General features: G+C 38.4%; 1 non-coding gene and 1 pseudogene across 1 annotated transcript; one reads left to right on the top strand and one right to left on the bottom strand.

Moving 5' to 3' along the window:
- The first annotated feature begins 15741 nt into the window (after window positions 1–15741).
- LOC132612436 (small nucleolar RNA R71) lies at window positions 15742–15847 on the top strand. The gene has a single exon (XR_009571796.1). It is a non-coding gene; the product is annotated as a small nucleolar RNA R71 (small nucleolar RNA).
- A 16162-nt stretch (window positions 15848–32009) lies between these two features.
- LOC132609490 (putative disease resistance protein RGA1) lies at window positions 32010–40021 on the bottom strand (annotated as a pseudogene).
- Between the last annotated feature and the right edge of the window lie 32068 nt (window positions 40022–72089).

Below are 72089 nucleotides of genomic sequence, written 5' to 3'. Positions count from 1 at the left end.
CGACGTTAAATCAAGCGCTTGGTGGGAGGTAGCCCATCATATATAAATTTTTAGAATAGTTTATTTTAGTATTTTTGACTAACCTACAGAGTCTCAGAATATTAGGAGTTAATTTGAGCAGGGCAAAAATTTTCATACCATACCCCTGAAAACCGCGATCTGGAAAAAAGGGGTCTAAAATACCTTTGCGAGAACGCGTCCCATTTGGCCCGAATGCGCTGAACAAAAAAAAAGCAAAAATATTGGTCAGCGCAAACGCACCATATGACCAAGCGAAGGCGCCAACGCGGAGTTCTCAGGTACTTAAGCTTGAAAAATAGATACAACATCCAATGTTGCCCAAGTGCCCTTGATTGAATACTATGATACCCCCACCTTTCAGTCAGCAAAATGTTCGAAGCTCTATGATAGACTGCTGGGAAAGAGCTTTATCGAAGAACAGGGTATTGTAACAGAAAATTTGGAAAAAAAGTTGCCCGAGTTCTATGAAAGGCTGGTAACAAGCCGATGGATACACTTTGCGAATGAACCGATCAAAGCAAATTATACCCTTGTGAGGGAATTCTATGCAAATGCTACAGAGGCAGACATTACAGACCAGGCAATTGTCAAAGCCAGAGGCGTAGATGTCATGTACAGTGCTTCTCGAATCAATGCCTACTACAATCTGCAGGATGATGATAACAGTGAGATGGCGCAGAGGTACGAACAAATGAAACAACAATGGTTTGTGATCCACCTTCACGGTGGGGAGCAACCAAAGTGGTTGACCATAATGCAAAGAAAGATTGACTCCACAGAGTTCACTACTGAGGCCAAAACTTGGCTAGATATTGTGACATCCAGTGTGCTGCCTTCCGAACATGATTCAGAGGTGCCCCTTGAGAGGGCTAAACTAATTTGTGCTGTGATGGAAGGGTTGCCTGTGGACGTGGGGAGGCTTATTATGCGAGAAATACAGGAGGTGGTGCTTGAAAGGACTAAGAATCTATTCTTCCCGTCGTTTATCACTTATTTGTGCTCCACTGATGGGGTGCCCACGAGGCCAGGTGACAAAGAAAAGGGGCCCGGTGGATCGATTCATCCATTGAAGAAGAGAGGGACCGGTAATGTGCAGAAAAAAAGGAAGATTGACATAGCAGCCCCGTCATTTGGGCAGTTCACCTCTACTGCATCGGATTCGACTGATAGGGCGCTTGTTCCTACTCCGGCTATACCACTCTTGCCACCACTGCAAGAGGCCGCCAGGTCTTTTCAGTATACCTCCACCCAGGTCCATGTGCTAGACACTCGGATTCAGCAACTAGTGGCTAGTCTCCCTTTGGGTCCATCTGGAGAGGGCACATCTACAGCTCCTTCTGGATCTGGTGGTCCGACATTAGCAAGTGTAGTAGAGGAGCCGATGAATATAAAGGAAAAGCAGGGTAAGATGGAGAGGATGCAGAAAAGGTAAGAGAGCACTCTAAAAATCAAAGCAAGTTTTTGTACAATATGATGAGTATTCTGAGGAGTGTATGCGAAACACAGAATGAGGAGGAGGAAAATGAGGAAGATTTTGTCATGCCAGAATCCAGTAGCTCCAGCTTAGAGGGTGAGCAGAGATGACTATTGCACTCAGTGCTAGCAGGTATGCCTAAGATTTTTTGTATGCTTATGTGATGCAGTGGCGACACTGTAAATTTTTTAGTTGGGGGTGGCTATCTGGTATTGTTGTATTGTAAATATGTGTTTAGGAACCCCCTCGGCTTTTCTTTGCTAGAGTTCCTTTCCTGAGGAGTTTTATTTTTTGTTGAAACTGGCATGTTTAAATTGTTGCTTAGGTTAAATAGAGTAGTTTTGACTTTTTTGGTGTTACTCTGTAACTGATGGCATGTTGTTATGGTTTGTTGGAAATTTTGGACCCCTAAAAAATTTATATGATTGATTGACATGATTGGTTGACATGATTAATTCTTTATATGACATTATGATTATTGGGGTATTGTGTATGATGAATAACTACTTAGGAGGTCACAAGTGTAAAAATAATTTTCCTTATGCCAATGTGTGTATGAGTTGTTAGTTTGGTTCTGTTTATGCATGTATAATCTAAAACTTGCCCGGTTGGTTGTGTTTGAAATCCGAAAGTTAGTTTGGTTGTGAGATGATCTTAGTCTTTCTTTGTGTAAATAGTCACTTTGCCTAAATAAGCCTTACAAAAAATTTCAAATATCCCTAGTTTCCCTTTTTTGAGCCTTTTGATTTTTTTCTTGGCTAGCCAATTATGAAACCTTACCCTTTGTGCAATTAATCCATCTTCGCACCCGTTCCCTCCTTGATGCTACTAGATAGATGAGGCAAAATGCCTAAGTTGGGGGTGAATTAAATGTGGAGTAGATGTTAAAAACATAAGTTAGGGGTAGTGGAGTTGCTAGTGGAGATTCGATGTGTTAATTGCATATATATATATAGGAGAAAATTAGAAAATGGTAACACAAAAGATTTGTAAGTTGGTTAGGAATAAAACCACATCGAGGTCGAAAACTTGAAGAAAATAAGGGAGTTGGAAAACAAGAGGTGAACTAAGGTGAAGAGATGTTGTAGTGTTCAAGGAGGATGAGTCACTAATATTAAAAAAGTATCCTACCCGTCCCTAAGCCTACATTACAACCCAAAACAAGTCCTAATGTGATCATAACCGAATAAGCCTAGGATGAAAACATAGAAAATAAGGGCAAGCCTATGGTATTTGCATGTGTAGATATGAATTTCTTTGTGAGTGTGAGTGTTTTTCTCTTCTCTTTCGTCTTCCTCCCATTCTTGTTGTATATATGTGTGTTGGCACATTCTTTGGTCTATGTGAGGGCATAAGGATGAGAATTGAGCAAAATAAAGTGACCGCCTAAAGTAGCATTTGTGTGCATCATAATATGTTCGATAATGTAATGTCATGCATTAAAGCTTCATTGTTAGTCATAGCATTCTCGAATTGTGTATATTGCTTTAAAATAGAAAATTGGGGTGGTCCTTGAAAGAAAAACATGAATGTCGGTAGTTCAGAGTCAAAACCAACGTAGACATTATTACTCTATGATATCGAGGTGTTAGATTGAGTCGTTGTTTTGTATGGCTTGCTTGAGGACAAGAAAATACTTTAAGTTGGGGGTGTTGATGTGGCGTGATTTTACGCCACAATCGATGCTTTTCGACTATGAGTTTTACTTGTTTTTAAGCAAGTCTATGTGATTTTACGTGTTTTTTAGTGTGGAAAAAAAGCGAAAAAGAGGAAAAAAAAGTTGATCACTGAAAAAAACTAGAGATTCTGAAAATTTTGGTGGAAAATTAGCGCACAGGTAAGTCACGCGTTCGCGCCCGCGCATGTCAGTGACTCTACGCGTTCGCGCTAGTGTGTCACGCGTTCGCGTTGAAGAAGAGAAGTCTTGCTGACGTCATCCACGCGTTCGCCCTGCCACGTGGCATGCTCACGCTGAAGGTCTTCCGACCCAGTCCGAGCAGAACTTGGATTTTGATAATTTTTTCTATTCCAGTTCATTCAAAATCCAACTGGGAGCATTGTAAAATTATCTTTGGCATAAAACACAAGTTTGGAGGCTAGGGTTCCTACATATATTTTCTTTCGTTTATTCAAACCTTGTTTGTGGGAATTTCTTGGTGACAATTGAGATTGAAACTCTTGTTGTGCTTATTGATACCCTCAAATTACACCTATTAATGGCGTAAAGCGGACGTTGTCAAATATAGTAACCCAAACAAGGTTGGGGTCCAATTCCACAAGGAATATGGAGAGAAAAAGGTACTAATTGTATGCGACACTAATCTTTAAAGGCTTTAGTCCTATTCTGAATGTTTTGAAAAGAGATTTGGTTTATATTTGCTATTTTGAAATGTTTGAAATTTGTTTGGATTTGGAGAACCAAAGTTGTGTCCCTGCGATGATTAGATGTTATGCTATGGGTGTCAATATGATATATTTCTAATGGGTCGGAGTTATGTATGCACTTAATCTCTAATGCACTTTCTAATATTTTCCAATAGTTAAAAAGTATTTCTTTTCATGATTTTCCCAAATGTAGAAAAGTTATAACTAAGATTGATTAAATATGCTAAGTAGAACTCATCTTATCCCTAAGCGAGTTCATTAAACGAGGGTTAGCGCCCCGAGTCCTTGTTATATTATTTCAAATCACACCCTAGTTTATCTTTCCAAAGAAACTAGGGTTTGTGCATGAAAAAGTGTTTGCAACCACTTATAGAACAATGAATACGAGAAATAATAAAACACATCACAACCCATTATATATATATATATATATATATATATATATATACAATGTTAGATACCCATTACATAGCACCCATCATTTGGGTCCACAACTTTGATTAAAGAAACTACTCACACATTATGGTCTTAAAAGTAGTAAGCAATAAATGAGACATAAAGCTTACAAAGTGTAATAAAGATGATGGAAAATGGAATCTTGTGTCTCACTAAGCTCAAAAGGGGAGTATTCAATGCTCACCACCATGGGACTTTTTTCGTGGTTACAAAAAATTCTGGATCCTAAAAATAACCTAAATGTTCTTTAAATAGGCTCCAAAAAACGCAGATCAACTGCTGACAAAATTGCCCCCGATAGCAAGATCGACGGACCATCGATCGTTCAACGTTCCATCGATTTCTTCGTCCTTTGTGCCTTTAGCAATGTGTTCCATTAGACGGTGCCGTCGATCAGTTCGACGCTCCGTCGAGTATTCCGTCTTTCTCTCTTCTTGTTGAGAGATCCTGCTTGACGATACAAATGACAAAACTTCGATCAGTTCGACGCTTCGTCGATGCTTCCATCCTTTGTCATCTTCAACTTTGTCATCACTGGAAAATCGAGCTTATCGACGCTTCAAAGGACGGTTCGTCGGTTGATCGATGGATCGTCGATTCTTTATTTCTGTCCAATTTTTACTTTGTTCTTTGCCTTTTGCTTTTGGGCCATTGTTTTCCTAAAACACAACAAAACATATTAACGAGAACCTGACTTACTTGAAAACAACCAAAATTCATAGTAAAAAGGCGTCGAATGTGCCACAAATCCGCGACACATCAACACCCCCAACTTAGAATCTTTGCTTGTCCTCAAGCAAGACAGACAAAACAACTACAAAATAAAAGTGCAACTATGCTAAAAATAATGTAAAAGTGACTACAATGGTGTTTGCTCATTGCTACCGACATGTGCATTTTTCAAATCAACTCCCTCTTTCATCATTTCCAAACAGGGTTCTTTCAAAACAAACTTGTTAGAATTGACCTTGACGCTTCAATTGATGACATCACATTATTAGAAGCATTTATGCGTGTGAGTATTCACCATTATGCCCTCACTTAGCTTGGAGAATGTCCCACACACAATTTTTCAATAAGAATCGGGACAAGGATGGATGAGAATAGAAAGCATTCGCGCTCACAAAGAAGTTCATGATTTACAAGCACAGATACCATATGCTTGCCCTTAATTTCAATGCCTAACACTTTCGGATGGTTCAGTTGTGATCACTATAGGACTTGTTCTTGGGTTGTAATGTAGGCTCGGGGACGGGTAGGATACTCATTTGGGAATTAGTGACTCATCCTCCTCGACGCTACAGATTTCGACCTTTCTTCTCATGCCCAATCTATTCATTCTTCAACTTATGACTAAGATGTGATTTTACTCTTCCTAGGATTTACAACCTTTTTATGAGACAATATTATTATTGTTATAAAACTATATATATACATATATATACATATACAAATGTACATGCAATTTTTTTTTTATATATATATATAAGTTTTTTTTTATAGAAATTTTCTCAAATTTAATCCGCTATCACATCCAGTTCTCGACTATGCAACTCACACACCCTCCAGCTTTAGGCTCTTGGCCTTTACTTCACACATATACCTCCCCCAGCTTAGGCGATTTGCCTCTTTTCTCTAGTAGAGTCAAGGAGAGAATGGGTGCAAAGATGGAATGAATTCATGAAATGGGGAAAAGGTTTGTTACAGCTAATCAAGAGAAAAAGTCAAAGACTTAACGTGGGAACTAGTAATATTCATATGGAACAGGTTTTGGGCTTTTTAAGGCTGACGTGACTATTCAGAAGGAAAGCCTATGATCACTTCACAACCGACTATCCTAAGCAATATAGCACGACCTACCAGGCAAGTTCTGGATCCACATATGCTAATAATGAACACAAGAAGTTCTCACACTCACAATGGAATAAGGATTTGAACACTCAATTCATACACACTCTAATATCTATGATGTCACAAAAAGAACCATACATGCCAATTCATTACAACCTGAGATACGCAATAAACTTTTGAAGGGGTCAATTTCAAATCAATCCATAAAACACATCATAAATATCCTTTTCTTATCCAAAATTCATGCCATAAGTTCAAAATCGAACAACCATGAAAGTCACAATTACTTTAATCCATAAAACAAGTATAAATACTGAAAAGTACATCAGGTTACCCCACCCCCAGCAAAAAGAGGATGTATTGTCCCAATGCATCAAAAATCATACCATCACCCCATGGTGGTGGTGCCGACCTAAAATACTCTAATCCTGCTTTTGCTGCTGAGGTCTCTCCCCTGCAGCAGTCTGAATAGGGGCCCTCTCTACTGCTGGCTCGGTGGACTGAAGCGGTGGAGCTGACTGGCTCTGTGGCTGCAGGTCCTGAGGAGCTGACTAGCTCTGTGGCTGCAGGTCCTGAGAAGCTATCGTGATCGGCCTGACTGGCGCTGGGATAGCACTAGTGCTGAAAGATGCGCCGGTGAACCTCATGTCCAGGCGTGACCGCCGAATACCCTCTTGAAGCTCGAGGTCTTCATCCTCATTATCCTTCCCCTCATCATCATCATCAGCTAATGTGACAGGCCTCTTTCTCTTGCGACTTTCCCTAGGCTCATCCTCAGTCACCAAGTCAACTACTCTGATCAAATCAGAAATGCTGGCGACTGGTGCAGGTGGTGTCGGGTCATCTACAATAACCTGCTCTCTCATCCGAAAGGCTGCAATCTCAGCTCGGAGCTGGTCAAGCTCGGTCTTCAAATCTCCCAAAGTATCAGACTCACTCTTCTTCTCAATAGTGAGTATCCGCATCTCTAAACTGTCAAGTCGTGCATTGGCTCTAGCATGATGCCTCTCCATAGACTCCTGAAGAGGCTCCAACTCCGATGCAATCCCTTTCCGGACGAACCTACCCAACTGCTGTAATATCCGGGTCACCTGCTGATCAGCACGCTCTGCTTTGATTGCAAACTCTCTGAAGTTGGCTCTGTTGAGGACAAAGAGATCCGTAGAAGCTGATGTTGTGGATGACGGAGGAATAGGAGCTGTAGATGGAATAGCAGGCCGAGGTGGTGCCTGCTTACCCATGAGCTCTAGCAATGAAGTACTGGTGGCCTGAGATGTACGGAGGTTCTCATCCCTACTCCGTGTGATATCGCACACCTTTGTTGCGGAAAGAGTAGCTGCAAATGTATTAATGTGCCTCACCTGGGCCAACCTACACAACTGCGTGATAAGGCACGGGAATATCAAGGTTGTCGCCTCCTGTGGTACGCATGCCCGAATGGCCCTACTGATCAAATCACCCAAGTTCATTAGGTACCTCGATAGCATAGCAGCCACAACTACTGCTCTGGCCGGTGTGACTATGTTATCTTCTCCTGTGGGCAGAACCCGATATATGACGAAATTCCACCAAAATTTAGCTTCCAAGCTGATATTTGTCTTATGGATTTTGGCACCCAAGCTTCTCACCCATGGGGCCTGGTCCGCCGACCCTCTAGCCATCACTGTCGCAAACCATTCCCGTACAGATTGCTTAGCCCATCTTTCAAATTTATCATCACATTCCACTATGGTCGGTGCCACGAAGTCATCACCAAAATAAAACCTGTTGATTGTGCGTGCTGAGATGTCAACATGGACACCCCGAACATACATTGTGTCCAATGGAGGGGCGGCTTTCAAAGCTCTCTTGTTCTTGTGGGGCTGCTCGAGCATTACCCTGTAGGTAGCATAGAATTCCTGAACCATGGTCGGATAATAGTCCCCTGGAGGCTGTGTGAATGCCTCAAGATAATAGTGCTGGATGAGATCGGTAATCCGACGGTATCTCTTTAAGCCACTCATACTGATTTGTTCTTCTTTTTAAATATTTCTCCTCGGATTACCCCCGTCGACTGTAGTGACCCCTTTTACATAGTACTTTCGGCACCCTTCATAGGGGAAACGGATTGCCGCTATCTCCATCTTTTGCAGCCGCAGTCGCTCGTGCTCCTCGTCTGAATTTTGCTCAGGAGCGGCTGGTTGGTCTGTTGCTGCATCGCTAGAATCAGCGGATGTGGAGAATGAAGTCCCCTCTGCAGACTGAGGGGAGAATAAAGTGGGTGAGTCTGCTTGGGGAGTGGTGGTCTGTGCCCTCGATCTAGTCGTTGGGACTACCGCTTGGCGATCAGAGTCAGAGGGTTCATCCCTAAGAGTAAGGGCTGTTTAACCCCGACCTCGGCCTTTTCTGGGACTACCACCTCGCTTGATTGGATTTTTTAGAGGCATACCTGAGAAAACAACACACTTCATTGTTAAAATAACCATAGAAACATAACAGAATCAGTCAAAAGTACAAGACATGCGATAATTGTTAAAGCTGCCAGTGGGCCGTCGATGTGCTGAGGAGTCATCGAAAAGATCGACGAAACGTCTAAGTTCCCATCGAACTGATCGACGCGCCATCGATCTCATCATCGATCTCTGGTGAGCCACTAGAAATTTCGACCAAAAGACGATGAGAAAGATGCCCCGTCAATCGATTCGATGGGCCGTCGATCTCTTTACAACACCAAGTTAGTCACTAGAAATATGAACTGAAAGACGGTGGGAAAGGCGCCCCGTAGATCGATTTGACGGGCCGTCGATCTCATCGTCGATCTATTTTTGCTAAGAACTTTTGATAAGGCTCATTCGACGTTGAGTAAGACGGTCCGTCGATTGAATCGACGGGCCGTCGAACTGAGCGTCGAATGTTTTCGCATGCTAAACTACAGATCCCATACACTTCTTTAGCCGATGTGCCAATCATCACGTATTTTATGGTTACTCAGAATTCACCCCATGTTCGCTTGGGTTAGACTAGGGAAAGCATTTGGCGGGAAAAACAACTCGAAGGTACCCTCCAAGCCATCGTGACCCACAATGCCCTACTTTGGCATTTCATCGAACAGTTGGTGGGCAAACCAACAACAACCTCATGAATGAGGCGTGTTTGTCGTAATGTCCTCCGACTTGGCTAAAGATCAATGACCCAACAACCACAAACAAACCAACAAACCACCCCCAGTAAAAAAAAAAATATGAGCATACCGGGTGAAAATAAAAGAATGAAAAAAAGAAGGATAACAATAAAAAATAAGCAACACAAGCCATGGAATGCAAAAAAAAAAAAACAATCACAAGGGAGCACTAATCCAGTAAGTCACATACCTTGAAGTAGAATGAATATGATTTCAACTTTCTAGAATGAAAAAAACATCCGAAAAAGCACACACAAAGAGGGACAGAGTAGTAGGGCAGGGGGGAAAAGTGGCGGTAGTGGGGTGATGAAGAAAGCGGAAAGTGGGTGGCGTTGGGGTAGCAGTTAAGGCCAAGGGGGAGAGGTGGTAGTGAGAGAGAGAGAAAGAGGGAGAGAGAGACATTATATATAAAATGAGAAGTAGTACAATAGACGTGGGTTACGAACCCACGTTTCTGAACCGTCGTGTTAAAAAGACGGAACGTCGATTGATTCGACGCTCCGTCGATTGAACACCCCTTCCGTCTTTTTTTTTTTTTAAATATGTTAAAGAGAGAAGAACGTCCGTCGATCTGACCGTCGATCAGTTTGACAGAGCGTCAAACCTGTCGTCGATTTGCCATTATTTCCAGTGACCAATGTTTCATGTGATCCACTCGATGGTGCATTCGACGTTTCGTCGATCAGATCGACGGTCCGTTGAATGTGTCATGTAACTGCTGTCCTGGCAATTTCTGGGTTCAACACTTAGGTTCTTCAACGCATCAACAAACATTAAAACAACACAACAACAAAAATCAACGGAATGAAAGAAAAATATGTTGCGAAAATGCACATGGGTTGCCTCCCAAGAAGCGCACAATTTAACGTCGCGGCACGATGTAATACCACTTTGGATGCTAAGGTCCGGTGCCATGTTTTAACTGGTGAGCATCGACAATATTGTCTCCATCAACCATCCAATGGTAGTGCTTTACCCGATGGCCATTGACTCTGAAAGTACGCGTCCCATCGTTAGACTTTAACTCCATTGACCTATTGGGTGACACACTCACCAAAGTAAAAGGGTCGGACCACTTGGATTTCAACTTGCCCGGAAAGAGCTTCAACCTTGAATTGAACAGCAACACCGAATCACCCGGTTGAAAATCTCGCTTTAGAAGTTTGACATCATGATAGTGCTTCATCCTTTATTTGTACAAACTCGCACTCTCATAGGCATGATACCGAAACTCATCCATTTCATTCATTTGAAACAACCGCAGCTTGTTTGCTTCGTCCCAATTCATCTTCAATTTTTTTAATGCCCACAAAGCCTTGTGTTCGAGTTCAACAGGTAAATGACAAGCTTTACGGAATAACAACCGATAAGGAGAAGTACCAATAGGTTTCTTGAACGATGTTCTATAAGCCCAAAGAGCATCATCAAGCTTAGATGACCAATCAGTTCTGTTTGCATTAACTGTCTTCGCTAAAATGCTCTTTATCTCCCGATTGGAGACTTCGACTTGTCCACTAGTTTGGGGGCGGTAAGGAGTTGCAACCCTGTGCTGCACTCCATATTTCTCCAAGAGATTAGCGAATTGCTTGTTGCAAAAGTGAGTGCCACCATCCCTAATGATTACCCTTAGAGTGCCAAACCTTATGAATATGTTTCTTTTGAGAAATTTGGTGATACTCTTGCCATCATTGTTGGGCAATGCTACAGCTTTAACCCACTTGGACACATAGTCAACCGCAACAAGGATGTATTGCATACCACGAGAACTCACAAATGGGCCCATAAAGTCGATGCCCCACACATCAAATAGCTCAACCTCCACGACAAAATTCATTGGCATTTCGCGCTTCCTCCCAATTGACCCTTGGCATTGACATTGGTCACAAGATTTCACCATCAAATTTGCATCATGATAAATGGTGGGACAATAATAGCCACATTCAAGCACTTTAGCTGTTGTGCGGTTCCTACTGTGATGACCCCCCGCGGGAGAGTCATGGCAAGCTTTCAAGATTTCCATAGCCTCAGATTCAGCCACACATCGCCGAATGATGTTATCAGCATAAGTGTGGAATAAATAGGGCTCATCCCAATAGTATTGACGACTATCTCTCAAGAATTTCTTCTTTTGATAAGCCTTGATATCGTTGGGGATAAGACACGTCACCCAAAAGTTGGCGATATCTGCGTACCAAGGGGCAACCTCACAAGATACAGCCAAGAGCCTCTCATCAGGGAAAACATCATTTAACTCAAGATTTTCACTTGGTCTCCCAGCTTCCTCAAGTCTAGATAGATAATCCACAACTTGGTTTTCACAACCTTTTCGATCTTTGACCTCAAAGTCAAACTCTTGCAACAGCAATACCCAACGAATCAACCGTGGCTTTGCATCTTTCTTTATCATCAAGTATCTTAAGGACGCATGGTCCGTATGAACAACCACTTTGGATCCAAGTAGATAGGCCCGGAACTTCTCAAACGCGTAGACAATAGCCAGAAGCTCTTGCTCGGTGACGGTATAATTCATTTGAGCTCCATTGAGGGTCTTGCTCGCATAATAGATTGGGTGCATGATTTTGTTGTGCGTTTGCCCAAGCACCGTACCAATAGCAAATCTACTTGCATCACACATGAGCTCAAATGGCATTGACCAGTCCGGAGATACAATAATTGGAGTAGATGTGAGCATTTCCTTCAACTCATTAAATGCCTTAAGGCACTTCTCAGCAAATGCAAACTTAGCTTCTTTTTCAAGAAGCTTACACACCGGGTTGGCGATCTTGGAGAAATCTTTGATGAACCGCCGATAGAAACCGGCATGTCCCAAGAAGCTGCGAACCCCTTTGATGGAGATTGGTGGAGGGAGCTTGGCTATGACATCAATTTTTGCTCGGTCTATCTCAATGCCCTTCTCAGAAATCCTATGGCCCAGGACAATCCCTTCTATCACAATGAAATGACATTTCTCCCAGTTAAGTACAAGGTTGGTTTCTTCACACCGCTTCAATACCTTACCGAGATTGGCAAGACATTCGTCAAAGGAGTCACCAACAACAGAAAAATCATCCATGAAGACTTCCAAGAAATCTTCCACCATATCTGAGAAAATAGACATCATACACCGTTGGAAAGTATCCAGGGCATTGCACAAGCCGAAAGGCATGCGGCTGAAGGCAAAAGTGCCATAAGGACAAGTGAAAATGGTCTTCTCCTGGCCCTCTAATGCAATGTTGATTTGGTTGTACCCCGATGTTCTATGAATATGCACTTGATCTCTTAAGGACTTCCTAATGTTTCCCAACAGTTAAGTCATATTTCCTCTTTATAATTCTTCCGAATATAAAAGAGTTGCAATCGAAGAGCGACCAATAATGCCAATTTAGACTTGTTCTTATCCCTAAGTTAGTCTATTAAATGAGGGTTAACGCCTCGAGTCATTGTTATTCAATCTTACCAATACTAACTCTCTTTCCCAAGAAAAGTTAATATAATGGCTTAGGCTAATGCTTGCAATCATTACCCAACGCTAATACACAAAGATAGAATAAATATTAACAACCATTATGCATATATCAATAGTAGAAACCATTCACATAATATCCATCATGGGACCCACAACCTTAGCGTTAAGATTAGCTACTCATAATTTTGGCTAACAAAGAAAGCTTAAAAGTTAACATAATATACTTACGATGCGAATACAATATGGAATGAAAGTGAAGTTGTTGCTTTGAATGCTCCAACCACTTCTAATATTCAAGACCTAAAGTTAATGCTCCAAAAAAAAACTGAATAATGAATTAAAACCCTACTTTAAGTATTTATAGGGTCAAAAATCGCACTACGTTTCTGGACAAAAACACCCTTACGCGGCATCGTTACGGACCGTAACACAGGTTACGGTCCGTCCTTCGGTTCATCCTTTGTCAGCTTGTTGTCACGACCACCATGCGATGGATCGTAACACAGGTTACGGTCTGTATCTCCTAGTGGATCATGGCCTCAATCTGCAGTGGCTAATGCGTTACGCCATGACGTTACGCCCTGTAATCTATGTTACGGACTGTCCTTCTGGGGCGTAACCTGTGACACTACTTGGCAACTTTCTGAAACTTTTCCTCAGCTTACGGTACAGGTTACGGCCCGTAACATGAGTTATGGACCGTCCTTCATAGCGGCACAAATCCTCTCTAGTACGGATCACGTTACAGTCCATAACATGAGTTACGGACCGTCATTTAGCTCCAATTTGTCCGTTTTTCAGCATTTCATCTCATTTCCGATCCTTAGTCAACCAACCCTATAAAACACAAAAATAACATAAGAAACGATGAAAAAACACTTAAAAACAAGCAACACTTCTAGTTACAAAGGCATCAAATTTGCCGAAATTCACGGCACATCACCCGAGTACCCATCCAAAAAGCAATAATAAGCTCTTCCGACTAGCCGATCAAGCATTTGATCAATAAAAGACATAGGGAAGTGGTCTTTACAAGTTGCGGTGTTTACCTTTCGGTAGTCCATACACACTCTCCATCCGGTGACTGTCCTGGTAGGAATCAAATCATTCTTGGAGTTAGGGACAACAGTGATGCCCCCCTTCTTTGGCACACATTGCACCGGACTAACCCATTGGCTGTTTGCAATTGGGTATACAACACCCGCATCCAACCATTTGATTATCTCTTTCTTAACCACTTCTTGCATAGGAGGGTTTAGCCTCCTTTGATGCTCTACATTTGATGAACTATCCTCCTCAAGCTCGATTCTATGTTCACAAATACCGGAGGGAATTCCCCTAATATCCGCAATAGTCCACCCAATAGATCTTCGATAAGCCCGCAACACTTCAAGCACCTTTTGAGTTTGTTCCTCACTTAACAAAGATGAGAGAATAACCGGTAAAGTATTATTTGGGCCAAGAAAAATATACTTCAAATGAGAGGGAAGTGGTTCTTAAAGCATGAGCAAAATCATGATGACCGATGGTGCAGGGGATAGTGAAAGCCCCGGGATCTCCCTTCTTTTCAACCTTTGATGACGAAATAATAGTGCTCACACGGTGGGTGACTCCCACCGTATCATGCTTGATTGGCCTTTTCTTCGTCAACAAATCTTTCAAGTATTTAGAAAATCTTGACATTTCTTGGAATGCATCAAGAAATGGGATAGTCATTGACAACCCTTTCAATTGGTCGTAGAAGCGTTGACACTTGGCATTCTCTGTTCTTTTCATCAATCTTTGTGGAACGGGGGAGGAGACTTATATGTTTGAGTCAAGGGTTTAATTGCCCCCGTGACCTTGCTCTTTTGAAAGCTATCACCGGTAGATTTTTCAACACTTGGCTTCTCGTCACCCTTTAGAACACTAGGGTGTACTTCCTTCTCTTTCTCAACAATAATGGGCACTTCAATTGGTGCCTCTATTTCTTCTTCAACCTCATCTTCAATAACCTCATCAACAATTGGCTCGACAATGATAGGTTCAACCACTCTTTGATTTACCGCATTAAGAATCTTTCCATTTCTAGTAGAAATAGCTTTGTATGAGGCAATGTGATCGCCTCCACTACCCCTTGGGTTCGAAATTGTGTTGCTAGGAAGACCCCCTCTTTGTGGTGGATGTTTCTCACGAGAAAGATCTCGCATTTGTGACTCAAGCTTATGAATCGAAGCAGTGTGAGAGCCTACCACTTTGGTCAAATTCTCCATCTTCTTGTCACTCTTATGCTGGTTGTCCAGTATCTTTTCAAGCATAGATTCCATTCGAGAAGTCCCTTGATCATTGGAAGGACCTTCTCGCCAATTTTGAGAGTTAGACGTACGGCCCTTTGGTGGAACATAGGCATTGGAATTCCGATTACCATAATTGTTATTGTTGTAATCCCTCATGTCCGAACCACCATATTCATTTCGGCCATATTGATTGCTTTTCTGTTGGGGTCTCCATTGCTTTTGATAACCCCCTTGAGAGTGATCGATATAATTAGCGTCCTCACGTTGCGGCTGCCCCTCTAGATAAGTTTCTTCCGAGACTTGGTACATCCCGGGTGCATGAGATGGCATATCTTCGACAATATTCACACTTTTAGCTTCTTTCTCTGTAAGCCTCTTTGATAACAAATCCACGGTGGTTTGCAATCGAGCAAAAGCGTGATCTCGCTCATGATTTTCTTTGGCCACCACAGCAGCAGAGGGACTACCATATGATAGGATTTCACTATCACTTGAGTGTCAAGCTTGATTGTGGGTAGTGAGCTTATCGAGCAACCTGATGATGCTGACAAATGATTTGTCCATGAAGCATCCGCCAGCTGCAGTGTTGACAGTAATTTGATTCATTGTATCTAACCCCTTGTAGAACTTCTCGGTGAGAATAGCATCCAGAAACCCATGAGTTGGAGATTGAGCTAGATAGTACTTGAAACGCTCCCATGCTGAATATAATTGTTCCCCCGGAAGTTGTTTGAACTTAAAGATCTTATCCCGAAGCTCAGCCTTTTTGCTTGGCGGGAACCATTTCTTCAAAAATGTATTGGCTAACTCGCTCCAGGTATGAATAGAATTGCTGGGGAGCTTTTCATACCATTCCCTTGCTTGGCCAGCCAAGGAATATTTAAAGACCCGTAACCGAAGTGCATCAGCAGAAACAACATCTTGGGATTGTTGAGCACACACATGCAAGAAGTTCTTCAAATGTCGAAGTGGACAATCCTCCGAAGAATTTCGGAAATAACCTTCAAGTTTCAGCAGCTGATAGATAGAACTATCAATTTTGAAAGTAGCATTTCCAGTTCTAGGAGGAACCACAACAGAAGCATAATCAGCTTCATTGATGAATTCCGCAAATATATTTTCATCCTCATCCTCTTCTGGTGCAGAAGGGTTCACTTGGAGTCCACTTTGGTTTCCTTGATTCCGATTCTGTCTTCCTGCCATGTTCACCTGGTTCACCACAACAGCAAACGAGGTGTGATGGAATAGAAAAGTTTTAAAGAAGAGTACACAACAATCAGTAATTTCTAAACCGTATTCCCCGGCAACGACGCCAAAATTTAATAAGCTCAAATTACACCTATTAATGGCGTAAAGCAGACGTTGTCAAATATAGTAACCCAAACAAGATTGGGGTCGAATCCCAAAGGGAATATGGAGAGAAAAGGGTACTAATTGTATGCGACACTAATCTTTAAAGGCTTTAATCCTATTCTGAATGTTTTGAAAAGAGATTTGGTTTATATTTGCTGTTTTGAAATGTTTGAAATTTGTTTGGATTTGGAGAACCAAAGTTGTGTCCCCGCGATGATTAGATGTTATGCTATGAGTGTCAATATGATATATTTCTAATGGGTCGGAGTTATGTATGCACTTAATCTCTAATGCACTTTCTAATATTTTTCAATAGTTAGAAAGTATTTCTTTTCATGATTTTCTCAAATGCAGAAAAGTTATAACTAAGATTGATTAAATATGCCAAGTATAACTCATCTTATCCCTAAGCGAGTTCATTAAACGAGGGTTAGTGCCTCGAGTCCTTGTTATATTATTTCAAATCACACCCTAGTTCATCTTTCCAAATAAACTAGGGTTTGTGCATGAAAAAGTGTTTGCAACCACTTATAGAACAATGAATACGAGAAATAATAAAATACATCACAACCCATTATATATATACAATGTTAGATACCCATTACATAGCACCCATCATTTGGGTCCACAACTTTGATTAAAGAAACTACTCACACATTATGGTCTTAAAAGTAGTAAGCAATAAATTAGACATAAAACTTACAAAGTGTAATAAAGATGATGGAAAATGGAATCTTGTGTCTTCACTACGCTCCTAAAGGGGAGTATTCAATGCTCACCCACCAATGGGACTTTTTTCGTGGTTACAAAAAATTCTGGATCCCAAAAATTACCTAAAATGTTCTTTAAATAGGCTCCAAAAAACGCAGATCAGCTGCTGACAAAATTGCCCCCGATAGCAAGATCGACAGACCATCGATCGTTCGACGTTCCGCCGATTTCTTCGTCCTTTGTGCCTTTAGCAATGTGTTCCATTCGACGGTGCAGTCGATTAGTTCGACGCTCCGTCGAGTATTCCGTCTTTATCTCTTCTTGTTGAGAGATCCTGCATGACGATACAAACGACGAAGCATCAATCAGTTCGACGCTTCGTCGATGCCTCCGTCCTTTGTCATCTTCAACTTTGTCATCACTGGAAAATCGAGCTTATCGACGGAACGTCGATTCTTCATTTCTGGCCAATTTTTCCTTTGTTCTTTGCGTTTTGCTTTTTGCTTTTTGGCCATTATTTTCTTAAAACACAACAAAACATATTAACGAGAATTAGACTTACTTGAAAACAACCAAAATTCATATTAAAAAGGCGTCGAATGTGCCACAAATCCACGACACATCACTTATTTATTGATTGACATTATTTTTAATCAAGTAAGTTATTGTTATTTTAATTATTCTTGTTCTTCAACGTTTCTGAAGGGAGTAGCTAACCCTAGTACTCGCCCATTTACTTTGTTTGAAACTCGGAAGAGGAAGAACGGGGTTGTGATAGATTAATTAACATAAATTTGGGGCGTTAACCCTCATCTAATGGAAATTGACCTAGGAATAGGCGATACCTCCTTTTGCAATAGTCGGGTGTTCTTAATGCTCCTAATTGCTTTAGAAATATTCAATTAAGTAGTCTACTTAATCTTCGGGAGAAGTTAATTTAGAGTCATTATCCGAGGCTAACTAACATAATATTACCATTATCTTAATTCGTGAAAGATATTGGATCGTTACTTGAGAAGTAGTTTCTTTTATTCCATTCTTGCCACCATTGATCAATTTACTTGCTTTCTAGATTAGATTTTATATTTTCACATTTTATCAAAACCATATTTAAAAACCACCATTGATGCTTTCGGCCTAGCTGTTGTTTGTGATAATTCTTAATCTGCTTAAACGCCTACATATTGTTCTCGGTGGGATTCGACCTCAACCTTGTTGGGTAACTATATTTGACAACGTCTGCGTTATGTCATTAAAAGGTGTAATTTGAGCGTATCAGTCATGCCTGTGGTTCGCAGGTGCTAACAGTATAAAAAAAACAACAACAACTCTGGTGACATCACCTGCAAACCGCAAGTCATGCCTGCGAGTCATAGGTGCTGTTCGCAGGTGCTGACAGTGAAAAAAAATATATTTTATTTTATATTTTATTTGCCCTCAAACTATTTTATGTTTTGTTTTGATTATGTGCAGCGAGGACACTGCAATGTTTGTAGTTGGGGGTGGCATGTGGTAGCACATTATATTTTGGTTATGCTTGATTTGTGTCCTTGCCGGGCTTTTATATTATGTATGTATATTGTGTGCCCTTGCCTGGCCTGTTTTGTGACTGTTGGTGGGGCTGTGGATAAATGTTGTTGCAAATGGAACTTGCTCAAATTTTTTAAAATGTTTTGTTGGCATGTTGTGAATTAGGCACTTTTATTATTTTATTTCCGTTCTTAGTCAGGTAGGTTAGGAGTAAAAATGGTGTTGGGATGTGATTCCCCCCCCCCCCCCCCCCCCCGGCTAACTTTTGGCTTCCTTGGTACCAACTTATTTAAAACTTGACATATGAATTCTTGATTTTTGCTAAAAAGAAAAAAAAAACGATTGAAGTAAGGATTCTTGTTGTGACTTTTAGACTCAATTTTTGGCTCTTACTTTCACTAACTAGTCTCTTTAGGCTATGAGTGACTTTTTGAGTTCATTTTGTTCAATTGGTTTTTGGATACATATTTCACTTGAGTTTGCATGTGCCATGTTTGGTGAGGTTTTTGTGAGTTCTTTTGCATTACTTGTGGTCTAGAACTTGTCCAGAATGTGTTTCAAGGCGAAATCCTAGACTACATTTGGTTTGAAAAATGATGTTAGGCCTTTCTTGGACCGTTTTTGTGCCTGAAATATCCTACCCTTGCATGTTTTTCCTAGTTAACCCCTTTTGAGCCTTTAACCTTTTCTTTGACAACCATGTTACAAGCTTTACCCTATTCTTCATTAATCAATCTTTTGGTACCCCACCTCCTTAAGTGTGTTGAAAGTGCAAACATAGGCTAAAAGCCTAAGTTTGGGGGTGATGGTTGGAAAAAGTTGTGTTATGTGGGAGTTACTTTAAAGGTGAAAAGTTTTTTTTTTTTTTTTGAAAACTTCCTTTTTATTTTGGAAAAATAAAAAGGAATAATAAGAGTTGTGAATAAAGGGAAGACTAGTTGGTGAAAAAAAAATGAAAAATGAAGAAAGTGGTGGAAAAGTTTCAAAGAGTGTGTTTTGAATGTTGAAAATTGTTGTGCTTAGGGAGGTTTTAAGTCACTTTTACCCAAATTGTGCCCTACCTTAGCCAAAAGCCTACATTACAACCCTTTAAGTCCTAATTGATTTTGAATCAAGTGTGTCTACATGAGTGGAGAAATACATGAAGGGCAAGCTTATGGTACTACTTGTGTGCATTTGAACATCTTTGTGTGAGAGAGAGTTAATTCTTTCTATTTGATATCCCATCTGTGTTTTGAATTACATTTTCTAAGTGTGGAATTCTCTCTTGAGTGTGAGGGCACATGATAATTTAAGTTGTGAATTTGTTTCATTTTTCAATTGAGAGGAATGAACAATATAAAGTTGTTATGTGATAATGAAGGCAAATTTTTGAAGCTTTAGTGTCATGACTTGATTGCTACTTTAATTAGCTTGGCATTTGACCACTTGAAATGAAAATGAAGTTTTTGAGAAGAAGTTGGTGATTCATATGTTTTGGATTAATTGTTGGTACCAGTCAAAGTCATGTGTTTGTGCTTAAAGTAGACTTTTTGACTTGGTATGATGTTGGTGCACTATTGAGTCGAATCCTTAGAAGGAGATTGTATGTTTTGAATTGATTTAGGACAAGCAATAGTTTAAGTTTGAGGGTTTGATAAGTTGTTATTTTACCAAATTATCTCTTATTTAATCTTATATTTTTGCTAGGTTTGATTGAGAAAATAATGCATTTAATATCGTTTACATCTATTTTACAGGTTTTATGTGATTTAGAAGTGAACGGAAGAAACTAAGTGAAAATAAAGTCAAAAAGAGGTCAAATTGGACAAAACTGGACAGTTTTGACAGTTTTACAAAAATGGGACAGTTTTGCAAATCTGAAAACTTGGGGCTTATTTTGTTATTTTTGGACTTGGAAAAAGTGGTGAACTACAAAAGGAAGACAAGGGAGTAATTATATTCATCTTTGGCCATATTTACAAGCTTGGAGAGCTAGGGCTTTTGCATCCACACTTGGGGATTGAAGATTTGAAGAGCTTGATAAGAAATTTCTTAATCTTTTACTCATTTCTTCAATTCCTTACTTTGTATTGACTATTTAAGTGTGTAGTTTTTCATTTCAATACTTTAATCTTGTTTATGGAAATATTCATTTGTTAAAGTTTGGATTGAAACTCTTGTTATTCTTATGTATTGAATGATTGTTATAGCTAATAAAGTAAGTTAATGTTGTTTTAATTAATCTTGTTTTTTAATGTTTCTTAAAGGATTAGCTGACCCTAAGACCCGCTCATTTACTTCGATTTGAGCTCGGAAGAGGAAAATTGAGGTTGGGAAAGATTAATTAACAAGAATTTAGGGCATAACCCTCATCTAATAACTTGAGCTAGGAATAGGAAAGTTACTTGAGATTCAATTGGTTGTGCTTGATATCACACTCTAAGGCTTGGAAAAGCATAGAATGAAATTCATTGATTTGATTAGAAAGACTTTCAATGAGATGTTAGAAACCATTATCTATTAACATAAACTCGCTCTTAGTTGTAAAATTGTAAAATACATTGGATCGTTACTTGAGAGTAATTTCCCTTGTATCTATGCTTGTGGCCATTGATCATTTTACTTGCTTTCTAGATTAGTTTATATTTTCGCGTTAGTTATAATTTTCTTAAAATCAAAATATTATAAAGTGTTTGACTTAGCGTAGAAAATGATAATTCCTTACTTGTTTAAATCGCTTAGTATATTGTTCCCTGTGGGATCGACCCCGACTCATAGTTGGGTAAATTATATTGCATACGACCGTGTACACTTTCTCTTTGAGGAGTGAATTTGGAAGTTATCAGTAATCCAATTCTTTGCCTTTACTTTCTAGTTTGATTTATATTTTTATTTTGATAGTTCTATAAATCTATTTCATGTTCAAAATAACTTGTCTTTGAATCCCTTTTAATTATTCATTATTATTTAATTCAATTATTATCAAATACTTTGGTATATCACTACTAGGTCTTTGAATTTTTGCACGAAAAAATCATTGTAAATTTTTCTATTATGTTCCTTGAAAATGGCTAAATTCTTGGACAATGCATACGCTTGGAGGAAGAAACACATATAACTTGATTACACATAGATATTTACTTCTTTTCTTCAAAAAGAATAATTGATTTGCTAGTGTTATGTTGAAATATTGGGAGCATATTCTCATATATTTTTTTTTAAAACGGTAAAACCGAAGTGATGAAAACTGACTGAATTGGTTTGGTTTGGTTCCAATATTTGAAAAGCCGACTTAATTGTTTTGATTTATTTTTAGAGGAGTATCAATCCCAACAGAACCACGAACACCTCTATTTGAAAGTATAAACTTATCTCTATTTAAAAATTAATAGATACAAAGTTCATATGAAATACTAATTATCTAATACTATACCAAAAAAATATTAAAAAAATATATAGTGGTCGTGGTGGTGATCACTAACGATGATGATAATGGGCATTGACCGGGGGTGATGGTTGTAAATACGTAGTAGCTAGTGGTGATATGTGACAGACAACAATGATTAACAATGATGGTTGATGGTGTCAGTTGGTAGTGGTTGTTGATAATTGTTATGGATAATACTGATCGATAGCTAATGGTAGTGGTGATGACCAATAGCGGTGGTTGACGATATATATATATATATATATATATATATATATATATATATGGCTTAAGGTGGTGATTGTTGATAGTGATTGATGGTTATTATGTTAATGATGATCGGCAGTGATGATTGGTGTGTTAGTGGTGATGATAACTGATTCTGGTGATTGGTAGCAGTGGTTAGTGCTGAAATGTCATCTTTACACTAAAAAAAAAAAAAACCCTTGAAGTGATGGCATTTTAGTGATATTAAAACTTTGTTATAAATGTTAACCATTCAAATCTATTCAGACTCAATAAGTGGTTGTAAAATTAAATTAAATGAACAGACTTAACGATGAGATTCAGACTTGAAAACAAATGTACTTAATGATTCAGACATTTCATAGCATTGTATGTTATATGAAGTGAGTAGTTCTTTCCATTTATAACTAAGGATTCACTAAGCTAATCATCATCGTATCATATTTTATTAAAAGTGGGAACATTCAAAGTGTAAAGTTGAATTACTAAAATATCCATAAAAAGATGAATGACCATTTTATCCTTAACTTAATCAGTATTCATGTAACTTTTACATTGCAATCAAATTCACTGAATACTAATTTTGTTAAAATAATTGTTCCGTTACCTTTTTTAAGGATGAATGGCTGCCCATTTTCAGAAACTAATTCCATTTAATTTTCGTCCATGCACCATCATTTAAGAGCTCACTTTTACAAGTCCCATGTATTTAATCTTCTTATTCTTCCTTTCTCAATCTTGACCTTTCAAATTACGCAATCTTCTTGCTAAATGTAAATATGAAAAAAGAAATTATGCAATATAAATGGACATAGCATACCAAGAGACTGTTGTACACAATACATTTTAGTTCAGAGTGACGGTTCACAAATCACGATAAACAAATTTATGCTGTATAAAGGTTTGTATCAGAATTGTTAACTCACACTCCGGAAGTAGAAGTCATATATCTATGTTAAAGGTCTGTATCAATATTTATTGATCCATGCTCGGGAAGAAGTCAAAATTCAAAGAGCTAGGCATTTGAAGACTACGAGCTTTGAGAGACGAAAAGGCATGCATTCAGGAGTTAGAAGCCTAATTTTCTATTTTGTTGTCAATATTGACCACATTCTTGCAGAAAAAAATCAAAACCAAAAAAATCAATAATCATTTAGTGATACTTTTCCTATAGGTACTACGCTCTTTCTGTTCTTTTTGTATTAAATCAGCATATTAGTATGATGCTTGCAATTTACTTGTAGGTACTTTTATCATGGATATAAGAAATACAATATTACTAATGATGTGTAAATTAATTCTTGAGAGTCATCCAAGTCTGTAACATCTTCTTGTAACCTTTTGATTGAGATTCAATATCCATTTGTTTTTCTTTTGATGAAAGAGTAGTTCAAGCGCAAGGTAAAAAATTATATAAATTTTCTTAATTGGTTGGTAGCTGTGCAGTTTTCATTCCAGAATTAGAAGAATGATATATCATTAAGGAAACAATGGAGAAGATGCTTTGTTTAACGAGTCTTAAAAGAAAAGAAAATATATAGTTGCATATGCCACTCTTCTGAAGATAATATAATTGAAAAAATAAAAGTATCTCAACAGTTAGAAATTATCTCTTAATCTAAATTTCACGAACTAAGATCATGATTCATGATCCCTCTTTCTTTTTTTTTTTTTTTTTTTTTATATATATATATATATATATATTTTTTTTATTATTTTCTCTCTTAAAATATTCTCTCTCTTCTGCTCCCCCTCTCTCCTCTGCTCTCTCCCAACGGTAAGATCTGCCCACCCACCACTCCATCCGGCGACCATACGTCATCACTGTTCAGGTGACGCCGGCGACCAGGTAACGCCAGCTACTTTTCCGGCCAGATTTACTTTATTTCTCTCTTCCCTTTTCTTCTTCTCCTCTTCTTCTTCTCTCCTTTTTTTTCCCCCTTTTTTTATCTGCTTCTGGCGCTGCCAGTACGCCGTTGCGCCATCGCTGGCGACTTTTTCCAGCCAGCCATCTCTTTCTCTCTCCTTTTTCCCTTTTTTCTTTTCTTCTTCTTTTTTCTTCCCCCCCCCCCCCCCCCCCCCCTATTCTCTTCTCCCTTTCAGGTATTTGTGAACATTTTTCCGACAGTGAACAGTAACTCGACCGTGAACAGTGTTTTCCGGCGGCGACCAGGTTCAGTTCAACTGGAGTTGGTACCTCCGGTTGCCATATCCATTATTTGTCCATACACTTGTAGTTATATTTTGTTGACTTTAGACCTTTAAATAATTTATTAGTTCATACTCATTTTCGTGGCTTTGGTTAGTGATGGTAGACTAGGGTCATGTTCTCATTCGGGGACGGGGGCGAGGGTTAGGAGGGGTAAGTGGGTTAAAGGAGCGTCTAGGTTGAGAGTAGGTTCTTGGAACATTGGGACGTTAACGGGGAAGTCCATAGAGCTAGTTAAGATTCTTAAGAAGAGGAAGATTAATATAGCTTGTGTCCAAGAGATTAAATGGGTAGGTCCTAAAGCTAAAGAGGTAGATGGGTATAAGCTGTGGTTCTCTGGTAGGTCGAAGTATAGAAATGGGGTGGGCATTTTAGTAGATAGTGTCACGACCCAGCCCCGTGGGCCGCGACTGGTGCCCTACTTGGGCACCCAAACGGACATACAAACTAAATCATCATTTTTAAACAGAGTTGAGAACGAATATTATCTTGCACGATTGCGCGTACAAAACATTATATCAGAATCAGAAGAGGCGGCGGAATATACATCGCCAAATCGAATACATACATATGGCATATATGCCCATAATCATTATACGCCGTCTCAAACTGTACCAAACTGTATCGAACACATTTCAACGCAATCATATGCGGACATATATATATATATAAAAAAGCCGGCAATGCAATCAAATATGTCAAAAGCCGACAAGGCTGTCAAATGGCACAACGGCCCAAAACGCATATACAAATGCACGCCGACAAGGCTGCCACAAACATATACAAAATGCACGCCGACGAGGCTGCCATAACGAATAGAGTCATGCAAACACATCCGTACAGAAGTAGGCACACACACCCACAAATATGTCTACAGACCTCTAAACAGACAAACAGAATCATATGGCGGGACAGGGCCCCGACGTGCCCCTGAACAAATACATATATACATAGCGAACGAATATATACCAAAATGTGTGCTCTGAAATGAGAAGAGCACTCCAAACAGCAGAAGAGGGTGTCCTAAATGCGTAGATCACCAAACTGTGCGTCTGTACCTGCGGGCATGAAACGCAGCCCCCCGAAGAAAGGGGGTCAGTACGAAATTTGTACTGAGTATGCAAAGCAGAATATACAGAAAGCAAATCTGAGACATAAACGAATTGGAAGTACCAAACATAAGTGCAAATCCAACATATCAAAATTTGCTTACTTTAAAAAATATGTAAGTAATGCATAGGGTACAGAAGAATATGGTCGCCCACCCGACGATGGCGCCATAACACAGCATAACACCAGAAAGTTTCAAATCTCCGTATCCCCGTCACATATCACATCACAACATAACGCCATACACAGCATAACACCAAATATAGGTGGAACCCGACCCTCATTAGCGAGTAGCTCGGAGAACCATAACACAACATAACTCCGGAGTATATCAAAATACGCACGATAACAGAACCGGCCCGGGAACCGGCGAAAGATATCACAGTAGGCACGAGCGGAGTAGTGAGGAATCATATGCATAAAATAATTATTATAAATCTGAAGGATAAGTAAAATAGTCATATTCGAAATCAGAATAAAAATTATCACTTTTTGTTTCAAAGTTATCGAATTTCAAAAAGGGCGTCGCGGGACCCACGGACGAGTATAGACCCGAACTGAGCCCGCCTATGAAAAACATACTCATTTTATATCATACAAACTCCTACGAAAATTTCAAAGCAATCCGAGCTTTTCTGAGGAAATTATGGGCGTTTGAAGTCTTGGAACCGCTAAAGAATGAACTTTAAAACAAAAATCACCTTTCATGTAATCTTTACAAATTATGGATTCCAAGAACATAAGGATCAACGTTTTGCCATGACAAGGAAAGGATGCCAAAGAACAAATGTGATTCATAAACATGCTCGGATTGTGAGAATAGAGTTTCCTCGAGGCTTATATCATAGCCTATTTTAACTAAGGCATGCCGAAGAAGGAAGATTACTTTACATACCTCGTACGCACTTCAAGATAGCCAATCTCAAGTAAATCCCAATCTACGCCTCGGGCTCCCCAAGGTCTACAAATATGCCAACGAATATCCAATATTAAACATAGGCACTTAAGCCATTCATTCCAAACTAACATTAAATTCTACAGAAAATTCGGCAGCATTTCCCCTGTAAATAGGCCAACCCGAGAATTTAACTCGCTCAAAATCAACAGCAACAACCACAATAACCAACCTAGCAACTCCAATAACCAATCCGAAAGACAATATTACATTAATACTCTCTTTTTCATCATTCGACAACTTTCCAAATATTCAATTCAACGGCTTACCTTCAAGCCAACATCAACGCCTATACATTCAAATACTAACCTAAACCCATACTAACAACATTCAAGACCATTCTAAACAATTCACATAATATTTCCAACGATCCAACAATTTCTCCAAATTGGGCCGAAAACAGCCCCTAAACTATAACATAACGATGCCCGAAATTCTAACGAACACTTACAACACACCAAGCAGCCCATATACACTCCTTACGCCTTATTTCATGCCATCTTTTCAGCAAATTTCAGGGAAATACAACAGCAGCCACACGACACCACATCATCTATTCATATGCAAGTAAATCACATTATTATCTCTATAATCCTTACAACAACCCACAACAATTTTAACTCCAACTCTAACCATTAAATTCCTTCATTCTCATCACATAATCTATCATTACAACAACCAAAATATTAATTCAAATCAGTCCATCAAATTTCAATTAAAAACAGCCCCTACGGCATTCAACAACATTTCAACAACATTCCAACATTCGTGCAATTCATGTTACCAAGTTACAACTATGCTTCAACATCAAGATACATAATTTCACACATACAATTTACATTTGCATATTCCCCACACGTCCAACTTCATCATCAAACACATAGAAAAATGATCAACTCTTACCTTAACAAGTTGGCTTTTTCCACTTAGCTAGAATTTGTGAAATGAACTAATACTTGTTCTTGTTGCTCCAAATGAATTCTCCGTGTTATTATCACCTTCCTAAGGGCTGAAATACCTAGAAAATCTGATTTTTGGATCAACAAATTTGAGCTCCAATTTTGCTAGCCATGGCCGAATGCCATGGCTTATGCTCTCTCTCTCTCTAGCTTGTATATCAACGTTTCCTTCACGTATACACCATATTAAACCTTTAATCCAAATTGATAATATGAGTAGGAGGTTGAAATTACCTTTAGCAATCAGAATCTTCAAGAATCTTGTTCCTCTTTCCAGCTGCTTGCTTAACAACACAAAAAAAAACTTAAGCTACAACTTCTCTTTAACTAATATCATGTCAAGGGTCTAGGATTTAGCTTATATGATGGCTCAATTAGAAAGGGGGTTTGGGAGAGAAAATAAGGGTTTTGGATCTGTTTTAGGTCGTGTGAAATGATATAGGGCAAAGTGGTGACTTATCTATTGAGTTTAATGGGCCTCATGGGCCGAAATGTGAGTGTTTGGGTCGGGTCCAACCTTGCTGCCCTGTCAGCCCAACTTGCATCGTCCATATCTCCTTATTCCGATATCATTTTGACGAGCGGTTTGTTGCATTACAAACTAGACTCGATGAACTTCATTTTAGGCTTTTGAAACACCTTAAAACTCCTCATATTCAAGGAGATATGCCTCCTACAATATAGACTAAAATCGGGTCCGAAATTTTACTGAAGTTGTTCCGATTCATTTCGTTTAACTTCTAATCCTCTTCCAGCCTTATGTAACCTCTTATGCATACATATACACACTTATATACATCAATAAAAATCCATATACACATCTCGAAGGGTCCAGAGACTCACAATAACCTTAAACATAACTAGAGAACTCACAAAACTTTGACGAAACTCCAATCGCAAAAGTATATTCATATCTTTTGTCCACCCTCTATATCATTACTAATAATCTCAAATACTTTAAAAGGTCACTCGCATTACTTCATATACATACTCATAGCGCGATTCCACACCCTTTAGGTAACCGTGTCGCCTTGGGATACTTAAGGAAACCATGTATATATAACGATATTCTTACTAACTCGATTAACTTTCCTTGAACCTTCTTAACTCAATCTTTCTTGTTTTAATACAAGTAGCACAGATTATTATGGAGTGTAACAGATAGTGATTTAAGGGATCAGGTGGTAGAGGTTAGGAGAGCCACTGATAGGATAATGTCGATTAAAGTGGTCGTTGAAGGGCTCACTTTGAACATTATTAGTGCATACGCGCCGCAAGCGGGCTTAGGCGAGGAGGAGAAGAGGCTCTTTTGGGAGGATTTGGACGAGTTAGTGGGAGACATACCGCCTACTGAGAAGTTATTCGTGGGAGGTGATTTCAATGGGCACATCGGGCCTATTTCGGGAAGTTATGATGATGTGCATGGAGGCTTTGGCTTCGGGGATAGGAATGGAGGAGGAGTCTCACTTTTGGATTTTGCAAGAGTTTTCGGGTTGGTGATAGCCAATTTGAGTTTCCCAAAGAAGGAGGAGCACTTGGTAACCTTCCGTAGTTCAGTGGCTAAGACTCAAATAGACTTTTTACTCCTTAGAAAGGATGATAAAGGTCTGTGCAAAGACTGTAAGGTCATTCCGAGCGACTATCTTACAACCCGACATAAGCTCTTGGTGATGGATTTAGGGATCAAGATGACGAGGAAGAAGAGGGTCGTGGATGACCGACCTAGGATCAGATGGGGGAGTTTGACCATGATTAGTGCCGTGGAGATGGGAGAGAAATTGAAGGTTATGGGAGCGTGGGATAGTAGTGGGGATGCGACCAGTATGTGGGATAGGGCGGCTAGTTGCATTAGGGCGGTAGCAAGGGAAGTGTTGGGGGTCTCGACAGGTATTCGTGGCCAGCATCGAGGGGACTGGTGGTGGAATGGAGAAGTTCAAGGGAAGGTGGAAGCAAAGAAGGTGGCGTATGCGAAGTTGATAGAAAGCAAGGATGAGGTGGAGAAGTGGAAGAATAGGGAACTTTATAAGATGGCGAGGAAGGAGGCGAAGTTGGCTGTTTCGATGGAAAAAACGGCAGCTTTTGAACGTCTTTATGCTGAACTAGAAGATAAAGGAAAGGATCAGAAATTGTTCAGGCTAGCCAAGGCGAGGGAGAGAAAGGCACGTGATGTGAATCAAGTGAAGTTTATCAAGGACGAGCATGGCAAATTATTGGTAGAGGAGACTCTCATTAGACGGAGATGGCAGTCATACTTCTCCAAACTCTTAAATGACGAAGGGGATAGAGACTTGTGTTGGGAGATTTAGAACATACAGGAAGGCGACACGATTTTGGGTATTGCAGGAGTATTAAGGTTGAGGAGGTTAAGGGTGTTGTTCGTAGGATGCGCAGGGAAAGACCGACCAGACCAGACGAGATTCCTAGGGAATTTTGAAAGAGCGCGGGCCCGACATGTTTGGAGTGGCTGACTAGGTTGTTTAATGTCATCTTTAAGACGGCAATGATGCCTGAAGAATGGAGGTCGAGTGTAATGGTCCCTCTATACAAGAACAAGGGAGATATCCAGAGTTGAAACAACTATAGAGGTATCAAGCTGCTAAGCCATACTATGAAAGTGTGAAAAAGGGTGGTGGAGATGAGGGTGAGGAAAGGCGTGTTTATTTCAGAGAACCAGTTCGGATTCATGCCGGGACGCTCAACTACAGAATCCATTCATCTTGTGAGGAGACTAGTGGAGCAGTATAGGGAGAGGAGGAGGGACTTACACATGGTATTCATCGACCTAGAAAAGGCTTACGACAAAGTTCCAAGAGAGATCCTATAGAGATGCTTGGAGGCTAAAGGTGTACATGTGGCGTACATTAGGGTGATCAAGGACATGTATGAGGGAGCCAAAACCAGGGTAAGGACAGTAGGAGGAGACTCAGAGCACTTTCCAGTTGTGATGGGGTTGCATCAAGGATCAGCTCTTAGTCCGTTTTTATTTGCCTTGGTAATGGATGGATTGACGCAGCAAATTCAAGGTGAGGTGCCATGGTGTATGCTTTTCGCGGATGACATAATCCTGATCGACGAAACTCGTAGCGGAGTACACGCTAAGCTGGAGGGTTGGAGACAAACTCTGGAGTCTAAAGGGTTTAAGCTGAGTAGGACCAAGACAGAGTACTTAGAGTGTAAGTTTAGTGAAGCACCTCAGGAGGCTGGCTTGGAAGTGAGGCTTGGTACCCAGGCCATCCAGAAGAAAAGTAGTTTCAAGTATTTTGGGTCTATTATGCAAGGCAGCGGGGAGATTGACGATGATGTCACACATCGTATTGGGGCAGGGTGGATGAAATTGAGGCTTGCTTCCGGAGTGCTATGTGACAAGAAGGTGCCACCTCAACTTAAGGGCAAGTTCTACAAAGTGGTGGTTAGACCGACTATGTTGTGTGGGGCGGAGTGTTGGCCAGTTAAGATCTCTCACGTTCAAAAGATGAAAGTTGCCGAGATGAGAATGTTGAGATGGATGTGTGGCCACACCAGGAGTGACAGGATTAGGAATGAGGATATTCGGGACAAGGTGGGAGTGGCCTCGGTGGAAGACAAGATGTGAGAAGCGAGATTGAGATGGTTTGGGCATGTGAAGAGGAGAGACACAGATGCCCCAGTGCGGAGGTGTGAGAGGTTGGCCATGGATGGTTTCAGACGAGGTAGGGGTAGGCCGAAGAAGTATTGGGGAGAGACATTTAGACACGACATGGCACAGTTACAACTTACCGAGGACATGACCTTAGATAGGAGGGTTTGGAGGACCCAGATTAGGGTAGAAGGCTAGTAGATAGTCTCATTATCCTGTCTTATTAGTAGTCGCATTATCGTAGTATAATTTCTTGTGCTCTGATTTATGTTATTATCTGTAATTTCCTGTGCTTTGATTATTCTATATTATCTGTGTCGCTTGCGTTACTTCATTTCTATATCGATTTGAATCTCTTAGCCTTATCTGACCTCTTTTTATGTTTTTTATTGAGCCGAGAGTCTTTCGGAAACAGCCGTCCTACCTTGGTAGGAGTAAGGTCTGCGTACACCCTACCCTCCCCAGACCCCACGTTGTGGGATTTCACTGGATTGTTGTTGTATTTTTCCTTTTGTTTTATTTTGTTATTAATGGTGCGCTTAGTGATAAATCCAATTAAAGGAGCTCTTCATTGATTTTACATATAATGTGGAAAAAGTTGGCGCATGAAAATCTCTCTCACTATATTGTACAACATTAACATAAAAAAACTTTTTAACATATTTCATATCTGCCAGATCCTTAGAAAAATATTTTCTTATATTATAATAACTAACACAAAATACAACGTGCAACGCACGTTTCAAGCAACTAGTTCATTCAGATAAGGATTAGTATTTGAATGGAAAAGAGTTTTCATTCAGGTACTATCAACAATTTCAGTTAACTTTCATATTCACAGAAAAGCTATATTAACAACCAAAAAGGAGAAGTAATCTTTGAATTGCAAGAAGATTAACACATCATCTTTTAGGACTTGACTTTCATATTCACAGAAAGTAAGTAGAGCAACCTAACCAGCAAACAAAGTACTCACTAGTACTCTATCGCACTCCAGAACAAGGAAAGTTGTAGAAACATGGCTCCCTGAACTTCTCACTAAAGAGAAGGCTGACTTAAATCACACATCCACAATGCTGTTCACTTGAGCATCCGACTGGAAGGAGACCATGATGAACTCATTTACGGAGTACATGGTTAATGTCACTAGAAAATGTCGATTGCATTGTGTTTTTCTGTGCAGAAAACTTGATTCGACTACCATGTGTAGATGTGCTTGGAATTCCTCGGTGCTCATACAATACCTAATTCAGTCATGAGATCTCTCAACAATGCCACAGCTTTTCCATTTTAACAAATCACTTCTAACATGTGTCTTGAGTTTTTGATTAATCAATCGATTCTTTACAACACTTCAGCATTTGTCCACTCCAAGATGATTTGCCAAGTTCTACCTTTTAGCATCTGCCCAACTTAATTTGAAGAACTTGATACCGCAGTTTCAGCTTAATATGTGTTCTTGGCACTAGTGGAATGATTTGCATGATCTGCAGTCAGACAAGGCAATTAAGAAGATGAACTGGATGACACTTAATAGAACATTAGGCATTGTGTTAAAAGCTTTCGCCGCATTTTATAAGAGTGACGACAAGTGAATTCTACAAATTCTAGCTAAAGCTATTGATACACTCTTTTTCATGTACTCGTCATCAAAATTGTGTAGCATTGCAAATGATCCACCAGTTCATTCTGTTAGCAGCAGGAATATATTTGTGAACACTGTAAACCAGTTCATTTCTTCACTTGGTATTCAGCAGGATTTTGAACACTTAATATTGTTACTACAGAACTTTACGATTAAGAAACTTCTGTGATGGACATAAATTATCAGTATATCAAACAACACAGAATGAGTTTTAAATCTTAATTTACTTGACTACTATAGGGTATTCATTAGGCAAAGCTGCTCGAGTACCTTTAAGCTACAGCATTGAGATCCAGTCCTTTCAAAAGCATAACCCCCTATTGAAGACTTCAACATAGTTCCTTTAATGAGAGATCTGTGTACTGTGTACATGCTCCTCCACCTGTCCTGCAAATTTATTATGATATCAGAATTACATTGCCATCACCAAAGATATTTGTTTGATAGTTGCATAATCAGAAAATATGAATGTTATTTCTCCAAATTTTCAGATCTTTGAAGCATAAAATAACTTGACCTCAAACAGTCCCACTACTAACTTACTGAAACTTTGCTTTGCTTAGAAGATTGACGTGTTCTCATAGAAGGCTAGAAAGCACAAATAACTTTAATTTGTGCTAGACAAATTACTTTCGTGTGAACCAAACTTTTCGACATATTTTGGAGGCTCTGAGCAACATAGGTTGCAGAACTGAAAGCAAACAAATACTAAAGAAAATTATGCCTTCTAAACACCACATTTTCCAACTTTCTGACTTTTCCTCGGAAAGCATGAAATAAAGATATAAATCAATTGGAAAATGCTGTCAAAAGACTTGAAAATAGTACCTGCAGTAATGAAGCCAAAAAGAGTAGATGATCTTTACTTCCTCTGATGTTTCTTCAAACTCCATATCTTTTGCAACGGTTTTAATTTCAAACTTGTGGAAATAACTTGCTCTGAAAGCATCAGTTTGCTTCATATAGGCTACTGTAAAGTGTTAGCGCCTTGCATTATATAGCATGAAATACAAATAAATAATAAATGGAAAATGCTATCAAGATTTGAAAATAGTACCTGCAGTAAAAAAGTCAAAAAGAATAGACGATCTGTATCCAAACTCCATATCTTCCACCATAGGACAATCATCACCTTCGAGCTCATCTACATAAGGGACAGAGATGTTCCAAAGCCTAACCAATTCAGGCAAGTTATGCAATTTTAATTTCTCAGACTACAAAGGACACCATTCTTCTAATGTATCACTTGATTTTCCTTCCTTCTATTATTTGCTTCAGAGATTCACAATCCTCAACTACCAACCCCTCCAAATTTGGAAGACATTGTAGCATACTCATGAAACAAGATGAATGCGAACTCTAGAACATAATTTAACAGTCAAAGAAGTAAGCATACAAAAGAATTTTTGATGTTTTTTGTTTGACACTTGTGGAAATAACTTTTAAGCTTTGTTCCTAAAGCAGCACATACTCCACATGAGGTTGCATGAAATAGAAATACAAACCAAATGGAAAATGCTATCAGAGACTTGAAAATCCTATCCTGCAGTAATGAAGACAAAAGATAGTAAATGATCAATACTTGTGCTGATGATTCTCCAAAGTCCATGTTTCTGCTTAGGGAAATAGTGCGTGCTGGACTGTTCTACATAAGAGATGCCGCTGTTCCAAAAAGCATAATGAATTCAGGCACGTGATGAAGTTTGACTTTCTTCAGACTATTTTTTCCAGACTACAAAGAGAAGTACCGTTGACATCAAGTATCACCTGTGCACCCTTCCTTCTACTGTTTCTTTTATAGCTTCACAATCCTGAATTACCAGCTCCTCCAAATTTGAAAGACATTGACACATACTGAGACAAGTTAAATTCTAAGTCAGAAGATGATTTAACAAAACTACAAGCAAGTTAGTCAAAGCATTTTCGATGGTCTTTATTTGAAAGTCATAAAAATTACTTTTAAGCCAGTTCTCAGCTATGTTGTTAGGACGCTTCAAAATTAATGTCGGGTACGCGTTGGATCCTCCAAGAGTAGCGCATTTGTGGAGGATCCGACACAGGTGCAGCAACATATTGGAGAGTCCGAGAAACATAGGTTCTAAGAGCAGCTTCAGTTTGTTCCAAATAGGCTATTAACAAAGTGCTAGCACCTAGGAATACATGAAATATAAATAAAATTTAGATGGAAAATGCCATCAAGGATTTGAACATAGCACCTGTATTAATGAAGCCCAAAAGATCACATGTTCTACACTTGATCTGACAATTCTTCAAACTTGACGTCTTTCAGCTTAGGACAATCATCAATGTCAAGCTTCTTTACATAAGGGATGGAGCTGTTCCAAAGCCTAACCAGTTGAGGAAGGTGACGGAGTTTTAATTCTTTCAAAATACAAAGCGCAGAGCCATGGTCCTCAAGATCTTCCTCCCTTTCTTCTATTATTTCTTTCAAAGTTTTGCAATCTTCAACTGCCAACTCTTTCAAATGTGAGAGACAATGAAGCATACTCTGAGGAAAGATGAATTCTAGCTCAGAACATGTTTTCACATTCACAGAAGTAAGTACACCAAAGCTTCCCTTTGGAATTGGATTCGTCCACATATTTTGTGAAACCAGTTGAGGTAAATAGGAAAGCTTTAGTACTTTCAATCTTGGAAGAACCTGAAATTCTATTGTAACCTGAGAAGTTTCTATTATCTGTTTCAGAAGCACACAACTTTCGATAACCAACTCTTCCAAGTTTGAGAGATTTCGAAGTACAGAGTGGGAGAAAATGAATTCCACATTTTGACACGCATTCACGGTCAATGATTTCAGAGAACAAAAACTTCCATCTGGTGCTGGATCCATCCACAAACTTTGCAAGATTAATTGAGGTAAATAGGAAAGTTTAAGTATTTTCAATCCTGGAAGAACCTCAACTTGAACTTTTCCCCCAGTAGTTTTCACCATCTCTTCAAGAAGAACGCAATCATTAACTATCAAATTTTCCAAAGTTGAGACGTTCTGAAGGATGGAGTAGTCAAACAGAAACTTCAACTTGCGACATGTGTCAATCATCAAAGATTTTAGGGCACCGAAACTTCCAGAAGGCAATGGATATTTCTTGCAAAGAGTCTCCAAGCTCCACAAATAATGAATTCCCAAATGTTCCAGTGCAGGCATTACAGGTTCAGATCTTCCCTCATTCTCAACAAGTACTTGAATGTCAGGACACTCCCTCAGTAAAAGGAATTTCAATTCCTTACTGCCAGTCAGCCCAAATTGGGAAACAGTAGAAATTTTGGTGTGATGATCCAAATAGAAGGCCGTCACACGTTTGAGTACATTCATGAGGGAATTTGATATCTCTTTACCATTAACAACTCTCAAGCAACGATCATGTTTCTCGTACTTATGCTCCTCACTTCGTGGAACTCGATCCACAATGCGTTTTACATTCTGACCAACGACAAGCTTGAATCTAGTTAAGAGATTATTTTCCCATGAATGACTCGTATCTAAAAACTTCTCCAGCAGTGCCACTGTAGGGAAGTAGAAGCGGAGATACCTCAGATTCTGCAACCTATTTATATCCTTTACCATTTGGCCTACATCTCTTGACCATCTTCTGTCTTCTGGGTGTACACCGAAGCTTAGCGCCCGTAGGTCTGGGAGCTTAGCTATGATATCCGTAGAAAACAGACCATCAGGCAAATAACTTGCTTCACGTTCATCCTCAGCTCCATAAAATGATAGATGCAAGTGCTTTAGACGCGTCAGTTTTCCAATCTCAGGAGGAAGGTTATGAAGTTCGGTGCCCGAAAAATCAAGCACTTCCAAAGACTTCAGAGCACCAATGTTCTCTGGAATCTCATAAATAGAATGACAGTTACGCAAAATAAGCACTTGAAGTTCCTTAAGATTGAACAGTGAGGATGAAAAAACCTTGAGTTTGGTATTTGAAAGATCTAAAACACGAAGACACGGCATATTGGTGAAAAAGGGGTCCGGAATAGAGCATAGGCGGTTGTTCCTTTGAAGAAACAGAAGCAAAAGGTGAGGGCAATCTGGAGAGGTAGGCAGCACAGACAGGTGATTGTCTGTCAGGAGCATCACAACAGCCTCCCTCCACTCATTCTCTGGTGGTGGCTGTGTTAATCCTGCACATGCACTAAAGATCAAATGCTCTGGAAGAGCTGGAGATCTTTTGCACTGAAGTAACTGATAGCTATCTTGTTCTGAAACTAGGTTATGGTAGCTTGACGACTCGGTTTGATTTTGCATTCTGTTTGAGTAGGAACCAGCTAACATATCCAAGCTCCAGTCCATGTATTTGAATGACATGCCCAAGTCTGAAAGTGGGACAGACATAGAAGATGGAATATCATCAGTCAAAACTTCGCAGATGGTAGGAATGGCCTCGGGGCTGTATTTGGGACATGAAACTGCTTTCAAATGAGGAGGAATTTTATATTTGTTTAGTATCTCATCTGGATGAAAAGGGTTCTCTTCGATGGTAACCTTTGCAAGAGAAGTACAGTTGCTGCAAATGTCTCGCACAAGCTTCGCGCTGTCAACTCCTTTAATGCTTAGTACACGTAGAACTTCAAAATGATTTGGGGTAGTTTCTAGGAGTGGACACTTCCAAATGCTCAACTCCCCAAGCTTAGGAAAAGTTCTTACGTCAAATCCACCTCCACCTTCATTTGTTTTTGGTGTCGACTGCACGTCCTCCCACTCAATAAGTCTAGGCATATCATCCAATACTAGCTTTTCAAGTGCTGGGAACACTTCGATCTGGGCATTCTTGCTGTTCGATCCACTATTGTTAACCTCAAGACCATAAAGTGTAGATCCAATGCATTCCACCGCATGGAATCCTACCAGCTCAAGATGCCTAAGGCGTTCTAATTGTCCAAGGGATGGAACTCCACTGCATGTTCTGCAATTGTGCAATTTCAACTCGACCAGATTCACAGGCAAGCATTCTTTAACCCATCTAGGAAATTTTGTGCCCAAATAGTTCACTATGTTTAAGCTTTTTAATTTGGCAGGGGGCTCAAGACCTTCCAACACCAACTCATGATGGTTCCAACTATTTTTTACTTCACTATGGCTCCAAAAATACTCCAACTTGTACACATTTAACTTTTTTTTCAAGTCCGCGTCTTCAGCTTCTCTTCTACCACGGATAAGTTGGAGATTCTTGATAACCAATTCACCGCCAAGATTCTTCAAGCTACCTAACTCTTTAATTTGACAACCACTTCCTGGTGTCAAATTGAAAAATTCAGTGTTTGTAAGCAAGTCAATCGCCCTATGTGCCGTGGAAATTCTGTCGGTTCAAGAAAACTAGTGAAGTAGAGATGTCGCAAACTTCCTAATTTCTTCATTCCACTGGGAAGCTTTCTTATGCAGGGCAACCTGAGAGTCTGCAGAAAGTAGAGCTTGCAAATGGAGCTTGGTAGTTCAGAAATTTTACTCTTTGACAAATCAAGATATCTTAAATGTATTAGCTTGCCAATTGAATTAGGCAATGCCTTGATACTGTCACCTATCAAAACCAAGGCTCTTAAGAACTTCTTACTGATCAACATGTCAGCAGATATCTCATTTGTTAAGACCAATGTATGCAAAGCATAAACATGAGACTCCAAGATGAATTGCGCCAATTCATGAACAAGATCATGCATCTTGCAAGACCTTAAGTTCCCATACATGTCCATTTTTACATCCTGTAATAAGGAATTCTTCACTAAAATGTCGAAAAATTCATTACCTGTGTCCTCCATTTTGAGATTCTCTTCTTGGCGATGGAGTAATCCTTCAGCCATCCAAAGCTGGATCATTTCTTCCCTGACTAATGTATAGTCAGTTGGGAAAATTGAACAATACAAGAAGCATCTCTTAACAGCTAATGATGGCAAATGGTCATAGCTCAACTTCAAACTTTGGAAAACGATATTTTGTTCCATCCCAGCTTTAAAAAGATTGGTTTCTAAGATGGACAACCATGCCTCTTTTCTCTGGTTGCGAAGAGCACCTCCTATAACTTGTGCTGCAAGTGGAAGGCCTTTACACTTTTTGAAGATCTCCTTCATGATGCCCTCTAGGTCGGCTGGTACTTCTCCACTCCCAAATGCTCGTTCTCTAAGTACCTGCCAGCAATTTTCATCTGATAATGTTTCAAGAGAAATAGTCTGATCTGCCGTAATTGAGGCTACCGTTTGCGAGCGAGTAGTCACAAGAATGAAAAGATTTATTCGCTCTAAAGGCCTCCTGAAACTTTCCCACACTTCAAAATTGTCAATCCACATATCATCGAGTACAAGTAAACATCGTCTACCCATTAGCTCCCCCCTGAGCCGTTTGACAATACCCTCTAGGCTTTGGAGCTGATTGTTTTCAGATGTTACTGCTGCTAACATCAACTCGAAGATCTTCTTGACATTAAAATCTTCAGATACACAGACCCAAATCTTCACCGAAAAAACATAGTCGATGCAACTATTGTTGTAAACTTGTCGTGCCAGATAAGTCTTTCCCAGTCCCCCCATTCCGACAATAGAAAGGACAAAAGGATTCCATGTTGAAAAACTACTCACCGTACCAATTATTTGTTCGAATTTGTCATCTATTCCCACAAAGATTTGATCAGCGGGGAAGGAGGTAGTTTCTCGGCTTCCAACTCCATAGACTTGACTTTCCTGAAACGTTGAAGTTGAAAAAGGAAGTGCAAGCACCTGATCAGCGTCTTTATTAATATCTCTCAACTTCTGTTTTAGAGATCTGATCTTCTTTGTAGCTATTCCCAACACATCTACAACATCACCAACTTTGAAACAAAGAATTTCATACTGGATTTTGTCTAGAACATTATCAGCGTCATAAGAAAACTTTTCAAGGTTCTTCTGCAAGATATTTACATCGTCAAGTTCAATTTTTTTAACCTCAAAAGCAGAAGAGAAAACTTTAATTTTCTCTAAGCTTCTCTTCAGTTTTTCAACTTGGCGCTTCAAACCCCACAAAGAGATAAGTCGTTCAGAGGCAAGTGAGACTGCTTTATCAAGGGGAACCTGCACGATGACTCCAGCCATGCTTGATATTTCTTGCGAATGGGAGAGACTAGCGACAGAGAGAGAGAGAATGGCAAAGGTAGTCAAGTAATGGGTTGACCCTCAAGCTAAATCCAAAAAACTCTGATACTCTTATCAAGTTAAAATCAGATAAATAAATTGAAATGAGGGGAGTATTTACTCCTGTGAGGATAAAATTTATTCGCCAAACGATGTCCAACTTGATTTTTTTTTTTTTTTTTAGAAAAAAAAGCCCATACTCGTGTGAAGATAACTCAATTTGTTTACCAAACCATGTCCTAAGTCAATTTATTTTTTTTGGTCCAAATAATTTAAAAAAAAAATACATACTTTACCCCCTAAAGGTCCAAAAAACGGATCATTTACACACTTAAAACTTTGTGGGTGTCCCTTTAACACCTAATCTTCCTTATAGTGTACAATTATTTTCTCCCTGTTCTACCCAAAATCACTCATTAGTTGGACGGTGGAGTGGCTCGCTCTAGATCACCTTCCAGGTAAGAAAGAAATCTTCAAAAAGAATTTTCACAAAAAAAATCTGTTTCTATCCTTTTTTTCTTCTTCACTTCATCCCGCCGCTTCTCGTCTCCTCTCCCTAAGAAAATGTGAAAATATCTTTCACATAAAGAGATCATAGAAAAGAAGGCTAAATTCTCAATCCCAACACTAAATTTCAAATATTTTGGATTCAAAAGTTTTGAAAAGTATCATAAAAAATAGAGCTATTAATTACCTAGACATCCCCCACCCTTCCCCCCCCCCCCCCTCCCCAAAAAAAAAAACCCCAAACACACACATTAAAAAAAAAAAAAAGAACTAGACATGTTTTGTGTAATACTTAAATTATATATTTTTATTGTCATCCCTTGAACTATAACATTTCCCATCTAAAAATCTCTTGTAGTGTCAAGTAGTATAGATATTGGCGAGGTTTGGTGTGCCACCAACCAGAATTGCCCGTAACTGGGAGAGCAATCCCCATCATCATTAGAGCCCCATCTACATCCACAAGATCATCCTCATTCAAGTTTCACTACGGTTTGGGAGTTTAGCAGTGTTATGTACTTAGCACTGGCTTGAAGAGCAGTCACATATTGTTCGTCAGTCATAGTTTTGCTTGCAAACACAAAATTAACGATGGATTAAATTAACTTGGATAATTAATATTACTAAGGTCCCACGGTGGTGCCAAACCATTTAGCCTAAAATTCGTTTATTAGGAAAACTAGTTGATTTTTTTTTTTTTTGAAAAGGCCCTATGGCAACGAAATTAATCCAATTATTCATGCCCATGTGGTAGTAAATTTCATGTGCCAAATAAATTGGCTAGAAAATGAACTGAAGAGCAAGCAAGAAAATGTGGAGGACAAATTTTAGATTTATTTGTCCTTTTTTATTTTTAAGCTTGGATCTCATGTTTGGTCATCTATAAAAGGATGTTTATTCTTCATTGTTGAAATCATCCCAAAAATAATACAATCCTTTGTAGTGAGTAGAGAGTTGAGAGAGCAATTCTCTTAAGTGTAATTAGGATATCTCCCCTTTCTTTGATAATAATATAAAGGTAGTTGTTCAATGGTGCACGTAGGATCACTTTCATCCGAACCACGTTAAATCTTGTGTTTTTTTTCTTTTATGTTTTCGCTAACGATTGGTATCAGAGCATTAGGACTCTTTGAAGATCCAAGGAGGAAGAACAAGCAAAGATAATAAGTTTCATGAAGTTTGAAATCGATAGATTCAGTGGGCATAACAACTTCAATATCTGGAAGATCCAGATGATGTCGTTTCTACGGAAGGAAGGTTCAATTCATGCTATTGACGGAAAGTATCCCGATGGAATATCAGCTTTCGACAAGGAGAAGATTGAAAGGGATACATTAAGTGTAATCTAACTGTCCCTTGAGCCTAACATAACTGTGAAGTGAGTACAAGTACCGAAAAGACGGCCACACAGTTATGGGACAAGCTGCAAAGGCTTTACCAGGACCGATTGGTGACAATAATGATGTTGTTACAACGATGTCTTCACATTAAGATGGGGTCAGGTACTTCGTTACAAAATCATTTATATGCTTTCAATAAACTTGTCATGGACTTGTAGATTGCTGGAATTAAAAAGGACGAGGAGACGCTTGCTTGTGCTCTGCTATTTTCATTGACTTCAGGATATCGTGATATTAAGAATTCAATGATGTATAGCAAGGAGCCTATCAATCTTGAGCAAATGCGGTGAGAACATAACTATAGTGATGTGCGGAGGCATTTTGAAGGAGACAGAGATGATCAGGCAAGCGGGCTCTTTGTTAGAGGTTGGACTAGACAATTGGAAAGGAGAAAATCAAAGCACAGATCAAAGTCTCAGTAAACAAGAAGAATGCGGATTGTTGGGGCTGCGGAAAGAAGGGACATTTTGAACGAGATTGCCAAACGTCAAAGTCCAAGGAAAATGCGAGTGCATCCACAGTTGAACAAGTACATGAATCTGATAATAATTATGTACTTACAACATCGTGCAATAATGGAAGTTATGAAAACAAATGAGTATTAGACTCTGTTTGTACTCGGCATGTGACATTCCGAAGAGACTGGTTTAGCAGCTATGAGAAAAGTAGAGGAACTGTAGTAATGGGAAATAATGCAACTTGTGCAATAGTTAGCATTGACTCAGTTCGGGTTCACTGCCATGATGGGGCCGTGAGGAGTATTACACAAGTCTGTCATGTTCCTGATGTCAAGAAGAATTTCATCTCCCTGGGTACTCTGGATGAAAAGAGCTGCAAGTAAACGAGCAAATGAGTATGAAGGTGACCAAAGGTTCTTTAGTCATGCTGAAAGGCAAGCTGGTGGATGGCCTCTACACATTGACAGGAAGCATTGTTGTTAGCTCAGCAAATGCACCTACAATATAGTTATCTAATAATGACAAAACAAGATTATGGCACATGATATTGGTCATATGAACACACGTGGACTGGATATGTTGAGCAATCGTAACCTTTTGAAAGGTGGAAAGATCTGCACACTTGAATTTTGTGAGCACTGCATTCTAGGAAAGCAAAAGAAGGCCAGCTTCAGCACTGGCAAGCACAAGATGAGACGGGTGCTAGACTACATCCATTCAGATTTATGGAGTCTTTCTAAACTTCCATCAAAAGGGAAAAGAGGTATCTTCTCACTTTTATTGATGAATTCTCACGAAAGGTTTGAATGCACTTTTTGAAGACAAAAAGTGATGCTTTTGAAGCATTTAAAGAGTGGAAATTTTTTGTTGAGAATCAAATGATGTGAGAAATCAATTATCTTCACACAGACAATGGCTTGGAGTTTTGCAGTGAAATCTCAAAACATAGGACTGTCAGGCATACCCCACAGTAGAATGGAGTTGCTGAGAGGATGAACATAACTTTTCTTGAAAAGGCTAGATGTATGCTCCTGCAAGCCAAAAGGTCCAAAGTATTTTAGGCTGAAACAGTTCACAATGCTTCTCATATTGTCAATTGATCTTCAACATCGATTCACTTTAAGACTCCAAATGAGGTAAGGCAGGTGAAGCCTCTAACTATTTATACTTGTGAGTATTTGGGTGTCCAACTTATTATCATATTAATGAAGGAAAGCTTGAACTAAGGGCTAAGAAGGTCATATTCGTATTGTATGTGGACGAAGTAAAAGGGTACAAACTTTGGTATTTGTCCTTACTCAAATTTGTAGTTAGTAGCGATGTTCTTTGATGAATCTTCTATACTTAGTCCTTGTAAAGTTTCTGTAGAGTTTTTAGGAAATGAGAACAACGAGCAGGTGAAGCTCCTCATGGAGCTACCAAGGAAAAGAATCAAGAGACTCAGGTTGAAGATGAGTCAAAATATGTAGATCTTGAAGTTACTGTCAATAAACCATATATAATTGCGAAAGGAAGGGAAAAAAGGAAGATACGAAGACCTGAACGCCTTATAGAGCAAGCAAATCTGATTGTATATGCATTCGTAGCTACAGAAGAAGAGATAAAGGATCTTGAGCTCTCCTCGTATGTTGAAGCAACTTCTTGCAAAGATGTTGCATAAGGGCGGTTAACCATGACTAAAGAGATGGAGTGTCTTTTCAAGAATCAGACATAGGTCTTTGTGAAAAGAAAAAAAAGGAAGATGACAGATGGATGCAAATGGGTCTACAGAAAGAAAGAGGGAATTCCTGAAATAGATGCTAGATTCAAGGCAATATTTGTTGCAAAGGGTATTAGTCAGACGGAGAGAATTGACTTCATTCTCTCTACTCATGAAGCATTTCTCAATTGGCGTGCTACTAGCATTGGTTGCACAATTTGACTTGGAGCTTCAACAACTTGATGTCAAAACTGCTTTCTTGTATGGTGATCTAGAAGAGACAATATATATGGATCAGGCTGAAGGTTTCTAGCTGAGGGAGAAGAAGATTATTTATGCCAACGGAAGAAATCTCTGTATGGTTTGAAGCAATCTTCTAGACAGTGGTACAACAGGTTTGATGCATTCATGACTACGCATGAATTCTCAAGGAGTGCATTGGATAGCTGTTGTACCATAAGAATATGTCTAGTAACTCAATGATTTATTTACTATTATATGTTGATGATATGCTTATTGCTGCTAACAACATTATAGGGATAAATTCTTTGAAGAAACTGTTGAGTAAGGAATTTGACATGAAGGATTTGGGAGCTGCAAAGAAAATCCTTGGTAGGGATGATATTGTACATCTCTTTCTGAAGAGGTACATTGAAAGGGTTCTCAAGAGATTCAGTATGCATACGTGCAAGCCTGCAAGTACACCGCTAGCTCCTCATTTTAAACTTTTAGAGTTACAAATGCCTCAGTCAGATAATGAGGTGGAGCATATGTCAAAGATTCCTGTGCAGTTGGTAGCATTATGTATTATATGTTGTGTACACGCTCAGATATTGCTCAACCTGTAAGTGTGGTAAGTAGATACATATCCAACCCAGGAAAAAACCAATTGGAAGATGTCAAGTGGATACTGAGATATTTCAAGAGAGCTTCTGATGTTGGTCTGACCTTTCGAAAAAAGTGGTAGAGGTATATCAATTTTCGGTTATGTGGATTCTGACTATGCAGGGGATCTTGACAGCAAGAGGTCCACAACTCAATATATCTGTCACCCCCCGAACCATGGCTTGGATGTAACACAGTACTCAGTGCCTTGCTGTATGTGACCGAGCGAACCACATGTCTTGCTGAGTCAACATGGGACGTATACTGATGCGAAATATAAATTAAACATGCATGGTTTGTGAAAACCATGGAATCAATAGTCATAAGCTTGAAAATATAATATATTATGAATGCGGAAATAAAATATAGGGGTGTAGCCAACAAGGCTAACCCAACTGAATATGAATAACTGACATAACTGACTAGTCCAGTCTATGAAACCTCTGACATGAGTCTGACTGCTAAACTGTTTACCGGGACAAAGCCCCCAGCATACCTTAACTGCATAAGTAACATAAACGTATAGTAAGGATAACACCCTAAATGGAATGGGGCTCACCAATAGCTGATACAAGCATAAATCTAACGAATTGATCTATTGTCTTGTAAATGTGCATCGTGAAATGCAGGCCCCGGGAAAATAAAAGGGGACGTCAGTACATTTGAAGTGTACTGGTATGTAAAGCAACTGAATGAAAGAAATGTAAGTGGGGTGCTCGGGGAATGGGCAACCCAAATCAATAACATGGATACATGAAGAAATCTGAAACTAAAATTGTAAGCCGGACATGAACATAAGTATCATCTGGCATGGGTATACTGTAACATGAGTAAATCATTTTTCGTGTTGTGTGTGTGTATATATATATATATATATATACACACACACACGCACACCACGCGAATTACCGACAACATGGAATTACCACGCGAAGCGCAGAGTCTTGTACCTGGCCTGACTAGCAGAGCAATCCCATACCTTTCCAGGGTATGAACCATGAGCGTGATGTGAAAATGGATCAATTCAACTGTCTGAAGGTGTCGTCCTAATCTGGGCAGATGACCCTTACCTTACACTGGCACACATAGTTTCAGGTTATCTGAGCCTTCTCGGTACATTTAAGCTACTTCCAAAAACATGAACATGAACATGGTTATAGTTGGATTAACAGCCCATGGTTTTCATGATATGACTTGTAACATGGTTCATAAACATGGCTTATATACTTGATTCATAAACATGGCTTGTATACATGGTTCATGAGTATAATATAGTATAAACTTAACTATATAGTATAACTTGCATGAAAACATGGATATCATATAGACTTTCATGAAAATAAGCATTATAGTTCATATCATGGATCTAAGAACCCATGGACCTAAGGGGTCGTTTGGAAGGTAGCCAAAATTATCCCGGGATTATAATCCCGGGACTAATTTATCCCATCTATTGGGATTATTTTATACCATCTAAAAGATGGTATAAAATAATCCCAGTATAAGTGGGATAAGAAGGGATATCCCATCTCTTGGGATGGGATGCATTTTATACCTTGTTTGGTACAAGGTATAAATTTATCTAGGATAAATTTATACCTTCTACCAAACATGGTATAAAAAATTAGTGCTGGGATATCCCAGCTTATACCATGCACCAAACGACCCCTAATATCCTTGTCAAGTTAAAATCAGACAAACAAATTGAAATGAGAACAATATTTACTCATACTCCTGTGAGGATAAAATTTGTTCGCCAAACGATGTCCAAGCGTTTAAGGCCCCGTTTGTCCATACATATAAAATAAATTCACTTTTTTTGGAATTTTGAAGTTGGAGTTGGAGTTGAAGTTGTGTTTGGCCATAGTTTTTGAAATTATAGTTTTTGGTGAAATGTAGTTGTAAAAAAGCTAAAAAAGTGAATTGTTTTGAAAAAAATATGTTTTTAGAGTTTTTGGTATTTCAGAATGCAACTCAAGTTGTATTCGGAATTCTTATGGCCAAACGCCTACTAAGTCAATTTTTTTTGGGTCCAAATTGCTTCTTCTTTTTTTAATTAAAAAAAACATACTTTACCCCCCTAAAGGTCCAAAAAACTGATCATTTACACACTTAAAACTTTGTAGGTGTCCCTTTAACCCCTAATCTTCCTTATAGGAGTGGGGGTGGACAGAGGCGGACCTACCTTATTAGGAGGGGGGTCACGTGTTCCCGTGAACCTCGGGAAAAGCTTTGTGTATATATGTATACGTTGAAAAACCTATATATTTAAAAGAACCCCCAAAATATATCAACGAATTGGTACAATTGGTCGCTTCGCACCTCGGGGCTTGAGCATGATCTGATATCGAACCTGGTTATGCTACATCATTTTATTACTTTTATTTTTGTGGAGATTGACGACCACTTTACAATTACAAATTATAAGTCCAATACTTTTTTTTTAAAATCTTACGTCCCCACCCTACTTTTAATTAAATTCTCCTCTAAAAAGCACCAAAAGCAAATTTTCGACCCCCACGTTAACATAAGAGAACTAGAAATCCTTTCCCCATTCTAAACCCTTATTCTCTTCCATTCTTTCAATCTCACTAATCAAGAATACATTTTACATTCTAAACCAATTGTCGATAACTTTTCCTGCGACCAAATTCAAGACAATAATCAGACTTCTCTTTTTTTGAGCATCAGTAATTAGACTTCTCTAACAGTAAAGCTCTTTCTCATTTTTATTTTTAATGATTATTAGATTTTAATAATGTATTACAATAATAAATTAGTTATTATATAACAATGTAATAGTATTATTACTGGGGATTGAGGAAGACATAACTTTATAAGTTTAACTTAATTAATAACTATCTAATTACTAATCCTTAAAATCTTATCACATTTTTAAATTTAGGATTTTTTCAATTAACAAAGTGTCAAGTATTCATAATTATATAACAAGTTCAATTATGGTCATTAAAAATTAGCTTTCCTTTTATTTTCTAAATAGATTTGGGAGAAACTTATTGGTCATTTATCTCCTTTTTAACTATTTATTGATGAAAATGAGCCTATATCTTGGCAGTATTTTCATATCACAATTCATAAGGTAATATCGGATTATTTTCAATTTCGTTGACTTAAACACCTCTTTATCTATAGGTTACAAGTTGGAGCCGTGGAAGCAGCCACTAATGTTGTATTAGGGTATACTACTAAATCACACTCCTTAGGTTGCGGCCCTTCCTGTATCCTGCTAAAACGGGATGCTTTACGCACTGGGCTGCCCTAAACACATGTTGATAACTTTTTACGAATTCTTTTTACTTTCTAAATAGATTTGGGAGAAACTTATTAGTCATTTATCCTCTTTTTAACTATTTATGGATGAAAATGAGCCTATATCTTGGCAGTATTTCCATATCACAATTCATAAGGTAATATCAGATTATTTCAATTTCGTTGACTTAAACACCTCTTTTAAACACTTCTTTATCTATAGGTCGCAAGTTCGAGCCGTGGAAGCAACCACTAATGCTTGTATTATGGTAGGCTATCTACATCACACCCCTTAGGGTGCGGCCCTTTCCGTATCCTGCTAACACGGAATGCTTTACGCACCAAGCTACCTTAAAAACCTATTGATCTCAAAGTTATCTTTTCGCGAATTGGTCAGTTTTCTTTCTATTGGTCATTGGTGCCCCCTCTATGCTAAAATCCTGGGTCTGCCTCTGGGAGTGGGTGTAGGGGTGAGCGGTGCATGGGTTGCGGGAGTGGTTGGGGTTTGGTAGTTGGGGGTTGGGTAGTTGATGAAATGCCACTTGTGGACTTGTTTTCCCTACTTTAATTAGGGAAGTCATTTTCCCCATTTTTAAGGAACTTGTTTTTCTAAGGAAAATGTTTTCCAAAATTTTTGACCAAACGATCATGAGAAAATTGAAAAATATTTTCCGGAAAATGTTTTTCTCCATAGTGTACAATTATTTTCTCTCTGTTCCACCCAAACCCACTCATGAGTTGGACGGTGGAATGACTCGCTCCGGATCACCTTCCGAGTAAGAAAGAAATCTTAAAAAAGAAGTTTCACAAAATTTTCTATTTCTATCTTCTTTTTCTTCTTCACTTCATTCTGCCACTCCTCGTCTCCTTTCCCTAAGAAAATGTCTTTCACATAAAGAGATCATAGAAGAGAAGGATAAATTCTCAACCCCCAATACTAAATTTCAAATATTTTGGATTCAAATTTTTTGAAAAGTATCATAAAAAAATAGAGCTATTAATTACCTAAAAATCCCCCTCCGACCCCCCCCCCCCCCACCAACCCCTAAACCCAAAAAAACAATTAGACACATTTTGTCTAATACTTAAATTATGTATTTTTATTGTCATCCCTTGAAATATAACATTTTCTGTCTAAAAATCTGTTGTAGTGTCAAGTAGTATAGATATTGGCGAGGTTTGGTGTGCCACCAACCAGAATTGCCCGTAACTGCGAGAGCAATCCCCATCATCATTAGAGCCCCATCTACATCCACAAGATCATCCTCATTCAAGTTTTATTACGGTTTGGGAGTTTAGCAGTGTTATGTGCTTAGCACTGGCTTGAAGAGCAGTCACATATTGTTCGTCAGTCATAGTTTTGCTTGCAAACACAAAATTAACGATGGATTAAATTAACTTGGATAATTAATATTACTAAGGTCCCACGGTGGCACCAAACTATTTTGCCTAAAATTTGTTTATTAGGAAAACTAGTTGATTTTTTTTTTTTTGAAAGGGTTCTATGGCAACGAAATTAATCCAATTATTCTTAAGTCTTTGATTGAAGGTTTGCAGCAACAGATAATATAAAAAGAACTAGGCGAGTACAGTTTAAATTTATTAATAATGAATAAAAATGAATAAAAAAATTATTCATTTTTATTATTTATTTATTATTAATATTTAGGGCAGTCGTTGAATAGAATCAACTGAAAGGGAAATTATTTCTCATTATCTTGGTATTCGCTCCTCACTAAAGGAGCTGAAAGAATCGGTTTTTGTGGGGTCCAAACCCATGTTGTAATAAATTCCATGTGCCAAATAACTTGGCTAGAAAATGAACTTGGAGAGTAAGCAAGAAAATGTGGAGGACAAATTTATATTTATTTCTCCTTTTTTATTTTTAAGCTTAGAGCTCAAGTTTGGTCATCTACAAAAGGATGATTATTCTTCATTGTTGAAATCATCCCAAAAATAATACAATCCTTTATAGTGAGTTGAGAGTTGAGAGAGAAATTCTCTTAGGTGTAATTGAGATATCTCCCCTTTCTTTAATAATAATATAAAGCTAGTTGGTCAATGGTGGACGTAGGATCACTTTGATCCGAACCACGTTAAATCTTGTGTTCTTTCTTTTATATTTCTGCTAACAATTGGTATCAAAGCAGTAGGACTCTTTGAAGATCCAAGGAGGAAGAACAAGCAAAGATAGTTTCATGAAGTTTGAAATCGATAGATTTAGTGGGCGCAACAACTTCAATATCTGGAAGATCCATATGATGGCGTTTTTGCGGAAGAAAGGTTCAATTCATGCTATTGCCGGAAAGTATCCTAGTGGAACATCATCTTCCAAAAAAGAGAAGATTGAAGGGGATACGTTGAGTGTAATCCAACTGTCCCTCGAACCTAACGTGCTTGTGAAGTGAGTACATGTACCGAAGAGTATGAAGGTGACCATAGGTTCTTTAGTCATGCTGAAAGGCAAGCTGGTGGATGGCCTCCACATATTGACAGGAAGCATTATTGATGGCTTTGCAAATGCACCTATAATGCAGTTATCTAATGATGACAAGGCAAGATTATGGCATATGAGACTGGTCATACGAGTGCATGTGGACTGGATATGTTGAGCAACCGTAACCTTTTGAAAGATGAGAAGATCTGCACACTTGAATTTTGTGTGCACTGTATTCTAGGGAAGCAGAAAAATGTCAGCTTCAGCACTGGCAAGCACAAGACGAGACGGATGCTAAACTACATCCATTCAGATTTATGGAGTCTTTCTAAACTTCCATCGAATGGGAAAGAAGTATCTTCTCACTTTTATTGATGAATTCTTATGAAAGGTTTGAATACGTTTTTTGAAGGCAAAAAGTGATGCTTTTGAAGCATTTAAAGAGTGATTTTTTTTTTTGTTGATAATCAAATGACGCAAAAAATCAATTATCTTCGCACAGACAATGGCTTGGAGTTTTGTAGTGAAGATTTTAATGATTTCTACAATGTTCATGGAATCTCAAAATATAGGACTATCAGGCACACCCTACAGCAGAATAGAGTTGCTGAGAGGATGAACAAAATTCTTCTTGAAAAGGCTCGGTGTATGCTTCTGCAAGCCAAAATGTCTAAAGTATTTTGGGCTGAAACAGTTCACTCTAGTTATCATATTGTTAATCGATCTCCATCATCGATTCACTTTAAGACTCCGAATGAGGTATGGTCAGGTGAAGCCTCTAACTATTTATACTAACGAGTATTTGGGTGTCTAGCTTATTATCAAGTTAATGAAGGAAAGCTTGAACCAAGGGCTAAGAAGGTCATATTCGTATGGTATGTGGATGAAGTAAAAGCATACAAGCTTTGGTGTTTGTCTTTACTCAAATTTGTAGTTAGTAAAGATGTCACCTTTGATGAATCCTCTATACTTGATCATCGCAAAGTTTCTGTAGAGTCTTTAGGAAATGAGAACAACGAGCAAGTGGAGCTCTCTATGGAGTCAGCAAGGAAAAGGATCAAGAGACTGAGGTTGAAGATGAGTCAAAAGATGTAGATCTTAAAGAACTTGTTGTCAATGAACCATACATAATTGTGAAGGGAAGGGAGAAGAGATAGATATGAAGACTCGGAATGCCTTATAGAGCAAGCAAATCAGATTACATATGCGTTCGTAGCTGCAGAAGAAGAGATAAGGGATCTTGAGCTCTCCTCGTATGTTGAGGCAATTTCTTGCAAGGATGTTGGCATAATGGCAGTTAATCATGACTGAAGAGATGAAGTCTCTTCACAAGAATCAAACATAGGTCTTTGTGAAAAGGAAAATGGGGAAGAGGACAGATGGATGCAAATGGGCCTACAGAAAGAAAGAGGGAATTCCTGAAGTGGAAGCTGTTAGATTCAAGGCAATTTTTGTTGCAAAGGGTTTCAGTCAGAAGGAGAGAATTGACTACATTCTCTCTAGTCGTGAAGCATTGCTCAATTCGCGTGCTACTAGCATTGGTTGCACAATTTGACTTGGACCTTCAACAACTTGATGTCAAAACTGCTTTCTTGTATAGTGATCTAGAAGAGACAATCTATATGGATCAGTTTGAAGGTTTCTAGCTGAGAGAGAAGAAGATTATTTATGCCAACAGAATAAATCTTTGTATGGTTTGAAACAATCTCCTAGACAGTGGTACAACAGGTTTGATGCATTCATGACTACGTATGAATTCTCAGGGAGTGCATTGGATAGCTGTGTGTATCACAAGACGATCTATAGTAACTGAATGATTTATTTTGTATTGTTTGTTGATGATATGCTTATTGATGCTAACAACATTACAGAGATAAATGCTTTGAAGAAACTTCTAAGTAAGGAATTTGACATGAAGGATTTGGGAGCTACAAAGAAAATCCATAGTAGGGAGATTTCAAGAGAAGATGGTATTGTACATCTTTTTCAGAAGAGGTACATTGAAAGGTTTCTCAAGAGATTCAATATACATAAGTGCAAGCCTGTAAGTACACCGCTAGCTCCTCATTTTAAACTTTCAAAGTTACAAATGCCTCAGTCCGAGAATGAGGTGGGGCATATGTCAAATGTTCTTATGCAGTTGGTAGCGTTATGCATTGTATGGTGTGTACACGCCCAGATATTGCTCAACCTATAAGTGTGGTAAGCAGATACATGTCCAACCCAAGAAAAAGCCATTGGGAAGATGTCAAGTGGATATTGAGATATCTCAAGAGAGCTTCTGATATTGGTCTGAACTTTTGAAAAAAAATGGTAGAGGTATATCAATTCTCGGTTATGTGAATTCTAACTATGCAGGGGATCTTGACAGAAGAAGGTCCACAATTTAATACATCTGTCATGCCCCAAACCATGGCCTGGACGTAACACGGCACTCGGTGCCTTGCTGTATGTGTCCGAGCGAACCAGATGGCTTGCTGAGTCAACATGGGACGTATATTGATGCGAAATATATATTAAACATGCATGATTTGTGAAAAACATGGAATCAATAATCATAATCCTGAAAATATATTATATCATGAATGCGAAAATAAAATAATAGGGTGTAGCTAACAAGGCTAACCCAACTGAATATGAATATCTGACATAACTGACTAGTCTAGTCTATGAAACATCTGACATGAGTCTGATTGCTAAACTATTTACCGGGATAAGGTCCCCAGTATACCTTAACTGCTTAACTAACATAAAAGTAAAGGAAGGATAACACCCCGAATAGAATGGGGCTCACCAATAGGTAATATGAGCACAATCCTAAAGAGCTGATCTATCGTCCTGTAAATATGCATTGTGAAATGTAGGCCCCCGGGCAAATAAAAGGGGACGTCAGTACATTTGAATTGTATTGGTATGTAAATTAACTGAATGAAATAACAAAGCATGACACATGAAATAATAATAGCTGTAATTTAAATTGAATGAAAGAACTGTAAGTGGGATGCTCAGGGAATGGGCAACCCAAATCAATAATATGGATACATGAAGAAATCTGAAACTGAAACTGTAAGCTGGATATGAACTTGAGTATCCTCTAGGCATGGGTATATTATAACATGAGTAAAACATTTTTAGTACTTATATATATATATATATATATATATATATATATATATATATATATATATATATATATATATATATATATATATATATATATATATATATAGTGGGAGAGTCTTAGTATAACCGAAAATATGGAATCACCACGCGAAGCGCACAGTCTGGTACCTGGCCCGACCGGCAGAGCAATCGCATACCTTTCCAAGGTATGAGACATGAGCATGACATGAAAATGGATCCAATTCAACTGTTTGAAGGTGCCATCCTAATCCGGTCGGATCAACCCTTACCCTACGCTGGCACATGTAGTTTTGGGCTATCTGAGTCTTCTCGGTACATTTAAACTACTTCCAAAAATATGGACATAAACATGGTTATAGTTGGCCTAACATCCCATGGTTTTCATGATATGACTTGTAACATGGTTCATAAGCATGGCTTATATACTTAATTCATAAACATGGCTTGTACACATGGTTCGTGAGTATAATATAGTATAACCATAAGTATATAGTATAACTTGCAAGAAAACATGTATATCATATAGACTTTCATGAAAATAAGCACTATAGTTCATATCTTGAATCTAAGAACCCATGGAATGCAAAGCATGGGTTTTTTTGGATTATAAATAGATTCTCAATAACCAGAATGGAATATTAAGAACACAATAACAAATTAATAATACAAACATGGTATATCATGGTACATGTACTTAGGGTTATCATGAACATGTCTAGAACCCTAGTTTTGGTGAAACTTCACATAATTATGGAAGAATGTGGCCTGAGGAAGGACAATGATGTTCTCACGCGTAGATAGAAAACCTATATACGTGTAACGCTCCAAAACTTGTAACAATGGTCTGAACTTGGAGAAGAAATCCAAAAGCCTTAGTCTTGAATCCTTGTGGTTGGTTTCATGATAACCCTAGGTTAGGAACAATGAATTCATATTCAGTAATCATGGGTATATGTTAGAATTCACTTCGGATGCTTAGAATAGACTTACCTTGGTGTATCTTGATGGTGCGAGAAGAAGACTTCGTTCTAGGGCTTGGAGAAAATGAAAAATAAGAAAAAGAACTCAAGTCTCGTATTTATACTTTTGCTGAAATGGGGAGAAGTACGGGCTAGAGGTACGGCTCGTACAATAAAGTACGCCCCATACATTTTGGTCGTACCTCATGTGTCACATTCCAGAAACTAAGATTTTTCATTAGTGAGGTGATACTAAAAGTACGGCACGTACTTTGAAGTATGGCCCGTACTTTGAAGTACGGTCCGTATAAAATATACATCTTAAAAGTACGGCCCGTAAAAACTTGCTCGTAACTAGAATGTCAAATTCTAATGACTTGGAATTTCTAGGGATAATGTACATCCAAGAAGTACGGCCCATACAAAATTGTATGCCCATACATTTTGATGTAAAATGCTACTTAGCTGAGTTGTAGGAAATTTTCAATTCTAACACCTCTCGTCTTGGTTTCTAAGTCTCGTATCATGAACGTAGCTTAATTTAAAGGTATAAAGTGTTGTAATATCTTTACTCTTATTGGCAGTGTAGTTAGTTGGAAGTCGACTCTGCAATCGATTATCGCTTTATCTACAGCAGAAGCAGAATACATACCAGTAATGAAAGAAGCTATATGGTTGAAAGGTTTGGTGGCAAAATTGAGTTTGATTCAGCACGAATCAACTCTGAGATATGGTAGCAGAGTGCTATTCATTTGATTAAAAATCAGAGATTTCATTAGCACACTATACATATTGATGCCAGATTGCATTTAATTTGAGATGTTGTTGAAGAAGGAACTATCAAGGTGGTGAGGGTTATCGCACAAGATAACACTATAGACATGTTGGCCAAGATAGTCCCGCTCGCTAAGTTTGCACATTACAAGGACTTAGCGCGACTATGCATCAACTGATGCAACTCCAAGAGAGCAGTAGTTAGGTGGAGGTGGTATGTTCAACAAGGGTTTGATTCATCTTGTTTCTTACAACGGGGTGTCCCAGTAAGCTTAGATGTTTTGGATAAAGTTGTTCATACACATACACGTGACGTAAACCAAGGTAGAGAATGAAAGAATTGGTTTTTGTGGGGTCTAAGATGTGGTAGTAAATCCCATGTGCCAAATAACTTGGCTAATGATAAGAAATGATATGTTTTGATGACATGACAAACCCTAAGGAACCAGATAAAACTAGATTCATCTATCTGAACTTAGTTAACCTTATGATATCTCATAATGCTGCTTGTCTAACATGCTCCTTAAAATATCAGATGCATGCAGGAATTACTTATATATGAGAGACCAGCTATGTTAATTCAGAAGGACCAGATAGGATCAGGTCTCCAGCCTCCTCAACCAACAATGCATTATAGAGTTACTGACAGTGTATCCAGTATTTACAACGTGTTCGAATAACAAATGAGGAACCAGGTTCCTTTAGATAAAGGTTCTGGTCAGTGAAGCTGAAAGTCCAAATCCACAACTATAAAGTGAGTGGCTGAAAAGTACAATGCAGCTGTAAAGCAGTACCTCATCAAGTCTGATTGATTAACGATCCAAATTTCATGAGTGGTCATCTCTAATCTCTCTCTGTCCATGCATATAAAGACATCATCTTCCAAGAGAAGACTCATTCTTGCACAATTCAAAAATTGGTCCATCCAAAGTGCAAGTCTCCACCTTTTAAGGTGTTCCTCAAGAACAGAGTCATAGCAACCCGAAGGATCAGGTCCAGAACTGAAGATGTTTTAGGTCCTTAGGTTGTTTAGTCTTTTGTTTTTTTGTGCTTAAAGTGTAAACCTACTCTTCCACAAAAAGAAGTTATTTGTAGGTATCCTAAATTCTCAAGGTTGCTTCCATAAACTCTTGAGTGGTATACTAGGGTGGAGTTAGCTTAGTAGTATTAGTGTGTGGCTAGAGTTAGTCACTGTGGTGAATTCTCAAAGGGTGCCTTTGAGTGGTACACTAGGCTAGGGTAAGTCTAGGTGTATTAGTGTGCTTGGCTAGGTGTAGTCAAGTGTGAGGGTTGCATAAGCGTGATTGTAATGGCGAAGGATTATGGGAGTTAATTCCTAGCTTATGATAGAGTTGTAACCTGAGTTGCTCGGTTAGTGGAGTTGAAATCCTATAGGTGTAGGTCATGATTTTTAATCCCTTGAGCAAGGAGTTTTTGTAACGACCAGTTTCGTCGTTACGGTGAATTTCAAAATATTCATGACACCGGCTCCTGAAGACATGCTTAAGCCTTCCCTTGCAACTTGGGAACTGTTAACTTAATCGGGAAATCGTATGAGTTTCGCGTGAAGAATTAGATCGGGGCCCTCAAGCCCAGCTTTGGCCTCTTCAGCGCCATCTAGGTCGCCCCAGCGGTGCAGCAGTAGCGGTTTGTCTGGCAAAAAAACGGTATTGCAGAGAATCCCATTTGACTGCCCCAGCGGTCCCTTTGACGCAGAAGCGGTACCGCCGAAGCGGTGACGAAACCGCCCCAGTGGTCACGAGCAGTGATCCCACCTATTTAAGTGGCATTTCGAAAATTGGCTTCATTTCTCCAAACCCTAAAGGGTCCAGCCGCTTTTGGAGTAATTTTGGAGCTAAAAATGATACTTCTTTAGGAAAGGTTATTCCCCTTAACTTCTTCCATTAATTCCTCCTAACATTGATTCTCATTAAATATTCCTTTCTAGAATCACAAATGGGTATCTCAAATCTCTTAAGTTCAAAAATGATGAACCCTTGTCCTTCTTGATATAAAAGTCCTTGGAGTAGTTTCCTTTTCTCATTATCCTAACATGGTTCCCAACCTAATCCTTCATTTACCCCCATTAAAGTACATATGGGTCTCTACTATGGATCTTGAAAATGGATTTCTCGAAAATAAGCCTAAAATGGCAATTTGACCAAACTAGTGACTTGAATATGGTCATGAATGTCCTAATATAAAGGTTGATTGATCAATTAGTGTAGTGAAAGTGAATCTAAATACGGAATAAATTCCATATCTACCTTATCCATGTCGAGGTCCTCGATAAACGCGCTAAATGGTGAATACTACTCTTGAGTCTCATGGGTGTCTCCAAACTTCTTGTGCGGTTGCGCTATGGTGGCCAAATTGAAGAAGCAACGAATTTTTGTGGCACTCGCTCGACCATCAGGTAGGTTATGTCTTCCTCTCGATAGACTCCAGTTAGTTTCCCATATTGTTGTATAGAAGAAACGGAGAATGCATGCGTAGGAACTTGGAGATTTGGGATGGAATTCTAGGATGGTATTGTGTATGACTTGTTTGTTCAGGCTCGTGGCCTGTAGACTCCTTAGATGTTGATGTGGTTTATTTCTCGATTATCGGTGGATTTATGTGACTTGGGAGTAGCGGATAAAATCTATTTTGTGCTTAACGATGAAAACTTCTTGTAATACGTGGCTACTTGTAGTGAACTTAAATGCTTAATGAAAGGATAAAATGTATTGTGGTCATGAATGAGTCCCAAATCAGTAGTGACGAATAACTAAGGCGTGAGTGAGAAACTTGTTCTAAGTAAATAGGCTGGGCTAGGAATGTGGTAATAATGTATGGTAATTGAAAGATCTGTTGGTGATTGGACTAGCCACCCCATTATGTGTGTTGATTGTTCCATTATGATGGATTAACGCCGTAAGTAGTGATAGATATCAGAATCTGTGTTACTATCTTGACTGAGGTATGATTGATATACCGTTGTTGGTATTTGCGTTATGATGCATTGTTGACGTACCCGTTATTGGTACTAGTGATATCGATATATTATTGGCATATCATTGTTGGCATTATGATATGACACATTGTTGACATACCCTTTCGTTGGTACTTATGATATTGAGCTCGATTGTTGATAATGATATATGCATTTGCACGCATTCTCATACATTCATGATTCATGGCCGATACCGGGTGATGATCCGGTATCGTTGATTGAGTAAACTGACATTTGATAAACCCTTTATCGAGTGATTATAAAAAGGCCGATGTCTGAAGATCCATTCTGGAATCGTTGATTATATGAAACTGATGTTTGACAAACTCTTTTACTTGAGTGATTGTGAGAAGGCCGATGTCCCAGGTTTAATTCCGGAATCGTTGATCTATGCATTGCATACAGTCCCTCATATTCATGATGCATGGCCAATAACGGGTAATGATCCGGTATCGTTGATTGAGCGAAACTGATTGATATACTCTTTTACTTGAGTGATTGTGAGATGGCCGATGTCCGATGATCTACTCCGGCATCGTTGTTGCATGGACGATTTCGATGTTATCCCAGAATCGTTGTTAGTGCATAAACTCCGCGGGTCCTCCAGGGTGGTCCCGGTGAGACTCCCTCTGTGAGCAATTAGCTAGGGTCCCTTCTGTTTGTTGGGAAAAGATCCGGATGGGTGGCATTTAGACTTCGTGAGTCACGCTGGGTTGTGCTACCGAGACGTCGATATTTCCGTTCGTTGTACATGTGTACACCTCATTTGCATGGCACTACATTGCGTTGCATTATGATTGATTGGAGATTCTTGGTTATTAACTGAATGATGATTAGATTGGATTGAGGGTATTCAAACTTGGCAAGTTGAGAATAAGAGGCTTACTTTGTAAAGATGTGTATGGGACCCATTTATATGTGTCCTACATTATTAATTTTTGCCAGTTGGGCTACTCTAGAACTCTTTATGGATTGTTCTAAGTGAGGTAGGACGAGGACGTATGACGATAAGTATACCCCTAAGTTAGAATAAACAACCAGGAATTTAGGCATATGAAATTTGTGTGAAGCGATTATGACTTGTAATTTATTAGCATATATTATGACCTAGAGCATCACTATGTACTCAATTGATTTAAGTGATTGTCTGCGTTATCCTTGAATTCTCTTATCAATATATGTTACTAACCATTGTTATCCTATGATACTTACTCAGTACGTGTGGTTGTACTGATATTACACTTGCTACATGCTTTTTGGGTGTAGATTGTTTCAGGTGATTGATCGAAGTATATACGGAAGTTACGCGGTGCTTGTCTGGAAGGCCTCCTCCCATTTCATTCCGGGATTGGAGGTTGAGTCTTAAAGTATAGTATCATCTTGAAATTTACTTAGTCGCTCTTGTATTAGTCTAGACCAAGTCATGGGAAATTGTATCGAGTCTGTAAATATGTATTGTTGAACTATGTAAACATTGAGTTAATGAATATATTACGAAGTTCCGTTGTTATCCTTAATATTTGTCAGTTAAACGGATTGTTATTTTATTAATGTTCATAAATGAATGAGAGGGTTCGCCTATCGAGGTGGGAAAGGTACGTGCTCGCACGGTCCCAAATTGGGTCGTGAAAGTTTTCCACATAAACTCTTGTGTTGATTCTCGTACTGCATTGCATAAGGGAACTGGTATACAAACAGGTCCCTTATATACTGTTTGGTGGACGCACAACCTCTAACAAGTGGTATCAGAGCTGGTTCTTTCTAAAAGGTTAACACCTAGAGAGGATCTTCATCATGGCTAGCTCACCAAGCCTAGAGAAAGAAGAATCTATCACAAGACCACCAAGAGTGGATGATTTCCTCTCACTCTAGGCCTACTAAAGAGGGAGCGTGTCTTGTGAAAATGGTAAGAAAGGTCACATTCTTGGTCGTGGCAAAAAATATGTAAGACATCATCCCATAAACTGAAAATGTGGCACAGAGAAACCTGGTCCCTGCAACAACAGAAGAATCAGCAGAATCTCCAGAAGGCATAGAGGAAAGGTACAAGGTTAAAAGGTGTTGTTCAGAAGCATCTAACTCACTTTCGTACCGTTACAGGTACACACACGTGGCAGATTCAGGATAGCGCAAGCATAAGTGACATTGCATATCTCAGAGCTCTTGCCTCGTCTTCAAAAATTACTAAGGGACCAGTGTCCATGACTCAGGTTAGTAGTCTCTTCAGTGCTTAATATGTCTAGAACTGTCTAGAATTCCATGTCATTAAGACTCTTCTGCTTCCCATTCTAATTTGAGCCCTTTAAATGCAAGTCCATCCCGGACCTCTTCGTACCTCAAAAGAAAACCATTCCTCTTCAGATCTTGCCAAAATAAATTTTACCATATCGTAAATCTTAATCATCCTTCCTCACTCGCCTGAATCTAAACCCCGCCATATCACTACCAGATCTCAAAGATAGTCTGACTCTAGTAAGTCCCACTTCCATCGATTATTCTAGAACAGATAAAGGAATCTATGAGCCCTGTGTAGACCTTCTCCTCGATTACTCTAAATGAGGGAGAGCAAAGCATATCATGGAAAGTGGAACTGAAACTGCAAAAGAAAGTGATGAAGGAAATCAGAAGGATGTTATGACGAAATGGATAAAGGTGAAGGAACTTATTAGGGAAGAAATGGATGCAATCCGGAAGGCATGCAATCCATTGGAAGAAAGGTATTTGTCACGAGTAATCCTTGTGGTAGTGTAGAAGAGACATCATGCACATCTGCTCCTTGTGAATCAAAACGACCCTAACATGACAGACAAGGATGGAAACACCTTGCCAGATACTGTGGTAGATACCGAGATGTGCCACCTTATGGAGCCCAATGTTTACTGGTATAACCACGCTAAAATCCGAAGTACTAGCCATCCAACTCATTACCATGTACTGGTTGATAAGAATGGATCCGGCACAGCTACACACTGGCTATGCTACATATGCAAGGTGCACACGTTTTGTCTCCATGAATCCAGGATGATGTGGAAATCATGGAGAGATTAAGATGCTCAAGAAAGTAAAGGGACCAGGTCTCAGTGGTGCTGCAAAGGAACCTGACTCTTAGGTAAATACTAAAAATCTTTGTCTAGACCAACTACTCCTTAGTTCTTGAGCCACTCCTAGTTCCTCTGAGTATCTGACCCTTTGTATTCCATCGCTTAATGACTATGACACTCATGGCAGTTTAAGCATCATATTTTGTACTGACTAAGACTACTATGTTTTTAATATGGTTAATCTAATCTAGGCAATTACTCTGATTTGTACAATGATATTAATACTTGTTGTTACTATTCTAGCTTATATTGTGTTGCCCTAGTATCCATGAGTTATTGCTACTGAACTTCTTTTTGGCTTATGGTACTTTATTACTCTTTTCAATGATGCCAAAGTAGGGAAGAAAACAAAAGGCTGGGAAAGGGAGGCAAAATGATGTGAGAGAGATAGTTTGTCATCATCAAAAAGGGGAAAAATGACTATATGTATGTTTTGATGATTGTCAAACCTGGTGAAACCAGAGAGAGCGAAAGACTTGGTCTTCAATATGGCCTCTCCACACATCTCACAGCCTCAAGAATATAATTGATATATGTGAGAGAGACATGTGCGATGGGTAAGGAAAACCTTGAAAACAGAGCCGAGGACTGCAAGCTGGGCAAGTGAAGGACTGATCCGCAGGGGAATGAGTAGGAATCTGTTTCTCAGGGGAAACTTTGTCTATGAGTTTATCATCATCAAAAAGGGGGAAATTGATATGTCATGCCATGTTTTGATAATTTGATAAACCTTACTGAAAGAACCATAATATTATTATGTATCTCGAGGTCTGAGTCTCAAAGGGAACAAATGAGGTATCTGGGTAAGGGATCTGGTCCTTAGGGGGAATACTTTGTCATCATCAAAAAGGGGGGAAATTGATTTTAAAAAAATGATATTTTTTAATGACATGACAAACCTTAAGGAACCAGATACAATTAGGTTCATCTATCTTAACTTAGTTAACCTTATGATATCTCATATGCTGCTTGTCTAACATGATTCTTGAAAGATCAGATGCCTGCAGGAATTTCTCATAAATGAGAGACCAGATATGTTGATTCCGAAAGACCAGATGGGATCACGTCTCCAGCCTGCTTAGCCAACAATGCAATTGTGGAGCTACTGACAGTGTATCCAGTACTTACAATGTGTTCGAAGAACATATGAGGAACCAGGTTCCTCCAGGTAAAGGTTCTAGTCACTGAAGCTGAAAGTCCAAATCCACAGCTGTAAAGTGAGCAGCTAAAAAGTACAATGCAGTTGTACAGTAGTACCTCATCAAGGCTGACTGATTAACGGTCCAAATTTCATGAGTGGTCATCTCTACTCTCTCTCTCTCCGTGCATATAAAGACATCATCTTCCAAGAGAAGACTCATTCTTGCACAATCCAAAAATTGCTCCATCCAAAGTGCAAGTCTCCACCTTTCAAGGTGTTCCTCAAGAGCAGATCCATAACAACCCGGAGGACTAGGTCCAGAACTGAAGATATTTTAGGTTCTTAGGTTGTTGAGCCTTTGTTCTTTTGTGCTTAAACTGTAAACCTATTTTACTATAAAAAGAAGTTGTTTTTAGGTGTCCTAAATTCTCAAGGTTTCTCTGTTGCTCCCAAACGCACAAGCAAGTATACGCGGTCGTACAAGTAATATAGAACTTTTAAGTCCAGATATCGTTCCCACAGAGACTTAGATTCTACTGTTAAACTAATTCAAATTCGAATAAAACTATTCAAGAAAGTGAAAATCAAAGTATTTGTTGTGACTAAACTAAAACTGAAAATTAAACAATTTATGAAGGGTGTTTTTGTGACTGAGACAGTTGAAACGAAGACTGTAAGGTTTATCAAATGATGGAGAGTTCCAGGTTCATGGCTTTCGACAATCCAGTTGATCTTCAGACAATTCTACCTATCTTATTTTCTGGATTACTAGTTGACGGGTTAATTATAACTTTATGATATTCTCTCGAACTACTCACAAGTATGTAGATATTATTATAACGCTTATATCTCTATGGTCATCAGTGGTAACAAGAACGCATTTAATTCTCCGTATTAAACTAAGTAGGGCTAAAGGGTATATCTATATCCTTAGTAGCGAAATGATAATATCGAACAAACTCTATTTATTCTTATTACGTGCATTAATTTCCTTTCTCAATTCACATACCACGGATAGTGTCTAACTATTGGCCAGATAATCAAACAATTAAGTATAGGAATAAATAAGCAACCCAAAATATGAAAATTTAATTGATAGAAATTGTCGTCAAACCAACTATTATGTCTTTCGCCACAACTCCGGAATTAAGAAGTTTAGCTACTCATGATTCTAGACGAAGAATAAGAATTCATGAATAATCTAGGGTTGAAAAGATGACAAATAAAATAAACCTAGAGAGATAAAGTAGAACGGCGACTTACAAGTCTTAGAATATCCCTGCACCCCGTTTACAGCTTAATAAAGTGTATATTTATAGTCTAGGGCAGCGCCCCAAGAGCGAATTCTAGGCCTTGGTCGTATTAAGCGATTTCTCCATTTTTTGTGCAGGGGCGTCACCCTGGGCATCGCCCCAGGCGGCGCCCCAAGAGGGATTTTCAGCTTCTTTGTTTGTCCAGCTCTCCTCTTCGCTCTTTCTCGTGCACACTTGGTCCTTGCTTCCAAAACTTGACCAAACTGCTCGGTTTTTAGTCATTTGTCCTCATTGTACCTAAATACATAAAACATACTAACATAAGCACGAATACAACGATTCCATCATAGAAATTGCAATTAAAGTACTAAGAACGAGAGGTAAAGTGATGCTAAATATCGATATTTGTGCCAAGTATCATTCTTCCACAAGCTCTTGAGTGGTACACTAGGCTAGAGTTAGCTTAGTTGCATTAGTATGTGGCTAGAGTTAGTCACCATGGTGAATTCTCAAAAGGTGCCTTTGAGTGGTACACTAGACTGGCTAAGTCTAGGTGTATTAGTGTGCTTGGCTAGGGGTAGTCAAGGATGAGGGTTGCAAAATCATTATTGTGAGGGTGAGGGATTATGGGAGTTAATTCCTAGCTTACGATAGTGTTCTAACCTGAGTTGCTCAGTTAGTGGAGTTGAAATCCTACAAGGGTTGATAGTGATTTTTATTCCCTTGAGCAAGGAGTTTTCCACGTAAAAATCTTGTGTTGATTCTCATACTGCATTGCATAAGGGAATTGGTACAAAATCAGGTCCCTCATATACTGTTTGGTGGACGCACCGCCTCTAACAGCTAGTAAATGAACTTGGAGAGCAAGCAAAAATATGTGGAGGACAAATTTTAGATTTTATCTCTCCTTTTCTATTTTTGAGCTTGGAGCCCAAGTTTGGTTATATATAAAAGGATGATCATTCTTCATTGTCGAAATTATCCCAAAAATACTATAATCCTTTATAGTGAGTAAAGAGTTGAGAGAGCAGTTCTCTTAAGTGTAATTGAGATATCTCCCCTTTCTTTGATAATAATATAAAGGCAGTTGTTCTCTAGTGGACGTAGGATCACTTTGACCCAAACCACATTAAATCTTGTGTTATTTCTTTTACGTTTCCACTAATAGGAGCAATATCGTGTTTCCTAATTGCACGGATCCATCTCTTATCCTTCCAATTCCCGGGCGTGATATGCTTCGATACAAATTATTTCACCGTACTTCTTCGCTAGGGCCTTGGTCGCCCTATTGAATGTCAGAGGCGCCTTTCATATATACCGGTTGTTAGTTTTGCCAGATATGATGACTTTGCAGGTGAGGTCCTCTTTCTTTCGAAGTTTTGTATTGTATCGGTTATATACGCCGTTCCAAGTAATACGAAGAATTACCTCAATATTTCCTTGAGTTTTTGGACTGCTTCCGAACTCTCAATATTCAACTTATTAGTGTAAGTAAATATGGACCGATTATTCGAAACCTTTGATATAAGCATTCTTCCTTCTGGAATCTATCCACGAACTCACAGAGTAACTCAACCAGTCTCTACTTAATTGCAAAGATATCTTTCTTCCATTTTTCCACTCATTGAGCCAGTATGTGCATTCATGAAGGCATTTGCTAACTCCACAAATGACCTAATAGAGTGATGTGGCAGGAGCGAATACCAAGATAATGCTTTTTTAGTGAGGATTTTCCCAAACTTATTGACCAGTACCGATTCTGTCTACTCGTAGAAAGGTTGTTGCCCTAATCCGATCGTATAAGTCATAATGTGATCTTGGGGATCAGTGTGCTATCATGCTTTTTCAAGGCCGGCATCCTAGATTTTCTTAGGAATCAGTACGAGGGCCGCACAAGGTTTCCAAGGTTGTTGTGGGTACACAAGTCAATTGCTTTGATTACTAAAGTAGCCTCGGGAATCTAGTCAATGTGTTCATCCAATCATTTCATTATCCTTTTTATCATGGAGAACGGTGACAACCATTCGTGATATTGTCCCTTGAACCACCACTATAGCCCCCAAGTTGCAAGGAAATCCCGAATTACCCCAAATGTCTGCTACATCAGAACTTGCCGGTGTGAGGTTTGGTGTGGCACCGATCGGGATTTTCCTTGGCTGCGAGAGAGATCTCATATTTGCATTAGCAGCCAAAGGGGAAAACATAAGATATAGATTCACATCATGTCTTGTTTCCAAGTGCCAAATTCCTCCATCAAAGGTTGTGCAATTCGTTTACCCTTATCTGCACGGCTTAACCGTGGATCATCTCTAACGTATTGCTCACTGAGGGGTGTTCGGTTACCACCAAGCTCAGATTGGCTTTAATCCTCGCTCTTTTCCTGTTCTCAATCATCATCAGAGCCTCTATCTCTGTCCATAAGATCATCACCATTCAAGGTTTCATTAGGGTTTGGGTGTTCAGCCGCGTTACGTGCCTTAGCAGTGACTTGAAGAGCAACCGATTGTTGTTCGTTAGACATAATTTGGCTTACAAATACAAAATCAATGAAGGATTAAAATAACTCGGATCCCTACGCTTGTCCATAGGTAATTTTCTTCATCATGTGTGCATTCCTTGCGTCTCAACACATATTGATGAATACAAAATTTAAAAACTACAAAAAAAATCAAAAAAATGTGCATTAAAGCGTAAAGTATATTTTTTCTTATTTGTTCTTCCTCTTGTCTTATCTAATTGTTTTTATTTTTCTTCTGTAAAATCCAATAATTTTTTATTGATAACAGTAAATTCAACTAAAAACTCATATTTTTAAAATAACAATTAAAAATATCAATAATAGTAAAACTGAATTGCCAATTAGGACAAAATTTATTTAATAATAATAAACTCTATTGAACAGTATAATTATTAAAACATATTTAAATAAATGTGTTATGCATTATGTCTTTTTAACTGAGTCTACTAGAAATTTATGTGAACCTATTTGACTGGGCACGGAGTTTAAGAAGAAAGAGAAGACTTTTGCAGTTGTGGTATAAGAAGAGACACATATATTTTGTGTAGCTATAAATCATTGCATAAAGGTAAATTATTTCCAAATATGGAAAGAGATCATTCTTTTTTATACGGAGTAAAAACGAAATAGATTCAAATAAATTGAAACGGATGGAGTAATGCTCTGTTTTAACCTATTCTCTAGCTCCCAGACACTATAACGAGAGTAAAACCACTCTCCATGTCACTTGGCACCGCAAGAGATTTTAGATAACACATGGATAGCTTAAGGGGATTTTTTAGGTATTAACTCTAAAAAATATGTAATTGTGAGGTGTGATGATAGGCTGACGAGCTTTAGCCGGAAAACGTTTTCTGTCGACCTATTCTTAACTTCACCTTTCTCCATTTATGATCTCTTCCACTCATCTTCCATTTTTTTTTTTTTTGTAAAAGATCCCTCTCCAAAAACTAAAATGAAAAGCGGACAGATGACTTCAGCAGAAATTTTTTCGACTGGGAGATTCTAAAAGTCCTTAACCCAGTTTGACATTCTGTCCTTTCCATCCTTTCGTAAAAGTGTTGTAGAGATTTCAACGGCCCAAAACCCCCCAAATTACCTCTTTTTCAGGAAGGTCAATACAGTTAGAGTTTTCGAGGTAGATTTGAGACAGAAAGAAATGTGAGAGATGGATCCACGCTACATTTTCCCATCTTCAGCTTCAAACTATTTCCTTCTACTAAGCCACACTATGAAAGTGTGGGAAAGGTTGATGAAGATGAGGTTGAGGAGAGGCGTGTCTATTTCAGAGAACCAATTTGGATTCATGCCAAGATGTTCCACTATAGAAGTCATTCATCTTGTTAGGAGACCGGTGGAGCAGTATAGGGAAAGAAAGAGGGACTTGCACATGATTTTCATCGATCTAGAAAAGACCTACGACAAAGTGCCAAGGGAAGTTCTATGGAGATGCTTGGAGGTAGAGGGGTACCTGTGGCGTACATTAGGGCGATCAAGGGGTATGATGGAGCCAAGACCAGGGTAAGGACAGTGGGAGGAGACTCGGAGCACATCTCAGTTGTGATGGGGCTGCACCAGGGATCAACGCCTAGCCCATTTTTATTCGCCTTGGTGATGGATGGATTGACGCGACATATTCAAGGTAAAGTACCATGGTGTATGTTATTCGAATATGACATAGTTTTGATTGGCGAGATTTGCAATAGAGTTAACACAAAACTAAAGGGCTGGAGACAAACTCTAGAGTCTAAAGGGTTCAAGTTGAGTAGGCCCAAAACTGAGTACTTGGAGTGCAAGTTCAGTGACGTACTGCATGAGGAGAATATGTAAGTTAGGCTTGGTACCCTGGCCATCCAAAAGAAAAAGAGCTTCAAGTATCTTGGGTCTATTATACAAGGAAATGGGAATATTGACGAGAATGTCACATATCGTGTTGGTGCAGGGTGGATGAAATGGAGGCTCACTTCTAGAGTGCTGTGTGATAAGAAGGTGCTACCAAAACTTAAAGGCAAGTTCTACAAAGTAGTGGTTAGACCGACTATGTTGTATGGGGCGGAGTGTTGGCCGGTCAATAACGCCACGTTCAAAAGATGAAAGTTGCGAAAATGTGAATGTTGTGGTGGATATGTGGGCACACTAGGAGAGATAAGATTAGGAATGAAAATATTCGGGATAAGGTGGGAGTGGCCTCGGTGGAGGACAAGATGCGGGGCTAAGATGGTTTGGTTATATGAAGAGGATAGACACTGATGCCCCTGTGTGGAGGTACGAGAGGTTGGCTATGGACAGTTTCAGGAGAGGTAGAGGTAGGCCGAAGAAGTATTGGTGAGAGGTGATTAGACAGGACATGGGGTAGTTCTAGCTTATCGAGGACATGACCTTAGATATGAAGTTATGGAGGACTCATATTAGGGTAGGAGGTTAGTCGGTAGTCCCACTTATCCTTTTTGTACTAGTAGTCGCAGCTTTTCTCTTTAGTTTTTTATCCCTTGATTTGTGCTACTATCTGTTGTTTCTTGTACTGCAAGTATCTTATTTATCAGTGGTAGCTAATGCTCCTTTTTAAGCTGTTTTATCATGGCTTTCTCGCTTTCATTATTTTCATTTCCATACTGCTTTGAATTGTTTGTCCCTAACTAACCTTTTTGCCATGTTTTCTCTTGAGCTGAGGGTCTTTTGGAAACAGCCTCCCTACCCCCCAAGGTAGGGTAAGGTCTGCGTACACTTTACCCTCCCCAGACCCCCATATTGTTGGATTCCACTAGGTATGTTGTTGTTGTTCTTGATCCAATTAATAGTATGCTAATTTTACAAATTAAAATATTGTTACTTTTATATGAGTCACCCCTTTATACTTTCATTTTGTGAATTCTAAGTTACAATTAGGGGTGTTTATGGTTTGATTTGGGTTGATTTTTGGTTAAAAATTAAAAATAGAATTAAAGTAATTTTGTCATTTTTTAATTATTAAAATCAAACCAAATCAAATATAAAACACATTTATCGGTTTGGTTATTGCCGGTTTAGTTTGGTTCGATTCGAATTTTAAGAAATCTAATTTTGTTTTTTCACTTACAATTAGAAAAGAATTTTTAATTCTTTTCCAACTTGTAATCCTTTACTACCCATTTATAACGATGGCTATAATTTTATCGGAATATAGAGAAAATGTCTTTACATCTATAAGCTTTAATTAGGTGAATAAAATGTATAAGGAATTTAAAAAATATAAGTAAAAATCTCATTTTTTTTTTTACATAAATTGAATTTGATTTATGTTTCTTTTTTTTTCTTTTTTTTTTTTAAGAAATAGGCTTAAGGGCTAAAGCTTATTCGTCTATTAGAGATAAAATTAATGCTTAAAATAAAATTTGATGAAAAATAGCACAAAATATCTAAATTAAATTGGATAAAATACCACATATTGGATAAAATACTAGTGTCATTTGGCCCGTGCTAAACCCAAGCCCAAACCGATGTTAAAAATTAAATTTTTAGATCTATTAACCTTTTTTTAGCTCTTACTCTTGTTTATGTAATATCAATTTGAAACTTTCTAAAGAATCCTAAAATATTATACTCCCTCCGTTTCAATTTATATGAACTTATTTGATTGGACACGACATTTAAGAAAGAGAGAAGACTTTTGAAACTTGTGGTTCAAAATAAGCCTTGAAAATTTGTGTGGCTGTAAATCATTCATAAATTAAATTTATTTCCAAATTAGGAAAGAGTTCATTTATTTTGGCATGAACTAAAAAGGAAATAGGTTCAAACAAATTGAAGCAGAGGGAGTAGTACAAAAAGGTATCTGAAAGTTAAAGTAAAATATTTTTCTTGGTTTATATATTAGATTTTCTTAAAACAAAAAATCAAACAAATGAATTTTTTTTCTAATTTCCTTTTTAATGAATTTTTTGAGCTTTTCATCTGGTAAATTAAATTTCATTATATCTCTGAATTGAACGCATATTAGCTGAGTCAATTTTGCAAAAAAAAAAAAAACAATATTACAGTATTCAATTAATGTAAAAAGTATTTAATGCATATTGTTGTACGATAATTATTAAAGTTAACTTATAAAAATATAAGTAATTAAAAGCCTTGGTATTACAAGATATTTTTGTAGGTGTTCTTTCAAACTAAATCATACAAAAAATACTGAAAAGTGAATGAAATTAAATTGTTCTTACTTTAAGCTTTCTTTCTTTTCAAGAAATGCGTGTTTAAAAATACTTAACATTTTTTTCCTTATGTTTTTAAATTTAATGAACTCTTTTTATGGAATGTACATTGTAATAACATTTTCATGTTAAACTTAAATATTTAATCCTAAATTATATAAAATACTGATTATCCGTATTTTTCAATATATTTTAATACTAAAATATGTGTGAAAATATAATTTTTACAATTGTTTAGTGTTATTACTATTTAGAGATCAAATTATATTTTCTTTAACTAAAGTTTGTTCCAAATCTTTTCAATATATATATATATATATATATATATATATATATATATATATATATATATATATATATATATATATATATATGTGTGTGTGTGTGTGTGTGTGTGTGTGTGTGTGTGTGTGTGTGTGAAAACAATGTTTATAGTTCCTCTTTTAATATAGTCATTTATTAGGTAAATTTAATCTTAAAAGTGTGTGCCCATAAAATTAGATGAATTAAGTCGTACTTCGGAATTAAGTTTTTGATAGAGATGGAAGGACTATAATTTACATTTTTGATACGTTTTTAAAATATTTAACAATGATATAAGTTATTTGTGTTTATTTTTTTGATATAAAATTTAATACTATAAGTGAAAACTTTGTTAATTAATTATGTTTGCAAGCATGCGCTACATAAAACTACAGGAGAAAATAAAACAAAAGAAACTTTATGTTCAATCGGACGAATAATAACTTACAATAGCAAATGATAAATGGTAAATAACATCAATAAAAATAAATAATATTATTAGAATAATATTTTAATTCAATAATTAAACATATATTAAATTAATAAAAAAATATAATTTGAAACAAGTTTAATAAGAGTAATATTTTCACATAAAAGAAAGACTCAAATATGTATGATTGTGCTTTGTGGAGCCTACTATCACCTGTTTCATGACATTATCACTTTTAATGGCATGAAACAAAATCCTTAAAGTTCTTAAAATTTATCAAAATGTGTAAAGACTTACAAAGTCATTAAAACTATAAGTAAGCGAAACAAGGTACAAGAAAATTCATGTGAGGACTACAAAAAAAGGGGAATTCTCCCTTATATAGTAGTAATTTGTTATTATCTTCATGCATAGGTGTCACGCCCCGAACCATAGCCTGGGCGAAATACGGCACTCGGTGTCATACTGCATGTGATGGAGCGAACCACATGGCTTGCTGAAAACATCATGAGGCATACATGAGCGAACATATATCATGAATGTGATGAGCTTTTACAAAACATGAGAATCATAACATTTATAAAATACTAGTTTAAAACATGAATGCGAAAATAACATGAGTTGAGCCAAAGATGGCGAAACAACTTGCATGTCTATCACAATTAAACAAACTAGTCTAT

Source organism: Lycium barbarum, chromosome 9 (assembly GCF_019175385.1).
Source record: "Lycium barbarum isolate Lr01 chromosome 9, ASM1917538v2, whole genome shotgun sequence".
Lineage (NCBI taxonomy): Eukaryota > Viridiplantae > Streptophyta > Magnoliopsida > Solanales > Solanaceae > Lycium > Lycium barbarum.
This window is presented reverse-complemented; position numbering and strand designations above follow the sequence as displayed.